The sequence below is a fragment of the Molothrus ater genome, chromosome 17 (genome assembly GCF_012460135.2).
Source record: "Molothrus ater isolate BHLD 08-10-18 breed brown headed cowbird chromosome 17, BPBGC_Mater_1.1, whole genome shotgun sequence".
Lineage (NCBI taxonomy): Eukaryota > Metazoa > Chordata > Aves > Passeriformes > Icteridae > Molothrus > Molothrus ater.
The window spans coordinates 22,126-76,175 of NC_050494.2; the positions used below are offsets into that span (position 1 = coordinate 22,126).

General features: G+C 45.5%; 1 protein-coding gene and 1 pseudogene across 1 annotated transcript; one reads left to right on the top strand and one right to left on the bottom strand.

Annotated features, from left to right (window-relative positions):
* The first annotated feature begins 15,790 nt into the window (after window positions 1-15,790).
* ERGIC3 (ERGIC and golgi 3) lies at window positions 15,791-43,771 on the top strand. Its single transcript, XM_036395453.2, has 13 exons — window positions 15,791-15,912; window positions 16,031-16,101; window positions 16,610-16,697; window positions 16,816-16,935; window positions 18,174-18,267; window positions 19,421-19,586; window positions 21,225-21,282; window positions 34,485-34,516; window positions 35,167-35,263; window positions 36,961-37,025; window positions 37,829-37,965; window positions 38,795-38,850; window positions 41,429-43,771. Exons 1-13 carry the CDS (start codon window positions 15,825-15,827, stop codon window positions 41,506-41,508), a joined length of 1,152 nt encoding a protein of 383 aa, XP_036251346.1. The 5' UTR covers window positions 15,791-15,824; the 3' UTR covers window positions 41,509-43,771.
* Window positions 43,772-44,234: 463 nt separating this feature from the next.
* Window positions 44,235-49,017, bottom strand: LOC118694667 (CMP-N-acetylneuraminate-beta-galactosamide-alpha-2,3-sialyltransferase 2-like; annotated as a pseudogene).
* Between the last annotated feature and the right edge of the window lie 5,033 nt (window positions 49,018-54,050).

The following is a 54,050-nucleotide window of genomic DNA, read 5'->3' on the forward strand; positions in this document are numbered from 1 at the left end:
AGAGCACACACCGAGGCATTGCACTTTGCTTCTCAGCTGAGTGTGCCAGGACAGAAAGATTTCACTGGCCTGTCCCCTTGCTTTTCCTTGCAGCCTTTTATTTTCAGAGCATACACCAAGGCATTGCACTTTGCTTCTCAGCTGAGTGCATTGCCATATTGCTGGAGTCCCACACGTCCATCTCCTTCTCGCACTAACTGCTTCTGTTGAAACATGCTGATGTGATGTGCTTTCCTGCTCAGCTATTCACACAGTCACATTCTATGTCCTGCTTGCAGTCTGAATCTAAAAGGAGACGTTTCTGACTATGTCTCACAGACACAGATGTACCAGGATGAAAAGGTTGCTTGGACCTTGCCACTTACGTTCGAAAACATCCATTCACTCCACAATCAAGAGACACCTTTCTTTGCTTTACATCCTGCAAACTTCACACAGACACACACACACACAGACACACACACACACACACACGAGAGCTACGCACTTTCTTTCTTTCTTTCTTGGCTGCACACACTCACCTATTTCCCACCTTGACCTCTCTACCACTTCTCCTTCGGCCTTGCTGTGCATGGACATTTCCTGTTAAGATACCCATTGTGTTGCCTATCCCTCCCCCACATTGCCTTGCCTTTCCTACCCAATCTTGCATTTCTTGTCATTGCTGACAATTCCTTTCTTTTCCCTTGCCTTCCTGACCCATGCATGTCCTTCCCTTGCCCTTCATACCAAGCCAGTGCCTTGTATTGACTTGCTCACCTATCCTCTTCTCCATTTGTCCAGCTCATCTTCATTTCCTTCTCCTTCTAGGACTCTTATTGCCTTGTCTCCCTCTCTTTTGTGTTGCCTGGCAAAGCCACCACTTGTCTGGCCTTGTCCTTGAACCCCTTCCTTGCCTTGCATTACCTTGCTCACCAGTCCCCCACCTGGAATTCACCACCTCTCTTTTTGTGGAATCTCTTCCACATGCATTGCCCTGCCTGCTTCTCCTAGGATTCTCCAGGCTTCCACTGGCTTTTTTTTCTCAAGGCCCCAGCGTTTCAGGAGCTTGTGAGAGGAAGCCTGGAGGAGGCCACGTGCAAGCACACCTATCTGTCCTGACAGCTTTCTTCTGACATCTATGCTTAAGACATATTGGAAAAGCTTTTTAGCTAAGTGTTAGGCGACATGAGAGGCAGAAGACCAAGATACGGAGCTCTCCGAAGCAGAGCGCCAGTCCCGGGCGTCTTTGCCTACAAGTCGCTATCTGGCGCTCACCGCGACCAGCACAATGCTCTGTGCACAAAGAAGCCGCTTCTTGGCCTCCGGAAGAAGGAGAGAGCAGCATCTTGCGAAAAGGCGCAGAACCAACCGGCACAACAACAGCATAGTGTGAGCAGCTTTCAAATTTAGAGAAAACTGTACCTTACTGTCCTAGGGTGACGTTATCATGCTTGTATCCCCATTCAGGTGTTCTGTTAATGTTGGCTATTGTGTTCTGTACCTTTAAGACTGGCTCTGACTAGAGAAAGTTTTTTTGGTTTTCTTATCAGCCTGGCGGGACACAGAGGCTGCAGCTTTTTCCGTTTTCTGCTCTTGCTTTTCGCTTTGCTCTCTCTCGCTCTTGCTTGCTTCGCTTCTGCTTGCTTTTGCTCATTAGCTAGTTTAGCTAAACTGTCCACATTTCTTCCTGGACTGTTCCTCCTTTCCTTTTCCTGACCTATTTCCAACCTGCTCCGGACTGGAACCTGGGAAACACCGAGAGTTTGCACCTTGCGGCCTGCAACAGCTGCCCCAGCACTGGAGGGACTGAGAACAGAGTGACCACCCCACCCCCGCCGCCAAGAGAGACTTTCTGAATTTGTCATCTCTTTTCAGAGCGGTGTCATCCGGTTTTGTTCATTTTGTGTGCTGGGGTGTGCTGTGCCTATTACATAAACAGGTTCTTTCCACTTCTCTCCGAGGAATCCTTCCCGAACCAGTTGAGGGGGAGGGGCCGGGTGGGTTTGCTTACTGGAGGGGCCCTAATTTGGAAATTCTCCTCCAAATTTGCCCTAAACCAGGAGAAAATCTTGCCGCCCAAGGTGGGGCGAGAGTGAGAGAGAGTGGAAAAACCCTGTTTTGAGTGCATTTGTGTTGCCTTTACTCTCTGTTTGTTTAAAGCTGTTCATTGCCATGCTTTTTGAATTCATAATGAGTGTTGGAGTGAAGGCTTGCATGTGTTTCTGGTCCCTAGGCTTTTTTGAGATCTTACTACCTCTGTGGTCCCTAGGTTGATTTTCTTATCCTGAAATAGTTCTAGTATTGTCCCTAAGACGGAGTTTTTACAGCAGAGGGGCAGTGACCAGAACAGCTATCCTGCCGGGCTTGATGGCAATGATTTTTAAGAGGTTTATGAACATGCTGGGGTCCACTCCAGGTATGAATGGTTCCTGGCTATGGCTATGCACCCAGTTTGTTAGAGGAGGAGCAGCAGGGAATGAGGCTTTTCAGCCTTTGCTTTCCTTCTTGTCCTATGAATCGGTTGCATCAGTAGTGAATGATGTTCAGTTTCCCCTGAATGTTAAAGAAAGCACCATCTTTCTGGTATTCAGTCTGGTAACCTTCCTCTATACAGTCTGCTGCTTCTCCAGAATGAATTGGGCTGAGATTTCTAGATGGGCTGATGAGACCCCTGACTCAGGAGTAGAGCCAGGCGTGGAAGATCCTGAGGGGTGTGGGAAATGGGAGGAAATGGGCCAAATCTTGAAGGAATTCTCTGACCCTATAGTCTGGCATTTTCCCCATGAACAAATTCAGAAGCCAGCTGGGGTGGGGAAATATCTGAAAGAGAAGTACCAGGATGAGCCTAAGGAGAGAAAGGTCATTGCAGTGAGCTGGGCCCTGGCATATGCTTATTGCACTCTGTTGGAGACTGTAGGACAGCAGACAGAGGCAGGGGGGCAGGGAGATAAATCAGCAGCTATCCCAGTCACTCAGGCTGCAGCCAACAGCCCAGGCTCGAAGCCAGCAGCCAAACCAGATAGCAAGCCTACGCCAGCAGCTAAACCAATGGCTGTTGCTACCAGTACTAGAAGTGGGAAATGCACGGACAAAACTAATCGACCAGTGGATGATGATGATGATGATGCAGGAGAAGGAACCTCAATGCCTCCTGACATAAAATCAGGAGTCAAAGCAGCAGGTGCAAGATCAGATGCAAATACTTCCATAAGCCTGAAGGACCTTCATGGCTTACGGAAGGATTACACCCGATGACCTGATGAATCCATAATTCATTGGTTAGTCCGTCTCTGGGATGCTGCAGGCGAGGCTACAATTCTGGATGGCACTGAAGCGAGGCATTTGGGATCCCTGTCACATGATCCTGTCATCGACCAAGGAATGATGAGGGGGCAAACCCTCACAGCCTCTGGGCACGGGTCTTGGAAAGTGTTGCACACAAAGATACCTGTGTGCAGATGACCTTTCTATGCAACAAACACAGTGGAAGACCACAGAGCAAGGGATCCAACGCCTGAGAGAAATGGCAGTGGCAGAGATGATCTTCTCAGATGATGTGACAACTAGGAACCCAGACTTGGTGCCATGCACGTCTGTGATGTGGCGAAAACTTGTGCGACTTGGGCCACAGGAATATGCTTCTGCCCTAGCCATAATGAAGAGGGATGAGAGGGATGGGACTGTGCCGGACATGGCAAGGAAGCTCCGAGCATATGCAGATGCTGTGCATGGCCCAACACATGCCAGAATTGCAACAGTAGAAACACGTCTGCAGAACTTAGAGGATAAGCTAGAGGAGAATCATAAGAAGCTCAGAGAGGAGATTAAAGAAGACCTTCTCCAAATCTCTGCAGTACAGAGCAGAGGTTCTGGTATCCAAGGCAGACGTTTCCCAGATGGCCAGAGAAGGTACACCCCACGAACAGAGCTGTGGTTCTACCTGCGTGACTGTGGAGAAAACATGAGGAGGTGGGATGGAAAACCTACTGCTGTTCTGGCACGACGAGTGCGTGAATTGAAGGAAGCCACCAGAAAGAAAGCAGCTCCAGTTGCCCCTAGCCGAACTGCCAGGTATGATGCTGATGATGCCACGTCTGATCCCCTTGAAGGAACATCCAAGACATATGCCCAGGGAAAGAAGGATAAGCAGGCTTAGAGGGGCCCTGCCTCTAGCCAGGTAGAGGCTAGGAAAAATGCTGTTTTCTGGTCTGTGTGGATTTGTTGGCCTGGCACATGGGAGCCACAAGAGTATAAAGCTTTGGTTGATACTGGTGCTCGATGTACATTAATTCCGTCGAGACATGTGGGGACAGAGTCTGTTTCTGTTGCTGGTGTGCCAGGGGGATCCCAGGATTTCACTTTGGTGGAGGCTGATGTGAGCCTGACTGGCAATGAGTGGAAGAAACATCCTATTGTGACTGGCCCAGAGGCCCCATGTATTTTGGGCATAGACTACCTTCGAAGTGGGTATTTCAAAGACCCAAAAGGACTCAAGTGGGCATTTGGGATAGCTGCTGTAGAGACAGAGGGCATGCAGCAATTGAACACCTTGCCTGGGCTGTCTGAGAATCCATCTGCAGTAGGACGCCTGACGGGAGAAGAGCAACGGGTGCCAATTGCCACTTCCACAGTGCATCGACGACAGTATCGAACCACTCGAGATGCTGTGATCCCCATCCATAAGATGATCCAAGAGCTGGAGAGCCAAGGGGTGGTCAGCAAGACCCACTCACCCTTCAACAGCCCCATTTGGCCTGTGCGAAAATCTGAAGGAGAATGGAGATTGACTGTGGACTACCGCGCATTGAATGAGGTGACTCCACTGCTGAGTGCTGCTGTGCCAGACATATTAGAGCTCCAGTACGAGCTTGAGTCCAAGGCAGCGAGGTGGTACGCCACTATAGACATTGCCAATGCATTTTTCTCCATTCCTCCAGCAGCAGAATGCAGGCCTCAGTTTGCTTTCCCATGGAGGGGAGTGCAGTATACCTGGAACCGACTGCCCCAGGGACAGAAGCACAGTCCTACCATCTGCCATGGACTGATCCAGACTGCACTAGAAAGGGGTGAGGCTCCAGAACATCTGCAATATATTGATGACATCATTGTGTGGGGGAACACAGCTGCGGAAGTGTTGGAGAAAGGAAAGGGAATCATCCAAATTCTCCTGGGAGCTGGTTTGGCCATTAAAAAGAGCAAAGCAAAGGGACCAGCTGGTGAGATTCAGTTCCTGGCAGTGAAGTGGCAAGATGGACGGCGTCAGATTCCTACAGACGTCATCAACAAGATCACAGCAATGTCTCCACCCACCAATGAGAAAGAGACACAAGCTTTCCTAGGTGCCATAGGCTTTTGGAGGATGCACATTCCTGAGTACAGTCAGATCGTGAGCCCTCTTTACCTGGTCACCCGCAAGAAGAACACTTTCCACTGGGGCCCTGAGCAGCAACAAGCCTTCGTCCAGTCAAGCAGGAGATCGCTCATGCAGTAGCTCTTGGCCCGGTCAGGACGGGACCAGATGTGAAGAACATGCTCTACTCTGTAGGCGGGAACCATGGCTCATCCTGGAGCCTTTGGCAGAAGGTGCCTGGGGAGACTCGGGGTCGACCACTGGGATTTTGGAGTCGAAGCTACAGAGGCTCTGAAGCCAACTCCACTCCCACAGAGAAGGAAATCTTGACTGCCTATGAAGGAGTCCAAGCCGCCTCAGAGGTGATCGGTAGAGAAGCACAACTCCTCCTGGCACCCTGACTGCCGGTGCTGGGGTGGATGTTCAAAGGCAAGGTTCCTTCCACTCACCATGCCACCGGTGCCGCACGGAGCAAGTGGATTGCTCTTATGACTCAGCGCGCCCGTATAGGTAAACTGAACCGCCCTGGGATTTTGGAGGTAATTACAAATGGGCCCGAAGGTGAGAATTTTGGTGTCACAGATGAAGAACAAGAACCAGTGACATGGGCTGAAGAGGCTCCTCCATAGAACCAACTGCCCCCAGAGGAAACACGCTATGCTCTTTTCACTGACGGTTCCTATCGCATCTTAGGGAGGAACCGGAAGCGGAAAGCAGCCGTATGGAGCCCCACACGACAAGTTGCACAAGCTACCAAAGGAGAAGGTGGATCCAGTCAACTTGCAGAACTCAAAGCCGTTCAACTGGCCCTGGACATTGCAGAAAGAGAGAAATGGCCAAAGCTCTACCTCTACACTGATTCATGGATGGTAGCCAATGCTGGAGAGGTGGAAAAAGGCTAACTGGCAGCGTAGAGGAAAACCAAGTGGGGCTGCTGATCAGTGGAAAGACATTGCTACCAGGGTAGGGAGGCTACCTGTGAAAGTCCGCCATGTAGATGCCCATGTCGCCAAGAGTAGAGCCAATGAGGAGCACCAAAACAATGAGCAGGTAGACCAGGAAGCAAAGATAGGGATGTCCAAGATAGACCTAGATTGGGAACACAAGGGAGAGTTATTCCTAGCTCGATGGGCCCATGATGCCTCAGGCCATCAGGGCAGAGAGGCCACCTGTAAGTGGGCAAGAGACCGAGGGGTGGATTGAAGCATGGACGGTATTTCACAGCTTATCCATGACTGTGAGACGTGTGCTGCCATCAAGCAGGCCAAGTGAGTGAAGCCCCTATGGTATGGTGGGCGGTGGTCCAAGTACAAGTATGGGGAGGCCTGGCAGATTGGCTACATCACACTGCCCCAGACACGCCAGGGCAAGCGCTACCTGCTGACCATGGTGGAAGCCACCACTGGACGGTTGGAAACCTACCCTGTGTCTCATGCTACTGCCCGGAACACCATCCTGGGCCTTGAAAAGCAGGTCCTTTGGAGGCATGGTAGCCCTGAGAGGATTGAGCCAGACAATGGGACTCATTTCAAGAACAGCCTTATCAACACCCGGGCTAGCGAAGATGGCATTGAGTGGGTGTACCGTATCCCCTACGATGCACCAGCCGCAGGGAAAGTAGAGAGGTACAGTGGACTACTAAAAACACAGCTGAAAGCTTTGGGTGGGGGATCTTTCCAAAACTGGGAGCAGCATTTAGCAAAGGCCACCTGGGTAGTTAACACCCGAGGTTCCACCAACCCAGCTGGTCCTGCCCAGTCTGAGTCCCTGAATGTAATAGATGGAGATGAAGTCCCAGCAGTACGTGTCAGAGGTTTGTTAGGGAAGACTGTGTGGGTCAATTCTGCCTCGAGTACAGACAAACCCATTCGTGGGGTTGTCTTTGCTCAGGGACCAGGTTGCACATGGTGGATAATGCAAAGAGATGGAACAACACCATGTGTACCTCAGGGAGATCTGATTGTGGGGCGAGAATGATATGCAATATCACTGTTCATTGGATGTTACTGCCATTGCCTGTACATTATGATGATACAGGGATAAGGGGTGGAATGTCCTAGGGTGACGTTATGATGCTTGTATCCCCATTCAGGTGTTCTGTTAATGTTGGCTATTGTGTTCTGTACCTTTAAGACTGGCTCTGACTAGAGAAAGTTTTGTTTTGGTTTTCTTATCAGCCTGGTGGGACACAGAGAAAAAAAAGCTTTTGCTTTTTCTGCTCTTGCTTTTCGCTTTGCTCTCTCTCGCTCTTGCTTGCTTCGCTTCTGCTTGCTTTTGCTCATTAGCTAGTTTAGCTAAACTGTCCACATTTCTTCCTGGACTGTTCCTCCTTTCCTTTTCCTGACCATTTCCAACCTGCTCCGGACTGGAACCTGGGAAACACCGAGAGTTTGCACCTTGCGGCCTGCAACAGCTGCCCCAGCACTGGAGGGACTGAGAACAGAGTGACCACCCCACCCCCGCCGCCAAGAGAGACTTTCTGAATTTGTCATCTCTTTTCAGAGCGGTGTCATCCGGTTTTGTTCATTTTGTGTGCTGGGGTGTGCTGTGCCTATTACATAAACAGTATTCCACTTCTCTCCGAGGAATCCTTCCCGAACCAGTTGAGGGGGAGGGGCCATGTGGGTTTGCTTACTGGAGGGGCCCTAATTTGGAAATTCCCCTCTAAATTTGCCCTAAACCAGGAGAAAATCTTGGTGCCCGAGGTGGGGCTTTCATTTGATTAGCAGACCCTGGGCATATGACTTCTTTTTCCCATGGAAAATGGCGTCTGTTTGAGGCAGAAAGTGGGGAGCCAAGCTAGAATTATGCAATCTTTGCTGGAGTTTTCCAAAACTAAAGCTGGCAGCAACTAGGACCCTGGAAGTACTTAAAGCCTCAAACGCCTCCTTGAATATATTACTGAGACCCTGGGTAAAGGACATTCTTCCCATGGAAAATGGCCTTCATTTGTGGCTACTTGGCCTTGCAGGGAGGGCAGTGCTAAGCAAGAAATTTGCAAACTCTTGGATTCTTCCAAAACTAAAGGTGCCAGCAACTAGGACTCTGCAAGTCCTTAGAGCCACAGATGCCACCTTTCATCTGATACGCAGACCCTGGTCCAATGACTTCATTTTCCCCATGGAAAATGGCCTCCATTTCTGGCCTCTCGCGCTGGCCAATACGGTGGTGCCCAGGAAGAAATTCGCAATCTTGCTGAATTTCTCTAAATCTAAAGCTGCCAGTAAGTAGTACCCTGCAAGTCCTTAGAACCCCAAAGGCCACCTTTCATCTGACACCCAGACCCTGGGGAAAGGACTTCTTTTTCCCGTGGGATTTGGCCTCTGTTTGCAGCCACTCACCCTGGCACAAAGTGGGGAGCCAAGCTAGAATTACCACATCTTTGCTGGAGTTTTCCAAAAGTAAAGCTGGCAGCAACTAGGACCCTGTAAGTACTTAGAGCCTCAAAGGACACCTTGAACGTATTACTCAGACCCTGGGTAAAGGCCATTTTCCCCATGGAAAATGGCCTTCATTTGTGGCCACTTGGCCTGGCAGGCAGGGCAGTGCCAAGCGAGAAATTTGAAAACTGTGCTGGATTCTTCCAAAATGAAAGCTGCCAGCAACTAGGAGCCTGCAAGTCCTTAGAGCCCCAGATGCCACCTTTCATCTGATACCCAGACCCTGGGCCAATGACTTCATTTTCCCATGGAAAATGCCCTACATTTGTGGCCTCTCGCGCTGGCCAATAGGGTGGTGCCCAGCAAGACATTTGCAAGATTTGCTGGATTTCTCCAAATCTAAAGCTACCAGTAAGTAGTACCCTGCAAGTCCTTAGAGCCCCAAAGGCCACCTTTCATCTGACACCCAGACTCTGGGGAAAGGACTTCTTTTTCCCATGGGAAATGGCCTCTCTTTGCAGCCATTTGCCCTGGCCAACAGGGCAGTGTCCCGGGAGAAATTTTTAAACTTTGCTGGATTCCTCCACAACTAAAGCTGCCGGCAACTAGGAGCTTGCAAGTCCTTAGAGCCCCAAAGGCCACCTTTCATTGATAGCCAGATCCTGGCGACATGACTTCTTTTCCCCATGGAAAATGGGGTCAGTTTGAGGCCACTCGCCCTTGCCATCTGCATCGTTCCCTGTGTGAAATTTGCCAACTTTGCTGATTTTCTCCAAAACAAAACTGATGGCCACGAGGAGCCTGCAAGTCCTTAGGGCCCCATATGCCACCTTTCATCTGATACCCAGACTCTGGGCCAATGACTTCATTTCCCATGGAAAATGGCCTCCATTTGTGGCCTCTCACCCTGAGCAATAGGGTGGTCCCCAGCAAGAAATTTGCAATCTCTGATGGATTTCTCCAAATCTAAAGCTGCCAGGAAGTAGTACCCTGCAAGTCCTTAGAGCCCCAAAGGCCACCTTTCATCTGACACCCAGACCCTGGGGAAAGGACTTCTTTTTCCCCAGGGAAATAGTCTCCCTTTGTCCCCACTCACCCTGACAGAAAGTGGGGAGCCAAGCTAGAATTTCCACATCTTTTCTGGATTCTTCCAAAAGCAAATCTGCCAGCAAATAGGACCCTGTAAATCCTTAGAGCCCCAGATGCCACCTTTCATCTGATACGCAGACCCTGGTCCAATGACTTCATTTTCCCCATGGAAAATGGCCTCCATTTCTGGCCTCTCGCGCTGGCCAATATGGTGGTGCCCAGGAAGAAATTCGCAATCTTGCTGGATTTCTCCAAATCTAAAGCTGCCAGTAAGAAGTACCCTGCAAGTCCTTAGAGCCCCAAAGGCCACCTTTCATCTGACACCCAGACCCTGGGGAAAGGACTTCTTTTTCCCATGGGAAATGGCCTCTCTTTGCAGCCATTTGCCCTGGCCAACAGGGCAGTGCCCAGTGAGAAATTTTTAAACTTTGCTGGATTCCTCCACAACTAAAGCTGTCGGCAACTAGGAGCTTGCAAGTCCTTAGAGCCCCAAAGGCCACCTTTCATTGATAGCCAGATCCTGGCGACATGACTTCTTTTCCCCATGGAAAATGGGGTCAGTTTGAGGCCACTCGCCCTTGCCATCTGCATCGTTCCCTGTGTGAAATTTGCCAACTTTGCTGATTTTCTCCAAAACAAAACTGATGGCCACGAGGAGCCTGCAAGTCCTTAGGGCCCCATATGCCACCTTTCATCTGATACCCAGACCCTGGGCCAATGACTTCATTTCCCATGGAAAATGCCCTCCATTTGTGGCCTCTCATCCTGAGGAATAGGGTGGTGCCCTGCAAGAAATTTGCAATCTCTGATGGATTTCTCCAAATCTAAAGCTGCCAGTAAGAAGTACCCTGCAAGTCCTTAGAGCCCCAAAGGCCACCTTTCATCTGACACCCAGACCCTGGGGAAAGGACTTCTTTTTCCCATGGAAAATGGCCTCTCTTTGCAGCCATTTTCCCTGGTCAACAAGGCAGTGCCCAGTGAGAAATTTTTAAACTTTGCTGGATTCCTCCACAACTAAAGCTGCCGGCAACTAGGAGCTTGCAAGTCCTTAGAGCCCCAAAGGCCACCTTTCATTGATAGCCAGATCCTGGCGACATGACTTCTTTTCCCCATGGAAAATGGGGTCAGTTTGAGGCCACTCGCCCTGGCCATCTGCATCGTTCCCTGTGTGAAATTTGCAAGCTTTGCTGATTTTCTCCAAAACTAAAGCTGCCAGCAAATAGGACCATGGAAGGCCTTAGAGCACCAAATGCCACCTTTCATCTGATATCCAGACCTCGCAAAAAGGATTTCTTTTCTATGCGGAAAAGAGTTTCCATTTGAGGCCACTTGTTCTGCTCAACAGGGCAGAGCCAGGTTGGAAATGGACAAACCTTGTTGGATTTCTCCAAAACTAAATCTGCCAGCAAATAGGACCCTGCAAGCATTTAGAGCCCTAAAAGTCACCTTTAAACTGATACCCAGATCTTGAGGAAAGTATTTCTTTGTCCCATGGAAAAATGCCTCTCTTTGCAGCCACTCGCCGAGTGCAACAGGGCAGCGCAAAGTGCAAAATTGGCAAACTTTGCTGGATTTCTCTATAACTAAAGCTGTCAGCAACTAGGATCCTGCAAGTCTTTAGAGCCCTAAGGCCACCATTCATCTGATACCCAAACCCTAGGGGAGAGGACTTCTATTTCCTTTGGAAAATGGCCACCATTTGAGGCCTCTTGCTATGACCGACAAAGGCGCCAGGATAGAAATGGGCAAACTTTGCTGGATTTCTCCAAAACTAAAACTGCCAGCAACTAGGACCCTGCAAAGTTTAGAGCCCCAAAAGTCAGCCCTCAATTGATACCCAGACCCTGGGGAAAGGACTTCTTTTTCCCACAGAAAAATGCCTGTGTTTTATGGCCGATCTCCTGGGCAAAAAGGGTAGTGCCAAGCTCGAAATTGGCAAACTTTGTTGGATTTCTCTATAACTAAAGCTGTCAGCAACTAGGACCCTGCAAGGCTATAGAGGCCCTAAGGCCACCATTCATCTGATACCCAGACATTGGGAGAGGACTTCTATTTCCTATGGGAAATGGCCTCCTTCTGAGGCCTTTTGCTATGACCAACAAAAGGGCGCCAGGTTAGAAATGGGAAAACTTTGCTGGATTTCTCCAAAAATAAAACAGCCAGCAACTAGGACCCTGCAAGGTTTTAGAGCACCAAACATCAGCTTTCAACTGATTCCCAGGCCCTGGGGAAAGGACTTCTTTTCCACATGGAAAATGGCCTCTGTTTGCAGCAACTCACCTTTGCCGACAGGGCGGTACCAAGGTGGAAATGGACAAACCTTGTTGGATTTCTCCAAAAGTAAAGCTGACAGCAATTAGGACTCTGCAAGTCCTTAGAGCCCCAAAAGTCACCTTTCAACTCATTCCCAGATCCTGGGGAAAGGACTTCTTTTTCTCATGGAAAAATGCCTCCATTTTGCGTCCTTTCGCCTGGGCCGACAGGGCAGTGCCAAGCTCAAAATTGGCAAACTTTTTTGGATTTCTCTATAACTAAAGCTGTCAGCAACTAGAACCCTGCAAGTCCTTGTAGTCGCAAAGGCCACCTTTCAACTGATACCCAGACCATGGGTAAAGGACTTCTTTTTTCCATGGAAAATGACCTTTGTTTGCAGCCACTCACCCTGTGAGACAGGGCGATGCAAAGCACAAAATGGGCAAATTTTGCTGGATTTCTTCAAAACTAAAGCTGTCAGCAACTAGGACGCTGCAAAGCTACAGGGCCCCAAAAGTCACCCCTCTACTGATACCCAGACCCTGAAAAACAGACTTCTTTTCCACACAGAAATGGCTTCCGTTTGCGGCCAGTCGTGCTGGCCGACAGGGCAGTGCCAGGTTAGAAATATGTAAACTTTGCTGGATTTCTCCAAAACTAAAGCTGACAGCAACAAGGACACTGCACATCCTTAGAGCCCAAATCATCACCTTTCAACTGATTCGCAGACCCTGGGGAAAGGACTTCATTTTCCCACGGAAAAATGCCTCTGTTTTGCATCAGCTCACCTGGGCCGACAGGGCAGTGCTAAGCTAAAAATTGGCAAACTTTGTTGAATTTCTCTATAACTAAAGCTGTCCACAACTAGGACCCTGCAAGTCCGTAAAGACCCATAGGCCACCTTTCATCTTATACTCAGACCCAGAGGAAAGGACTTCTTTTTTCCATGGAAAATGGCCTCCGTTTGAGGCCACTCGCCCTGCCCGAAATGGCAGTGCCAGGTTAGAAATGGGCAAACTTTGCTGGATTTCTCCAAAACTAAAGCTGCCAGCATCGAGGACCATGCAAGGCTATAGAGTCCTAAAAGTCACATCTTAACGGATACCCAGACTCTGGGGGAAAGATTTCTTTTCTACACGGAAAATGGCCACCGTTTGCAGCAACTCACCCTTGCCGACAGGGCGGTGCCATGGTGGAAATGGACAAAGATCGTTGGATTTCTCCAAAACTAAAGCTGCCAGCAAATAGGACCCTGCAAAGTTTTAGAGCACCAAATGCTACCTTTCAACTGATACCCAGACACTGAGGAAAGGACTTCTTTGTCCCACGGAAAAATGCCTCTGTTTGCAACCATTCGCCCGGTCCAACAGGGCAGTGCCAAGTGCGAAACTGGCAAACTTTGCTGGGTTTCTCAAAAACTAAAGCTGCCGACAAATAGGACCCTGCAAGGCCCTAGATCCCCAAAGGCCACCTTTCATCTGATACCTTGACCCTGGGGAGAGGACTTTTTTTTCCCATGGAAAATGGCCTCTGTTTGCGGCCACTTGCTCTAACCGACAGAGCAGAACATGGTTAGAAATTGGTAAACTTTGCTGGATTTCTCCAAAACTAAAGCTTCCAGCAACTAGGACCCTGCAAGGTTTAGAGCACTAAATGCCAGCTTTCAAATGATACCCAGACCCTGAGGAAAGGACTTCTTTTCCACACAGAAAATGGCCTCTGTTTGAGGCCACTCGCTCTGACCAACAGCGCAGTGCCAGGTTAGAAATATGTAAACTTTGCTGGATTTCTCCAAAATGGAATCTGCCCGCAACTAGGACCCAGCAAGTCTATAGAGCTCCAAAAGTCACCCCTCTACTGATCCCCAGACCCTGAGGGAAAGATTTCTTTTACATATGGAAAATGGCCTCCGTTTGCAGCAACTCACCCTTGCAGACAGGGTGGTGCCAAGCGTGAAATTGGCAAACTTTCCTGGATTTCTCCAAAACTAAAGCTGACAGCAATTAGGACCCTGCAAGTCCTTAGAGCCCCAGATGCCACCTTTCATTTGATACCTAGACCCTAGGGAAAGGATTTCTTTTTCCCATGGAAAAATGTCTCCGTTCTGCGGCTGCTCACCTGGGCCAACAAGGCAGTTCCAAGCTCAAAATTGGGAATCTTTGTTCGATTTCTCTATAACTAAAGCTGTCAGCAAGGAGGACCCTGCAAGTCCGTAGAGCCCCAAAGGCCACCTTTCCTCTGATACCCAGACCCTGAGGAAAGGACTTCTTTTTTCCATGGAAAATGGGCTCCGTTTGAGGCCACTCATCCTGGTGCAACAGGGCAGCGACAGATTAGAAATTGGCAAACTTTGCTGGATTTCTTCAAAACTAAAGCTGCCAGCAGCAACTCGGACCCTGAAAATCCTTAGAGCCTCAAAGGCCACCTTTCAACTGATACCCAGACCCTGGGGAAATTACTTCTCTTTGCCATGGAAAATGGCTTTACTTTGTTGCCCGTCACACTGGGCGATAGTGGGGTTCTAAGTGTAGGAATCCATAAAATCTGAGGGTTTTGGGAAAGCCGCAAAAGGCAGGCCTCAGTGACAGCAGAACTGTGATTCGAGCTAAGCAGTAGCCATAAGATTGGTCAGCAGAAAAATTATCTAAGATATAGAAAAGTGAGGACAAATAGAACATTTGTCTCTTATTAACGTTTTTCTAGAATAACTCCCTAAGCTGCACAAAAGTATATCTAGCCAGATATTAGGAAGTTCCAAGCTTAACAATGGAGCTCTGTGTACTGTGTTTTAAGGCTTACTAGCAGGTATTGTATTTGAAATAAGTAAACATTGTTTTAACCAATGTTTCATCTGCTTATAGTGGTTGGATGGAACCACTGTCAGTATGCTTTTACTTTGTGTGATTGGTCAAAAAACTTAGAAAGTAAGTTGTAACATTAAATTCTTGGTCTGCTGCCTGGGATGGGAGCTGATGGCATCTTCCCATTGTCATAATCATGTAATGAGACAGATGCTGGAAAATAATACAGCTCAAGACGTGTTCCTAGCAGTTCCATCCTGTTTGTGATTTGTACATAGCCCCTGGCCAGTGATACAAGGTACTTTGCCTTCTATTTATTTCCCAAAATAATACATATGCATAACCCCAGCACTTCCCATCTGTTTTGTATTAAAATGAGGTTATTAGTCTTTCATGCGTGCACAATTCTTCTCTTGAATTGGGTCAGTGGTCCCAGGGATGAAGTCAGGAAGGTCTTTGTCAGGTCTCTGTAACCCTCTGGCATGATCCAGGGCCCTCTGCTTCGTGATGGATTGACATAGAGTCCTGGTGCTGGATCGTTCTACTGGTTTCAATATGTTCCTATAATGGTTCACTTGCTCCACTTCTTTCTACAAATGAGCTCATAATACAACAATCAGCTTTAGCTTAAGCATCTAATAATCATTAACCTACTGTTGGTGTATCTAACTTCAATATGAATTGGTTCTAACCCTCAGCTAAAATTTTAACCCTTTAAAATCATGATTCAGTACTCTGCCGAGACGCTTTTCCTTCCGCACTGTTGCCGCCACAGCGGTCCCAGGGGACAGCTCGACTGCTCTCGAAAAGCTGTCAGTGCCCTACTCCCGCCCTCCAGCACCTTGAGGCCACAGACAGGACTGCGAAGCTCAGCCGGCTACAGAAAACTGCTCCCCGCCGGGGGCGGGCCCGGGAGCGGGGGCGAGGCCGGCGCCGGAAGAAGGGTTCGGTTCCGGGCCGCGCGGCGTCATGGAGTCGCTGTGGCGGCTGAAGCGGTTCGACGCTTTTCCGAAGACCCTCGAAGATTTTCGGGTTAAGACGTGCGGGGGAGCGCTGGGTGAGCGGGGGCGCTGCGGGTGGCCGGGGGACCTTGGCTAGCCGGCGCTCGTTAGAGACTCGGGGCGGCGGCGGTCGGGTTGCGGCGGGGCTGAAAGTGGTTCTCGTCTCCCCGGCAGTGACGGCAGTTAGCGGGCTCATCATGGTGCTGCTTTTCTTCTCGGAGCTGCAGTACTACCTCACCAAGGAGGTAAGTACCGCCGACGGAGCGGACACGGCCCCAGTCCCCCGGTGCTGCCTCCGACTCGCGAGGGGCAACCCTTCAGGGTGGCTGGAGGGCCCTCGCCCCTGCCCTCGCCGGGCCTCCGCCCTGGGCTGCCCAGCAGCAGCTTCGCCCCGCACAGACCTGCTGTTCGCGGTGTTTTTCTGTGCCCTGTCCGGTCGCCGCGGCTGCGGGCTGCCCTCCCCCGCCTGTGGCGTCCTGCCAGGACGGCGGTACGTCACGCCGCCTGCGAGCAGCCATGCCATGACAAGAAGGGAAAGCAAGCGCTGAAGCCCTGTTCCTTCCCCACGTTCAGAGATCCCCCAGTATTTAACAGCATTGCAAATGGCATGCGCTGGGCTGTGCAGGACAGTGGCTTAGCTGTCTGGCAAACCTCTTCTGTCTTAAAAATCAGCTCCTGGGCCACAGCACCCAGGGAAAGGAGCCTTTTGACTTGCTTACAAGTAAAATGGGACTGTTTTTCCTTTGTTCCCAGGTTCATCCAGAATTATACGTTGATAAATCAAGGGGAGATAAACTGAAGATCAATCTAGATGTTATTTTTCCGCATATGCCTTGTGCTTGTGAGTAAGACTTCTGAATGATGATGATAATTTTTGTCCTTGGCAGGGACTCAAGAGGCTTAGTGTGCCCATAACAAATGTATGCTTATAGATCACTTTCCTTCTGTACTGGTTTCAGATTTGAGCATTGATGCAATGGATGTAGCAGGAGAGCAGCAGCTGGATGTAGAGCACAATCTGTTTAAACAACGGTTGGATAAAGCTGGGAATCGTGTAACTCCAGAGGCTGAGAGACATGGTAAGATGCTCTTCTACCTGTCCTGGTTGGATGCTCTATTAGTCTTTCCACTGTATGCCTTTTCTGAGATTTGTGGGGACAAGGTGACAGCTGTAGAGTATTTAAATGCCACAAAGTCTTGAATACCTTATAGCATGCAGATCTATTAAACTACTCTTACACTCAGTACTTTTGCAGGAAAATCTTTGCCCAGTCCCTCTGAAACTATGATAAAGACCCATGGATGCATTTGAGGAATAAAGTTGCACAGTTGGTGGTCTTTTGGGATTAGAAATCAAGCAGCTATTCTTGCAAAATTTGGCTTTAAATCACAGTGGGTGAGCAAATGAGACTGTGTGATTCAAGGAAAGAGCCTTTCTCTAGGGAAGGCTCCAGTGACTTAACCTTTAAGCCTAAACTTGCATTTTACTCCATTAACTCTGTGTGTGTTAATGCACACCTGCATAAATACATATGAGTTGATCTGTTTGCAAGCTGTAATAAGTGATCCTTGGCTACATAAACCTCTCCTCTACATTTTTTACATGTTATGACTCATCCTTGTTCTTTGATACCAACCAGAAAGGATTCTGACAAAGCATTTTTCAGTTGCACAGTAGTACTATTTTGACTTTTCCTTTCCGGAGCATGAGTTACTTATTCTGTTTTCTGGGAGTCAGTGTAGTTCTGAGTATCAACATGACCAAATTTTTAGCTTTGTACCACTTTAGATTTAACATTTCTGTTGTTGACACTGAAAGGCTAAACTAAGCCAAGAGCTGAACAATTGGCAGGCACAAGGGTTTCTCTGGTTGTCATGGGAATGTGGTGATAGTGTTCTTACTGCTGTGTCACTTAGCAGCCACCACAGGTTGTGACTTTAAAAATTATTATTTGGGGACAAAAACTATTCTACATGTTTTTAAGCAAGTCCTGTATTGCTCATAATGTACTGGTTGGGTCTACTTAAGACAACATTTTAGCAAAGCCTTTATGCAAGTAATGTCTGATGCTTCAGCAAGGCTTACAGATAGCCAGTTCTTTCCATGGAGGCTGTTCTTGAGAGGACAAATACTATTCTCCTTCTTGGTTTTACTCCACACATCAGCAGGGTACATACATACCATTTTAGGTGGGCGTTGGGTGCAGGATGTGCAGTAGCACATTGTGTGTGCAGAGTGTTATGCATAGAGCAGAACAAGAGTACAAGACAGAGTTTCTAGATGTGTCTCATCACTTTGAATCTCGTTTTGTCTTAGAGCTGGGAAAAGAAGAAGAAAAAGTGTTTGATCCAAATTCTTTGGATGCTGATCGCTGCGAGAGCTGTTATGGGGCAGAGTCAGAGGACATTAGGTAACCTTTACACCTTTTTCCTATCTTCTTAGCATTTGAATCCTGGTATATTATATGCATATTTTTTCCCAAATGTCTGTGAAGGTCTGTGCAATGAAATCCTACTCTCAGGCACATATTCAGTGATATTGTGGTTTGGCTATGCCTTTGGAAGCTGCACTCAAGATTGTTGAGAAGGTGCATCTCTAGGTTGTTTGGATTGTCTACATGCCTGTTTAAGCAGTACAAAAATTGTATCTCAGCAGGTGAGAGATTTTCTGGGCTTGTTTGGTGTCCAGAGCAGAGGTGTTTAAATTATTTCACTGTTACACGAGTTATCTTGACATAAAACCTGGTTATGCCCTGGCCTTGCCTTCTCACTGCTGCTGGTGGCATTGTTTCCTTACAGGAGCAAAGACCAGACATCTATGGTTCACACAAACAACAGGCGTCTTTTCGTATTTCTCATTCCTCCGAACAGGAAATTACTGTATAAATGGATCCATGATAATCCATATAGGTTCTGGACTAATTTTGGCTATTTTTGGCTCAGTGATAACTTGGTTTGTCCCATCTGTCAAGTTGTGTCCTTTCCCAGAGATGTTTTCATCTTGAGGTATTCATAACTGCTGCCTTCAACAGCAGGAATTTGTTCAACATGTCCACCAAAACATGAAACCAAGGAAGAAACCTGGGTTTTTTTCTGGTAACCAAGGTATTGTCCACAGGTAGAAAAGTACAAAGAAAGTTTGTAGTTAAGCCCCCCTTTAGCCCAATGTCTTGGCCTAAAAACAGAGGAAAGGAGCAATAGAAACAGGCAGATGCTTTGTTCACATGAGGAAGTTCCAAACTGCCTATAACTGGGGGACGCTGATGTTGTTTTTGTGACAAATTTCTTTGCCAAGGGATCCCTTGGCTGTGTAAACGGCCAGGCAGAGCCTTCTTTGGACTCCAGTCCTGTATTCAAACAGCGTGCATCCTCACCTCCAAACCTCAAAAGGCACATCAAGAAGATCATGCTCATTCAGGAGCATTAGGCCACTTTCCAAGGTCCAGTCCCCAATGTTTGTGTTGCTGCTTTGTTGAAGAAGAATCTGTCAAGGATTCTAGTCCTGAGTTGGAGCATCTCTTCTTAATGATAAAGATGGTAAGATGGTGCTTGTGCTTTTTGCAGGTGTTGTAATACTTGTGACGATGTCAGAGAAGCATACAGGCGGCGAGGCTGGGCCTTCAAGAACCCAGATAGCATAGAGCAGTGCAAGAGGGAAGGGTTTAGCCAGAAAATGCAAGAGCAGAAGAATGAGGGCTGCCAAGTGTATGGTTTCCTAGAGGTCAACAAGGTGAGAGAGAGCTTTTGCTGTGAACCTGCTGCATGATGGTGAGGACTGTGAAAAGGCAGAGTTGGGGCATTCCTCTCCTTTTCCAGTTTTAGGTGCTTACAAGACTATTATAGTATAACCTTTGGGGTCAGCAACATCTTTGTGCTTGTCATGGGGTTCAGGAGGACAGTCAGGAAGAGCAGTGGAAAAGAGGCTAATTCTGGTTTGTGTTCTGTGGGCTGGTAGGAAGTCATGGCAGCTGCAGAAGTTAGTCTTTTCCTCCCACCTGGGTGCCAAGTCTTTTTGCTGAGATTTCTGGAGGAGGAGAGGCAGCTTCTTTGAGGTTGAATTGTTCCACCTGCCCTTCCGGTTTTAAATCAGAGGCCACAAGTGGGTGCTGGAGATAGCAGTAACCAACTTGCCTGCAGAGGTGTTGGAGAGAGTGAAATGTTATCTTCTTTAGAAAAACAGGAAGCAAGGCTATTGGAGTTGGTTGTCAAGGCTGAAAATGCTCAGAGAGGTGGTTTATGCAAATGATGTATGAAAATACACAAGATGCACCAGGTAACTATGTAATCTGTCATTTTGTGGGTTACCCTCACAAACACACAGGTTGCATGCCCAAGTACCCTGTAGAAGAAGTCAGACCCAGGCTATTTATTTTTTTGTTTCTTTTTAACTTCAAACACTGTTGTTTTTTTCTTTTTTTTTTTTTGTTTTTTTTTCTTTTATCCTTGTGTATTCTTCCTGGAAACCACAGTCTTTATTTCTAGAAAGTAGACCTTGTACTCTCATATCCAGAGATTGTGATTTGAGCATTATCATAGGTATTGAACTGTTATGGGACCCTCTCTCACAATATATGATGATCAGGAAGATTCCAGGGGAATTCTGGATGTAGGAATGGTCCAAGTGTGAGTGTCACTGGGGAAGTTGTTGGGGCCTTTTTTTAGGCACTTGGAACTTTGTGCATCTTCATTCTCAACAGGTCTGCAGTTAACATAAAGCATAGGTTTGTCCAGGCATCAAAGATGTAATACAGTGAATGAACTTGAACTTGGTACATTCAAATCTTCCAAGGCAGAATGCATGTGATTGCTAGTAAGTGTTAGGGAGGACTGGCATCTAATATCCATATCCCTTTCAGAGTCCAGGATGAAATTTTACCAGTTTGTCTTTTGCAGATTTTTGGGGGGTTGGGTTGCTTTGGGAGGGGGGTTTAGTAGGTTAAGTGCTTTATTTTTGCATGCTCTTCTTTTCATGGGTTTATACAATGGATCACTGCTGATTATTGTTATAAGTGTTTATCCTCACTTTCTCCTCTCTTTTTCTTTGATACTGTTTTGTATTTTCTGAAGGACCAGTCAGTTCCCTACTTGGAGTTAATTCCTCCTTTTCTTTTTTTTATGTCCACAAAATAATCTGGATAGAACAGCTGTTATCCACATCAGTAATTAATTATGGATTTCAGCATCACAGGCTGTAATGAACATGGGAAATTCATACCTCTCTTAGGATAATGTCTGCTGCTACTGTCCCCTGTGAAAATGAGTCAGTTGGTGTCTGGCTTGTGTAAACAAAATCCTAAAAATCCAAACACCAGTACAACTGCTTTGCTTACACAGATTCAGATTAATGAATGTTTATTGTCTCCTGCAGGTAGCTGGAAATTTTCACTTTGCACCAGGAAAAAGTTTTCAACAGTCTCATGTACATGGTAAAATATTTTCTTTTCCTGTTTGTTGGACCTTTTGGTTTCAAGTGTCTGACCATTTTCTTTTAATATCTTTGCATTACTGTCTGTAGTAACAACATCACTGCTTCAGTGAGGAGGACATTGTTGAAGTTTTGTTACAGTGGTTTAGAACTATCATGGACAAACAGAAAAGTGGTTTCTAGGGGTGCTGCCACATGAGCGTGGAAGAACTTGGTAGAGGATGTTTCTGGGTAGTCTCTCAGTTCTGCAAAACTTTGCTGCTTTGCAGTCAAACAACCTCAAGTAAAATTTTCAGTCCTGAACCTAACTACAAGTACCTCTAGAAGGGATATTTTCCTCTATTCATGAAGTTCAGAGTAAAATCATGTTGTGAAGGACTTCCTTGAGTATATATATAAATATAGCGTGGTGAGAACAATAGCGGTAGTTTACAAAATCATGGAATGGTTTGAATTAGAAGGGACCTTTAAAGGCCATGTAGTCCAACTGCCCTGCAATAAGCAAGGACACCTTCCACTAGAGCAGGCTGCTAAGAGCCCAGTCCAGCCTGGTCTTGAATGTTCCCAGGGACTGTCTGCCAGATCTCTGGGCGACCTGTGCAAATGCCTCATCACTTTCAACATATACAATTTCTTATATTCAGTCTGAATCTGCACTCTTTAATTTAAAAGTATTGCCCCTTGTCCTATCGCAACAGGCCTTATTAAAATGTCTGTTCCCATCTTTCTAACAGTTCCCTTTTGCTGTTAGAAGGGGCTCTTGGGTCTGCCCAGAGCCTTCTCTTCTCCAGGCTCTCCAAGCCTCTCTCTGTAGTAGAAGTGTTCCAGCCCTTGGAGCATCTTTGTGTACTCATGTAGACCCAGCAGGTCCACATCTTCCCTGTGCTGGGCATTGCAGAGTTGGAGGCATCTCTGCATGTGGGGTCTCACCTGAGTGGAATAGAGAGGGAGTGTCCTCCCTCTCACCTGCTGCCCATACTGCTGGGAGTGAACCCAATATGCAAGTGGTGTCTTGATTGCCAGTGCGTAGCCAGGTCATGTTAAGCTTCTCGTCCACTAACACCCCCAATTCCATCTCCCCTGGGCAGTTCTTGACTTGTATTGGTACCGGGGGTTGCCCTGACCCAGGTGCAGCACCTTCCACTTGATCATGATGTTCACTGGCCCCACTTCTCAAGCTTGTACAGGTTCCTCTGGATGGCATCCTGCCCCTCAAGCACATCAACCTCACTACTCAACTTGCTATTATCTGCAGATAGGCTGAGGTGCCCTCAGTCTCACTGTCCATGTCACTGATGGCAGTGGACAATACATTAAACAGTACTTCTCCTAACATGGATCCTACTTGTTCCTGTCTTCATCTGTATATTGAGCCATTGGCCACTACCCTTTGCATGTGATCATCCAAGCAATTCCTTATTCAGTGAAGAGTCCACACATCAAATCTGTATTTTTTCCTTTTATCACTCACTCCAATTTAATCTGTACTGCTGAGGTTAAGGTCAGGGGAGAATGTGAATGTGCTTGGTGGGAGTAACTGGTGTATTTGGAGAACAACAGACAAACTTTTGAGCACAGAAGCACTCTTGTACAAACAACAATAATGAGAAAAGCCTGGCTTCCCCCATAATACTGATCATTTGTAACAAAAAAAATGTTTAACTTATTGTGGCAAAACCTCCTTTGTGTGCTTAAACTATCATGACAACAGCAAACTTACTACAGCCAGAATCAACAAAGTCATGGCATATATGTTAAGGAGAAGCATGTCTGTATTACACCTCTCTGTAACAGACAGGAATTCAGGCTGCCTCAGAGTAAGTACTTTGTGTACAGAGAGGTCAGGATAGCTCTCTAATTCCATGTCCTCCAGAAATGCTGCAGAGCTGAATTAAAATTCACTCAGAAAATACAGATAAAACCTGTCGCTATAGGACATGAAAGAACAGAAGCTCACTACTGTTCTCAAGGTAAAGAAAAAAGGGAAGTTTATTTTCTGATTCTAACATTTATAGTTTTCTAAAAGTGACAGCGGATTGGAGGGTGACAGTGACACTTCTCTAATGACACTGGTTAAACTAACAGTTTGTCTCTCTTCCTCCATAAAGGAATCCAAAACAATGAGTTATTTACAGAAAGTGTGTGAGAAAGTTCACTACAAGAATGTCAACATCAGAAGGCTTAGAAAATCTTAAAAAACTAGGGTGACAAAAACCCAAAAGGGCTGTGTAGTTACTGCCAACCTCATCCACTCATTTGCTTGTTCCTGCTGGCTGTATCTGATGGCCTCCTCTTTGTCTATGGAAAAAGAACATAGTTGCTTCCCACTCTCTCCTTGCCCCTCAGCATTTCATAGGCCTTTCCTGTGCAGGGCTCAGGGTATATCTTTCCCTGCTGAAGAATCACAGCTTGTGAAGCTGGTCATTTGTGGACGCCAGTCAACCTCTGAGCTTCCTTGCAGGATTTCTCTGAACCTCTTTCAGTTCAGCTCTATCTGAAGGTACCAGGCTGCATCCAGAATTGTGGTCCAGGCTAAGCATGAGAAGCAGTGGCCTAATGATTTTCTTCCTTTTGTTCTCTCTTGCTTTCCTAGTTATTCATAATGTGGGATTTTCCTTTTTACCCAGCCTTTTCCTTGGCAGTGTTTTCATTGCACTAGCCAACAAACAAGGAAGTTTTCAAGACCCATAAGAAAAATGGACTGCTTAGAGTATGGTTGTTTTTTTGTACATGACTGACTGTAACCTTTCTTTCTAATCTTTTGGGGTTTTTTCTTCCCTTTAATTACAGGTAAAGAATTTGACTAGTATTAGAGGACAGAGTTCTGTGAGATATTTCCAGAACTTGTATCTCATTTGGATCATAGTTCCAGACAAGAACTTAAGTGCTTGTGGTGTTTGATTCTTTCAGTAAGGTCTGCATTAACATGCAGTCCTGTTAATACATTTAGCAGAATGTCACACAGGATGAAGTTGAATGTCTAAAAGAAGTTTGAATATTCCAAACTGTTGTTGTAAGTCACATTAACAATTCACTAAATAATTTTACTAGACCTACTTGATGCAGAACTAATGACTGACAGTATTTTTGCTTTTCTTTCTATTCCCTACTGATATGAATCAGTAGAAAATATGAGGATCAATATGAGTAGTGTGGAAAGTTCAGTCCACTGCATCATTCTTCTTGCCTCCTATTGGAGTCTGTACCACGTTTGTACAGCTGATTGTTGGATTTTTATTTTGAGGTGGCATTGAAATACTGAAGCTTGCATATCAGCTTTTCATTCTCTTGCATTGTTCCTCTCTTCTTATGCTGAGGTTCCTGATCATAGATCTCCAGCCAGGAAATGGACATGGGCATCACTGTGACTGTCCCAAGGGTCCTATTAAGCAGCACTTTGTAGATCTGATTGCAGATGTAATCCTTATCTAAGCTTCTGAACTCTTGTTGTGTGCTTGGTGTTAAGATCTTGAAACTGTAACTTCTTTCCTAGGGAGAAGCAAGTTGAAATGGCTTTATCTCAGAAAGTAGAATAAGAGGGGCTGATGCATGTGGCAGCATCTGTTTAGTTATTTAACTTCAGTTATATATAACTTTATTTAACTTCAGTTATATATAACTTTATTTGCATAAGCTCTGTGTTCTCAGCTCTCCATTAGAGACTGAGCACTTTACTACTAGGTAGTATTTTATCTTAGTTTTCACCATTAGTATGTTTTAGTGTGTATTGCTACTCATTCCTAATCTCAGGTCATCAGAATTGTCCTGTCTAGGATGACTCACATGGCTGATCTTATGGCTTTGTGCCCTCTAAAATGGTTAATTACCTATTAGCTAGTGCATAAATATAATGCTTGAACTTCTTGGACAGGTACTCCGTCTCTGTTCTTCACATCCTGTGTTCCCTGAGAATCTGAGCTGAACCTTTGGAAATGTGTTGCTTTTGAAGCAAGCAGTGATGCTGCTTTTCATTCCAAGTTATTGGAAGCATTTAAAATTGGTCACTTTAGGCTTGCACCATGATGTGACAGCATCAGTGTCAGAGAAGACCCCCAGCTCTGGAATGTCTTACTGGCTGCAAATGGTCATTTGTTGTTCGGTTGCACTAAGAAATCCCAGATCATTAGGAGGAGGATTGAAAGAGATTGTGAGGAGGACTGAAGCACTTCCAATCAGAATTCTTAACACTGAAACAAGTAGTTTTGGTTCTCCTGCATTGAGGGAGGCCAGAATCAAACATTACCAATACCTAGAGTCTTCTGTTTTAAGCAGCACAGCCTCAAGCCCTGCTTATTCATTTGGTTCTTGCTGAGGTTGGGGTTGCTTCAGTGTTGTCTGTTTAGACTTTGAATCCTAAACTGAGATTTTATGTTTGTTCATGCAATGTGCTGCAGATTTTGGTGAAGTTCTCTCTTTCACTTTTGCATCTGTAAGGACAGCCTCCACCATCAGCTGGGCCAATTTATGACTGAATATTGTATCTGTTTTCTTTTGCAGCAATTCACACCTGCAGTCTTTCCTTCCTGTCTCAGAGGAAAGAGGAATGATTGGGTGATTTAGCTGTTTAACCTCTGAGATTTGTGCTTCAGGGGCTGCTGCCATGTCTGTCCATGCCTGTACAGCAGCAGCCATCTCCTGCTTCATCTGCAGTAGTTGAGAGTGACTTTCCTGCCTGTGGAAACTTCACCTACCTAATGGTAGGCTCCTGAGGAGAGTGATGTTATCTATATCACTTCCCATCTTTCTTGCTCTGTTTCTTATAGTCAAGGGAAAAGGCTGAGGGTTCTCATTCCTCCTTTAGATTGTCTTTGGATCACTCTGTTGCTGAGGTGCCATCATGTTGTCATATTGTGCCTTGCTTTTCTCTCTGATATGGCTACACCATATTGTATGTATTTTTTAGAAAAGACATTGGCCTTCATGCTTTTTTGACAGCCAGAGAGCTTTTCAGGATTATTTAAAATGTCTCATTAGACTCCTTCAATTCCTTAAAAAGAAGATGGTGGCATCTGGACAGGACATTCTGTCCTGAGGACACACTCTGAATGACTGTCACAATTTCTGTGGATGAAGAAATCTGTATGTGGTCCAAATTTTGTGGTTTCCTTGCACCCTACATGTCTGGAGGAACAAAGTTATCTTTGAAGATGCTGTTTTTGAGAGATTACCGTTTGTTTTCATCCTCTTTTGTGGTGATGTCTGTGGAAGGAAAAACCACAGGTTTGCTGCTCTTTGTTATGATGACAGTCTTGGAAAAAGAGTCTTCTCCTTGGTGCCACCAAGCTTTGCCTAGAAAGGTGTGAAGCTTTGTTAGCTCTCTAGGAGTCAGATCCACTGGTCAGTTGTACATCCTCATTAGTGTTCTGTTTATGTATTTAACAAAGGTCTTCTTTATTTCTCTGCTAGAGCTTGTTTGACAGCCAGAACCTATTTAAACTCATCCTTGGACGCTGTGGATGACCCCAAATAGCCTCTCTTTTTTTACATACTTTTTAGTGTTTTGATTTATTAATTGTGAAAAGATACCAAGTCTTTGACTGCAGACTGGTTGTCATTTTTCAAGTCCCTTGGCACCTTCTCAGTGTCAGCCAAGAGCAAGTCACACTAGCTCCTTTTTCTGCAGAGACTGCAGTCTCCTTCTCTGTTCCCTTCCTATAGCCCAAGTAGTTGTGGGCTTGTTACTATTGCACAGGCATCTACTGGTAGCAGTTACTTATCTGAGTTCTTCTCCTGCCCAACAATATACTTTAAAAAATGATGTGGGACTCAGTCTCCATCAGGACACCAGTTCAGTGTGGGAAGATCCAAATCCTCTGATCACCTGTACACTATTCCTTCCATAGAGGAGGTGTGGATGAACTCATTCTAACCTCTGTCCCAAAGTAGTGTCTGTTAGGGAACTGTTTTTATCCCCATACTGAATACTGAACACTGAGAGTCTTACTTCATCCTCAGCACTGCTGAGGACTTTTCTTTTTACCCTAGTGACCTCTTACCAGAGTTTGGTTGTCTTGGTGCTGAAAGATGCAAGGTCTCACCCATTTATGGTGGACAAACTGTTTTCAAGTTATAAAAAGTCTATTTTGGAGACAACAAAAATGACATTTTCATTTGTCACTTCACTATCATCCATCAGAGCTCAAGTTGTACCAGTTGTTGGGAATGCTTAACATTTGTCAAGTAGCCCTCTGGAGCAGCCTTTCCTTCTCTATACCAAAAATCATACTATTGTAGAAGCCCCAGCAGAGATGTAGCTGAGGGGATCAAATTGCTGTGGGAAGAATTCAGAGGCCCATACAACTATAAGGCCCTGTAAGTCTATGACAGTTACTGGTTAGTGTTAAATGTATATACAGCACAGTGTTCAATACAAATGAACAAGCTTTTGAAACAAACAAAAAAGGAGTTTACCTCCCTTGAGATGTGCTGTTCAAACATGCATTTCCCTGTGCCCAATCTTTCCTGGTATTCACCTTTGTCAGGATCTTGCAACAGAATGAACAAAATCAGCCTCATGATTTGTTATTTCCTCTGTATATCAGGTGGGATGAAAATAGCACAGGACTGATTAAGAATAAAGAACCTATTACTCAGCTTTGAATGTTAATATGTTGTAAATATAAACCTTGAGTGCATTTCTGAATAGCTTTGCTCCTAAAATTATCTCTCTTATCTTATGACTGAAAAATAATCTAAATATAACCAATACTGTTGTTTGGCATGCTGCTTTGGAGTTCACTTAACATATATGCACATCCCACTGTGTTTTTCCTTTTCGTGATTAATTACTGCATTTTGAGTTCTCTGTTGCACTTTAAAAGATTGCTTGACCATATATCAGTTCCTTTAGCTGTCTAGGGGGTGATTTATATGGCCTAAAAAGCACATAAGCACAGATGTTTCTCTCCCCCTTTATGGTATGAACGTTAAATACTACTCTACCTGAATCTCTTTGTAAGGATATGAGCATTTCTCTTTTCTCTTCTACTTTACTTGTTTTCCCAGTGTATGCTGTTGAGATTAGGTGTTGGTGTATCCTTTTTTTTTTCCTCTGGACTACAGAACTAACATGATTTTTGCTATCTGCTGAGCCCATAAATCTCCTTTGGAAAGAGCTGTTGATCTAGGCTGGGATTTGAGAAGTTTTCCAGGAAGCTAATAGGAGAGCTGTGCCAGGTCATTCTTCTGTGGTAAACGAGGTGGAAAAGGTGGAGAATCCTTGTCTTAAATGATTTTAGTATCCCCATGTTGGAGATAATGTTTTGGCAAATGTTTAGCTGCACTGTGCCGCTAATGTGCTTGAGGGGAATGTGCTGATATGTTAGAGCAACTTCTGCCTTTTCAAGTCGGATGAGAGAATTATCTCACTTAATTTCATTTGTGCAGCATGTTAGAGAATATTGTCGGGTCGGCGGAAGAATTGCGGCACACGATATGCGTGATCTACAAATCTCAAAGTTTATTGATAGCTCACACATATTTATATTGGTGTTAATGAAGCTTATACATATTGCAAAGCTGAGCTCATTATTGATTAATTACTCATCAGGCAACCACACCTATTTCTATTTTTTTATAGTTATTTTGTTATTACTTTTACATTCTTGTGGTTATTCTGCTGAAGCTATCTCCATATTTCTGGCAAAAGATCCTCTCCCCCATCCTCATGTTGCAGCAAGGTCGCATCAGTGATTGGACACTGACTGCTAACTTCTAGACTTGCTTTCTTCTATCTTAATCAGCGGTATCATGTCCACATGCCCTTTCTCAGCTAGCCAGCTGTCCACAAAGCTCTCCACAGAATATGTCCTGAAATTTCATGTACCAAGCCAGCTGATCTGTGAGCAGTTTGTAGGAACTTTTACAAGCGTTAGTAAACCATTGGATTTTTCTATGGGTAATCATGGCAGTTGCAGGTTGAGATGTGGTGTTTCAAGTCAGTAGCATCTGGCAGAGGGCTCAGACTCTCAGTTTTGCTTAGCCGCAACATTTTCTGTGTTGCTCCCTGCCTCATTCCCCTCTTCACAACACATCTTTATGCCACTTCCATCTTCCTGCCGCTGTGCTCCTGTAAGATACTTTCCTCCATAAAATTCATCCCTACTTTGAAAAGTGGTGTCCTATCTCACTTTGGAGCAATGTATTTGTGTGGCAGTCTTTGGTTTTTTTTGAACCTTCACATGTTTATTGACAGAGTCCTGAATGGCTGTAAGTGCTGTTAATCTTCTTTTAGGGGTCAAGAACTGAGTTTTGTGAAGTCCAAGGAGGCTTTGTCATTGTCCAGGTCAGAAATGCGGGATGGGGAGAATTCTTCAGATAGACAGCATTAGTTAAAACTGTGTTACTAAAAGCATGAACAAATCTTGATTCTATAAAGCAGACAGAGTTCTTGTGAAACTTAAGATGTTTAGCAGGTATCTTTATTTTGCCTTTTAGGTGTGGTTAAGGAAATGAAAAAATGTGTTTGTTTCTTCAGAAATAAGAGTCTTTGGTCCTAGCAGACAGTCTTTTAAAGATCTTCTGTTCTCTTTCCTCGTCCTGTTCCTTATCTTAGCAGGCTAAATAACCTGCTGGTTTATGTTAAGCTAACCATGTATCTGCAACATAGAGTATGTACATATGTGCTTAGCATAATCATCAGTGATCAAGGAGAAATAAACCTGCAGGATGGTGGAAGACTCTTTTAGAAACTGAACAGCTCTACTGCAGAGTTGTAAATCACTTATTGGAGGGGAATTTTATAAAAACTACTTAGTTGTGGAAAGCATAGCAGAGCACTCCGGGGACATTTTTTCTTCAGTAGCCATAACTAATAATAGGGGTCACACACAATGTAAATCTAGTGTAACATGTTGGTTAATGTCTGGTCCTTCTCAGGTAATGCCCTGGGATTTCTCTGGTACTATGCTGTTCCTGTAAGTTTTGTCATGCTCAGTAGTCCTCAGTACAACTTCACATGTACCAACACATGTGACTACCCAGGTGATAAATCTGATAAACACCATAATATCCTGCAAAGGGTTCTAGGAGCACAGCTACCACAAGGATCATCCCTCTCCCTCTCTGTGCATCACTGTGCCAGTGCAGCTGTGGGATTAACCCCCTGTGCCAGTGCAGCTGTGGGATTTACCTTACTTTGGAGTTGTTCTGACAGGAAGAATAGCCTCAGATAAAGCAAGACTTGCATTTCAGCCTTTTACAGAGTCTGAGATGGCTCATGACTGAAAGGTGGGTGGGATAGGAATGAGCTGAGGGACTGAAAGATGGTGGGACAAAGAAAGTTTTATTCCTTTGGTGGTATGAAATCATAGAATATTCTGAGATAGAAGGGACCCACAAGGATCTTCATGTAGGTCCAGTTTAAATGCAGACCCATCCGAGCCAGGATCTCTGTGGAACTTTGTAATAATTGAAGGTTAGCCAGCTAGTGTCTGTACAAAAGGCAGCAAGACTTGACACTTCACTGGCAGCTAAGCCACTGACCTCTTAACTTAAGTGCAAATAATAAGTGCAACATGAAATAGCCTAGTGTTGCTGGTAACTGTTAAGAATAACATAGCATAATGCCAAGGCCACTTATTTCTTTATTTCCCCTGCCCACCATCACATATACTTCCAAACTTTTACTAGGAATTTCTTTTTTAAAGTTCATTGATACAGTTGTCAGCACAGGAACAACAAACCTGTGTGCTGTCACTGTGCTAGTTGCAGTGACAGGTCTGCACTCCAGTCAGAGATAGCAAAAGGAATATCTGAAGCCAGTGCATCTCTGAGCTCTTTGAAATGCAGACCCATTGCCTTAATTCCAAGTCCGACAGCCTAGTCTCTGGGCATTTAGGTGCAAGAGGACCTCTCCCTTCATCAGAGCCTCAGGAGGAGTGTACTTTAGCATTTCCTTTTCTAACTGTATGTTCTCTATTTTTCATGCCTATCTCTTTAGGTTTAGTAAGGGTTTTATATAAATACAAGTACAGCTTCTGATGGTTTACTGAAAAATGTTAATTGAAAAAAAGAGTTCACAGCACACTTAAGTAGAAAGGAGAGGCTAGTTTTAAAGGAGAGGCTAGTTCAAATCAGATCTTTAGCTTTGCAGCTGTTGTGGTTTGCTACTGGCCAAATACCAGGCACCCATGAAAGTTATTTGCTCTCCCTCTCTTGCTCTCAACTGGGCAGAGAGGGGAAAAAAACTAAGGGCTCCTGAGTTGAGATGAGGACTGAGAGAGAAAACACTTAAGGGCAAAACAAGTTCAAATTTAAAGATATAAAGTAAGTTTCTTATTAACAGAGTCAGAGGAAGATAATGAGATGTAAAATAAGACTTTAAACCATCTTTTTCTGCCCCCAGCTGTTCCCACTTTCCCACTGACAGTGCAGGGAGACAGGAAATGTTGGTTTTGATAGTTCGTCACCCGAGATCTTTTTCTTTTTGCTCAGGGAGCGGAGTCTTTTTTCTGCTATGGCATGAATCCCTCCCACGGAGAAACAGTCTTCCCAAAACTATTGTGGCATGTCACTTGTCCATGGGGTGAGTCCCCTAAGGATAGTCTGAGTTTGTAAGCAAGGGCCCTCTATCTCTGGAAGCAGGGGCCCTCTCTCTATTTCGGTCTCCCACTGGATCACATCTTTCTCTGGCATCCACCCGCTCTGGCAGGAGCACTTTTCCCATGGGCTGCAAGTGGATCTCTGCATCCCCCATGAACTTCATGCCTCATGGGGGACAGTTTGTTTCACCATAGTCCTCATCATGGCTTGCAGAGGAATCTCAGTTTTAACACTTGGAGCACCTCTTCCCCCTCTTTTTTCACTGACCTTGGTGTTGCCCTGTTGTTCTCCCTCACATGTGCTCGCCTCCTCGTCTTCTCTGACTGGAAGTAAAACTGCTGCTCATAGGTGCTTTTGGTAACGAGTTCTGCTAATTCAAAGATTCCTACAGGATCCCGCAGCTCCGAGAGATCAATCTCATCTAGGTTCTGTGCCAGAGAGTCTCTTACCATGTTTCTGCTACTGGCCACGCGGCCCCACCACCACCAAGCAGGCAGTGACGGCCACCACAGCCCCGCGCTATTTAACCCCTCTCTTCCTGCGGGGCCTGGGAAGGAGAGGCTGCTGCCACTGCCCCTGCCCTTCTTCCCACGACACGGCTGGCTGGGGTTGGCCAGGCGGCAGAGGCTTGCCATGCGCTGCGCCAGGACGGCAGCAGCCGTGGCACCTCACCACCCCTGGAGAAAACTGCGCACATGCGTGTATCAATTTTTCTGCTTAACTGTGTCATCACAGAGGCATTACCAGCCTCTCTAACTGGGCCAACAGCATGTCCATCTTCAGAGCCATCAGAGATTGGCTCTGTTGGACATGGTGGAAGCTTCTAGCAGCTTCTCACAGAAACTACTCCTGTGGCCCTCCCTCACTATCAAAAACCAGGCTGTGCCAAATCAACACAGCAACTTGTCTCTTGTGCTAGGCTCTCAAGGGAGCAGCATTTCTAATCTTTGTTAATAATGTAGCAACACTTGGTGATCTGACTCCATTAGCTCCTAAAGTAATAGCCCACGATTATTGAACTGTGTTTTACTTTGCTAAATTGAAAGGTGAAGTCTGCCTTCCTGAGCACATGAGCACCTGTTAAAATGGCCACAGATTCTGGCTTCTTTGAGTTGATTGTATGACTTTGGATAAACCTGGTAGGATACTGAAATGAAGTTGCAATTTAGATTTTCATCCTGAGACTGATGCTCCTGGTATTGCATAAAGTCATTTAAGTAGCAAACTAGAAGATAACCATTGCCTCCCACAGATTTTAAAGATAAGCATGTATATATTGATTGTCATCATAGTTACACTTATAGCAGTACCTTACCTACTCCAATGCATGAAAGATAATTGACTAAGCCATCAAAAGAATATTCTTAATACAAAAAGAATGGGAAGATGTTTGAATCCAAAATGAAGGGAACTCTCAGAACTTTGGGCCTGTAAGCCAAAGCTTAGAATTAAACACAGGATTTGATCTGAGACCCTGGAAAAGGTTTCCAAACTTAGGTGCTGGAAGGGAGAATATGGATTTATAGTTTAAAGCAGAGACACGTTAAGCTAAATAGAAGAAAGTTTAGAGTTTTGGAGTTTAAGATACAGAAAAAATAAAAGTAGTTACAAAGGTAAACAAGAGGTTTAGAATGCAGTACTATAGGTTTATGTGTCATAACATGATTGGCTAATAAAGTTTACACTGTAGCATGAGTCCATAAGACAAAATATTTAAGGATTGGGTCAAAAACATAAATATCCTTGCTGGTAGTGTTTTATTGGTCAATAAATTCTTAAAAAGTCTTGTAACTAGAGGTCTTGTGACCTTCTGAGCCATGCAGTGAAGATGTGAGCCAAACTCACCCTTCCTGCCTATGTAGAAGATAAGAAAAATAAATCACATAATCTAAAAAACTCAGAGGTACCGTCTCTAACTCATTCAAAACTCCTTCAAAAATCCCCATACCATATCTCTGCCAGATCTCTTCTACCTGATCCTGATAGGGGTGTGTGGTGTTGCCAGCATTGTCACATTGCTGCATGTGGGAAAGGCAGAGATGCAGGCCAAATTCCCCAAATCCCAACACTGGTGACAGCCACTGTGGCCCTACTAGTGGTTTGTAAATACCCTGCTTGGACCATTCCTGCGAAGACTTTTCCTTTCCTAGTATGTTCTCTGGGCAGCAGTAGCAAGGCTGATAGGCAGAGTGCTGAGAGTTACTAAGATGATGATGATGATTTTTAAGGGCACTTGCATGTTATATTAAAGCATGTGCTCTGCTCATTTGTTAGTTTAGATCTGTTGTGCCTCTGTGTTTTACAGTAGTGAGAGAAGTTATGTGTAGCAAACAGCAAAGCTTTCTTTTCTGACCTCTGGGGTCTTTTTTTGCCCTAGATGAAGAATACATGCAGGTGAGGATTGAATACCTAAGCAGAAGTAACCCCAAATTAAATTTATTTTCTTTCATTCTAGCGGTGGCTCTGTGTAAGGAGGGGTATTACAGCAGTTTTATCTGTCACACACCCTACTATGCAAGCAAGAGAGAAACCCAGACAATTTTCTTGCCATTTTAGATTGTGATGGGAATGAAAGGAGCTGCCTTATTGCTAGAATATGGGAGAGAGATATTATTGCTATGACAATGTGAGCTATATTGTGTAACTAATTTTCTATTACAGTTCACGATCTGCAGAGCTTCGGACTTGATAATGTAAGTGTTCCTACGGCAGTGTTCTAGTTCTTTTAGTCTATTTTCCTTCTGGATTTCCCTCCCATTGCCACATTGAGATCCTAGATTGCTGCAGATTTGGCTTTATGGGTCTAAGCAAAACCTGGGTCCTGCTTTCACAGAGGACTCTGAAATACATTCTATGACATTTGCATGCTGCTTGGCAAGCCTGTGCCTCTCTTCCTGAGCCTGCCTTTTTCCTTAATCTATGCTTCACAGTTTCTTATGGTTAATATTGTCACAATTGCTTCTGGATCTGTTGGAGTTTACCTTGTGCTGGGAGGAAAACAGACGATGCTCATACTTATTCCTCCAAGGCAGCTGATAGTATGTGCTCCTATTGTAGGGAGAGGAGTGGGTGGGAGAGCCTGCTCCATAGATGGGAGGAAAGGGCACTGAGATCTGTAGATTTCCAGCAGGAGAAGGAGAAATTCCTTGTCTTGAAATCTCCTATGAATAAAAAAGAAGAGCAAATATTTTGGAGTTTACTGTTGGGATACACAGAGAAAAGGAGCACCTGTCTCTGTTCCAGAGCCAAGCTCAGAAAAATATACCAATAATGACCTTCAGGTCCTTTACCTTACCCCTCATGTGCTGGGCAGCTATTTGAGTTATTAGCATTTCCATTTCAGATCAATATGACGCACTATATCAAACATCTCTCATTTGGAAGGGATTATCCAGGCATTGTGAACCCTCTGGATGGGACAGCCATCACTGCACAGCAAGGTAAATAAAAGACAGCTGAAAGACGTCTCTTTTTAAGTGTCTGTATTAATAAATATTAGAAGAGAACAGGAGCAAAGTTCTCAGTTTCAACAAAACCCCTGACAGTGTTATGTGAAATGTGACTCCTCCACCTTTTGCTCGTTCTGGAGCAGCTGTCTCCATTCACCTGGAAGAAATCTGCCAACATGTTTGGATTCTGTGACGTTTCTGAAGGATATCTCTGTTCAGCATTCGTGAATGCACAACAGCAGCTACAGCGAATCATTATTAAAGGCCTACCTCCGATATAGTTCAAGGAGAGCCCTGTCTAACTACTGCTTACCGTGAGAGAGAACCAGAAGATGCAAGGTAGACAAAAAAGGCCTAATTATTAGTTGCTGGAGAGCTGTGGTGTCTACCTGACCTTGACATACCCAACAGTAAGAGCTTGAAAAGCTGCAGTGAAGTTGAAATATTGCTGATCTTTTATTGATAGCTCCAGATTTGCTGGCTTGTGAGACAATTTTTTCTTCCTGCTGCTGCTGTGCTTAAGTTTATTTCCACAAGCCTGCTTTTCTATAAAAGGTCCTTTACATGCCATTGCAGAGGTTTTTTTTTTTTAGATCCACTGAAGTCTGAATAGTTTTTCTTTGAAGGTAGTTGGAACTGTATGTAATAAAGTTTGGAGAAAGAAGTAATTTGCTTTGAAGTGGTGATAGGATTGTTAGTCCTACCTGAATCTGTTCTTTAAAGTTTTCTGCCATTGATTTTGATTCTTGTACCCAAATCAGAGGATGGCGTTTGAAAAAAAAGTACAAAAATTTAAAAGGTGTCATAATGTTCAGTGCGATTATGATGCTGTAGTTATTCTGTGAAGTAACAAACTATCTGAGAGGGAGGACCTGTAGCTGACTGGTAAATTTCTGCATAAGCTCAAGCTTTTTATCCTGAGCCTCAGGGAAATTTACCTCAGTTGGTAAATTCTTGAAGAATTTGTTCTGAAGACATGCTCCAGTAAAGAAGTAGGAGCAGTAGATTGCAGGTCAAGTTTATGTTTATTGCAGCTAAAGATACCATATGCAAGAATTACTTCTGCTGTAGAAATGGATGGATAGTCTTCTCTAGGGAATTTCATAGAAAATAGCTTTTTTCTTGCATTGTGTTATCCTTAAGAGAACTGAAGGAACAGGCTGGTCTGGGGCAACAGAAGGGATTCTTCTTATTTTTCTTCACTGGTCCAGATCTTCCTTTTCATCTTCTGATACAATAAATGCCATGCTTCTATAAGAATAAAGTGCAATGTTTATTGAAGTTGATATGAGATACTCATTTAGAAGTTGATATGAGATACTCATTTAGATCTGAGTAAGTTTTCTTAGGGCTATTTTGTTAAGACATTTTCCTGGACTAGAATTGAATTTGCAAGAAGTTTTACTGGTAAAGCTGTAGCAAGTTTGTAGAAGTTTTCTATTTATTCAAGGCCAAAATGCCATGAGTTTTGGTTTTGGTTGGAGCAGAAATGAAATTCACTTTGGCAAAAGGAAGACACATTTCAGACATTAACTTTACTGTCCTTGAAAACCTCCAGCAGCTGTTGTGCAGAAAGATGTTCCCTGACAAGCTGAACAAAACTAGTTTGTGTCTACCTGACCTGTCAGTGAAAAGCTTCCAGTTTATGGCATAATATTAATTATTTCTTTCCCTTTCTTTGCTTATAGCTTCTATGATGTTTCAGTATTTTGTCAAAGTGGTCCCCACTGTGTATAGGAAAGTAGATGGTGAAGTAAGTACTTTTTTTCCTGCTACTTTGACAAGTGGAAGCCTTCACTTTCTTCTCATATTCTTGATGCTGTCAGTAACTGTGGATCCAGATGTATACCAGGGGCTGTATTGTACATTCAGTACTTGGAAACCCCAAGTGTGGAATTCAGTAAAGAAACCTGGATAGTATCTTTCTCCACTTGGATTGTAATTTGTGTCAGATAACTTAGTAGGGATGATAGAACATAGAACATAATTTCATTTTACAGAAACACAGTTTAATTGTTCTAAGAATAGGGCTAGTATGAACAATGCGTAGAAAAATGGCAGGGCACAGAAGAATGCTGAAGGGTGATCTTAATTTATGTGAAGACAGGCTATCTCTGTCTTTCTCTGCTCTCCTGCCTCTATGTATTATTTTCCTTTTTCTCACTCTTGATTATTTATGGCCTTTTGCTATCAGTTCTGTGTCCTGAAGCATGCTTGACGGGACTGCATTTTGGTCCTGCAGAGGATGACGTAGACTCAGGGTTGAGAGGGACAGCTTATGCTGTTGTGTGCCAGCAGAGACCAAATAGTCCAACCTGGGTGTTATGCTTCCTTCATACCATGGGCTAGCTGCAGCTTTAACTGGTAGCCTATAGTAAAAATAGACCTGATAGCAAATACCTGATCCTGATAGAGCTCTTCATGACTCTTTCTAACCACTGTCAGGTTGCCCACATGGGCAGGGCCACACTGATGTGGTTCACTGAACGCATGTTTTAGTAGCCTTTCCTCTTCCCTGTTAGCAAAACAATGTTTGCTGTGTTTGTTTCCTGGTAGGTGGTAAGAACTAACCAGTTCTCAGTTACACGACATGAGAAAATAGCAAATGGGCTACTGGGAGACCAGGGTCTGCCTGGTGTCTTTGTGCTGTATGAACTTTCACCCATGATGGTGAAGCTGACAGAGAAACACAGGTAAGAGACATTTCATTCTATTTTGTTCATCCTTCATTGATTTTGTAATTTTGCATAGCTCGAAACTTCATCGTCATTTAGACATGATAATGCAAATGCCCGAAATTCATCCAAGCCCCTTCCCAGCCAGTGAAAAGGAAGAGGTGCTCACCAATGCCCTTCCTCTCCATGTGAACTGTGGTCTGTTTTTTTTTCTGTTGCTATGTATCAAGATGGAAAAGAAAAGTGGTGCAAGGAGCAGAAGTGTGATATAATGGTTCTTGGTTCAGACTTCTAATGGGAAGATTAGATTTACATAGCATACCCATTTTACCAGCAGCACCCACACAGTCCAACTGGTTCCTTAGTCTGAATTTGCTATCACTTTTCTACATCTTCCAACCAGTGTGGAACCTCCTCTTCTGTCTGGGTTAATGGCTGGCAATGCAACTACGGGGAAGGGAAGGGCTTGTAGCTGTCCAGTCTTTGAGGTTCATAATGGGGGGCAGAAAATGTCTATATCTTAAAATGTATTAATGTGTGCTTAGGATTTAATTACTGTGTTGCGTGACCCTCCTGTGCATTCTCACTGGGTAGGAATGTCTTTAATTTAAAGCCCATCTTTCAAGTTTATAAATTCAGTGCTTCCTTTTAGTGCTGATGACTAAAAGTAGCAGTGACAAACTCTATTCTGTAGCCAGTAGGGGTTAATTAATTCCTTAATATGAGAATTGTTAGCTATGACTATTTAGGTAATGCATATTTATATAGTATGATGAATATTATTAGAATTATTAGTTGTTATAACTGACATTGGTATCTGAGCTCATGTTGGTTGTTCAAATTCTAGGTCCTTTACTCACTTTCTCACTGGAGTTTGTGCCATTGTTGGAGGCATATTTACAGGTATTGCACCTTTCAATCATTTTGCTTTCTAAAGTGTAAATATTTACTATCTTACGCTTTCTAAAGTCTGCATGTCTAGTAATAAATCTCTGTTCGATTAAGACAGATTATTTCAGCCCTTGGGAAGTGATACATGTTCTGCAGAGCTGCAGGAGTGGCATCAGACTGTAGCTAGCACTGGAGGCTTACAAGATGTTGTAGATAATGTAGACCTATTACAGCATTTCATTTAATTAGACCTGTAGACCTGTCATAATATTTCATTTTGATGCTCTACAAGACATTTTGTTTTCTAACAAAGCTGTTCTTCACAGACCATATGAAAGTGTCTGTACTTGCATTCTTGGCCAGGTTGGGTCTGTAAGTAGATACTTGTTTTTATGTGGAATCAATGCCAGTTAAGTCTGTGAACCCAGGTTGCCATGGGCATAATATATATCTGAGAGACATCAAACTGCTCCCAGACATAGGACCTCCAGCTAGTATTCTTCAAGGACTAGATGGGGTCTTGTGAGGAGAGGCTCAGAGGTTCCTGCAGATACTTCTGAGTATCTGCACTTCACTCTCAGTGCTGGCATCTGGAATAGCTAATCAGTATCTGCTCAGCTCTGTGCATGGGAGCAGCCTTGGTGCAGCCGTGCAGGTAGTAATCCAGGTAGTAATCCAGGGTGCTCATAGTCAGACATGTGGGTGTTAAGGGCCAGCCTGAAGATGTGGTCAGGGAACCTGAGAAACCAGTTTCTGTGTCACATAACATCTGTATCAATTACGTATAACATCATACCTTTATCTGCAAGATTCCCATCATCTGAGGTGTCACGGTGTTTAATTAACCTGATACTGTTAAACAGAATTTCTGTCTGCAATAAATTTTATCCTATTCATCTCTGAATTGGAAAGTCATTCAGAAATTTCTTTCATGACAAATTCAAGTGCCCCTTAGCATTGACTGGTTTGACAGCCAATTCATGTTTCTGCCATACACCATGCTCAGACTCTCTGTATTCTAGAGATCAAATCAGCTAGTGGCCAATAAGGTCAATTACTTGTACCAGCAATAGCGTGGCCAACAGGACCAGGGCGGTGACTGTCCCCCACTGCACACTGGTGATGTACCTTGAATCCTGGGTTCAGTTCTGGACCCTTCATGACAAGCAAGACATTGAGGTGCTGCAGCGAGTCCAGAGAAGAGAATGGAGCTGTGGAAGGAGCAGGAATGTAGGTCTGATAAGGAGCAGGTGGGGGTGCTCAGCCTGCAGAAAAAGAAGCTCAAGAGGGACCTTCTTGCTCTCTACAACTATGTGAAAGGAGATTGGAGCCAGATGAGGGTCAGTCTCTTCTTCTAACAGGGACAGGATGAAAGCAAATGGCCTCAAGTTGCACAAGGGGAAGTTTAGATTGGATATTAGAAAAAAAAAATTTGTCATGGAAAAGGTTGTCTGTGGCACAAGCTGCCCAGGGCAGTGGTAGAGTCACCCTTCCTGGAGGAATCTAAAAGATGTGTAGATGTGACACTTAAGGACGTGGTATAGTGGGGGATTTGGCAGAGCTGGGGGCAATTGGACACTATGACCTTAGAGATCTTTTCCAACCTAGATGATTCTGTGCTATTCTAAAGTCACCTCAGTGTTCGTGTAACCGTATCAAATTGATTCCAGAAGTAGAGATAATTTCAGGGCAAAACAACCACACAAGAGTTATCTGAAGCATGATAGACCAAATATTAAGTCCAAGAATATCGTAATATATAGTAATGAACAGAGGATTCAATTCCCATTTTAGCTGCAATACTTTGTATCATATTGAAATGTCTTTGTATACTGCCAGGTAATCATTTACTTATTCCTTTGATTGAAGTTTGAATAAAAGAAAGAATATGAAGCTTTATAAAATCCAATCATTGAAAAATAGCTCCCTAGCAACCTTTGTCTTCCTTCCCTGGCAGGAGCTCAAGGTTCGTATCCTGTGAAAACCTTGGTTCTCTGGGGTTTGTGGTACAGTAGGCCACTCTGAGTTTTTCTGTGGTCACAAACAAACACTGAATTAAGAGGCTTCTTCAGGGCTGGAGAGTTTTGAGAAAAATACTGCAGAAAGAATTAAAGGTAGTGGTTTGTATTGCTTTGTGTCTGATAGGTGTACATTGCCATCTCCAATAAAGGGCATCCTTCAAGGGCAGCATATGGTACTTTTAGAGTTGCTGTGAAATGAGCAAGAAATAGGAAACAAGTCCTTTGCAAGCTGAGTCAAGGCAACAAGTGGCGTAAAGCACATCAGCTTCCTCTCCAAACTCTTCTCAGTCATCAGTAAACATGCATGATGCAGCCTGTCTCTTTTATTTCTGGAAAAGGGATCTTTTCTAGAGAAGCATGATCACGTCTGTCCTGTAGGGTGGGTCTTATCTGTCCTGAGGAGATGAGGACTTTACTGCTCTGAGCAGCAACAGCAGCAGCAGAACCTTTTTCTGTCTAGTGGACCTGGGATTCCTTTCCTCTGTCAGTAGGGTTTGTGTTTTCTATCTTTGGGAGTTGTTCTGTCTTTGAGGCATGTCTGACTTCGTCCCTTTGGTTTTTTCCTTTAGTTGCTGGTTTCATTGACTCCTTGATCTATCACTCAGCACGTGCCATCCAGAAGAAAATTGAACTTGGGAAGACAACATAAATAAGCAATGGCATCAACCCATTTAAAAACAAACAAACCAAAACCAACCAAACAGACAAACAAGACTAAGTAACCCCCTCAAGCCTCCAAGGAGAACTGAACAGGCTCTTTGAAGCACAAGTGATCTTCTGAGAGTGCACAGGAGAAGAGGTTTGGAACTTCCAGATGGCCCTAACCACTCATATCCCCTGATTCTTTGGCCTTAGTTTGTGGATGGAACAACTTGAACCTTGCTGCTATAAAGATTAGCTATCATATCTGGCTCTGCAGGCCCTACTGTCACACTCTTTTTGTGTCAGTCTGTGTTCCTCCAGTTCTATTCCCCTTCCCAACAGAGATGCTGGAGATACTGCATTCTGTTTCCCTCTAGGAATAATGTACTTTATTGTCAAGAGACCTGTAATGGATTGAAGTTACCATCAAATAAGCTTTCTAGCAACACCATTAGGGATTTTTAATTTTTCCATTAAATGTTTCTGGGTGCACTGATGCTGTATGTCAGACCTTCATAAAAATGTGCTGAATCCCATCTATTGCCTTCCAGCTATCCTGGAATTTATGGGGAGCCTAAGCATCTGGGATGTACTTTCTGTGCTGGGGGAGCTCCCAATTGTTCTTCTTCTGAAAGATGCAAGTTGATGTTTCAGAAAAAAAAAGGTGTCCAGAATTTTAATTGAGTTTTTAATTGGATTTTTTTTTCATTTCCCCTTGGCATATATTTTCAAATAAAGTCCATCCTCTCTTGTTCTAGTAAGGCATATGGAAGAATAATTAAATTATTTTAACTAGTCCTGATACTGAATTGGAAATAAGAATTAAAAGACACATTGCATTATGGCAAAGTATGTAGAGATTGTAATGATGATGGGGCTTTTTTATGTTAAATGATTGCACAAGTGAGGAAAGTGCTTGGTATCTGAAACTATATTGGGAGAAATTTGAAAATAATGAGGAAAAAAATTTGTGAATTCTTGCCTATTGGATGTAAAACAGATTGATTACTCTTAAATCTCAGATCTGGATTTGCTTTTGTATGACTCTAATATTGGTCCAAGCAGTTGGACAGGCACAGGATCAGATACTGCAGAGAGAAAGCTGTTTTACAATTTATTTTGAAGCAGGTTTTGCTAGGTGGTTGGGGTTTTTAATTAATTGAACTTACCTATAAACCAGGGAGTCTAAAAACTGTTTTTTCAGCTGGGGAGGGAAGCAATTTGTGGTGTGGGTAAGGAGAATGATTATCTTCAAGCAAGAATGTTGAAAAGCAGGTTTGTTTTAAATGTATTTTTTACAAAACTATTTAATGAATCCAGTGGGTCAGGATCACATAGTACTACTACAGCATGAGGAATGGAACACAGTATCTGTATGTTTCTCAGGATCAAAAAGTGACCTGAACAGCTTCAATTGCTCATCAATGCATGTCAGCTTTGTAGCTAAATTTATAGGAATAGTAGGAGAGAGAAGATGAAAGGAAGTAATGCAGCAAGAGTTTAACCCACGGTGAAACAGTTATCATCACTGTTTCCTATCTAGGACTGGCTTATCCTTGATAGGAAAGCCAATTGCTTGTAAACTGGACAAGCACTGGAGATTATTGCCTAGAGCAGACCTGAGGACCTAAAGAAAGGTGAAGGGAAGGTGAAGGTGCAATACTTGTATTCATCATGGGAAACTGGAAATAGTGGAGAGAAGAAATCGAAGACACTGAAATGGAGATTCTATCTGGAGAGACAGAAAATTAATGAAGCCAATAGTTAAGTAATACAGGCTTCTGCTATCAGTAGGGAGGATATGAGTCCAAGAGTTCTGGTGATTTTAATAGACTGAAAGCCCAAGTGACTAAGAACCATAATAAAGCTGAGTCTGAATCAAGGATGTTAGGGATTGAAAGTGATAAAAGAAATCCTAATTTCTAATAATTAGAAATCTAATCTAATTTCTAATAATTAGAAAGTTAATCCTGCTCTTGAGGACAAAAACCTTCTTTGGGGAGCTCAGTCCCCAGGGTCTGCAGTCTTGATCTGCAGGGGGGTCATGTTCTGCAGGGATGCCTTTTCAAAGTTGTAAGGGGTCAAAAAGCAAAGGAAGTGGTGGTTCATGTGTTTTCAAAGTTTATTCAACATAAGATCATTTCAAATGTATTTGATTCTGTTGTCTTCTGTCACCATGTTTGATTTTTCCCTTTTTATTCTTCCTTGATGCAATTTTAAAAATATTCCCTTAGTTAAGGACTGTAAAAATAAAAGTCTTAGTAAAAGACTGGGCAGGGTGAGGAGGGCATCTTCCTTTCCTAAGACCAACTACAGACCTCCCCCAAAAGCCATCTGTGGGTGGAAATACCAGCTCTGTCATGTGGACAGCCATATTTGAGCAGCTGCTGTCCACCACTGGCTTCACAGCCCTGCAGGGCTACACACAGCAGCTTACAGGCTCCATGCCCACTTCCAGCCCCAACATCTCCCCTTTGTCCCTCCCAACCAGCTTGGGCAGAACTGTGCCCACCCTATGTCCAGCTAAACACAACATTGCTACTGCCATAGGAGAATGGCACCCACAGTACCCAGCTGGTAGGACCAGCACAAGCAGTACTGAAACCCTATGAACTGCAGGGTCTATGAGCCCAGGTGGTGGGGTGGAACAGCAAACTAAAGAGCCAGGACAGCTGCTGGCAGTATCCTTTGGCCCATTCGTGGCCAAACAGCTGGCTCCAGTTTCTTGGAAATGCATCAGTTGTAAAATACAATCTTGCCTTCATGTTCCTGTCTCTCAATGAGGCTGAATTCAACATCAGTGTCATGGGCTCTTGTCCTGCAAAAGGCTCCAGACCAGTGGGTTTTTTCCAGTAGTGATGCCAGTTCCCTTCACTGTCTGCTCCAAAGCCAAACATGGAGACCTGTGCGCATGCCAGCCAGAGCCAATGCCATGTGGACACTGTGGCATCCTACAAGCATATGGACAAGCAGTGCAAGGAGAGGTACAGTGGCAGCATCTGGTACCACTGGCTGTGCTCACCTAATGGCAGGTGTGCAAGGCAAAGAGCAGGGCTGTGAAGCCAGTGGAGGGCTATCACCCATGATGCTCTGTCCAGTTGTCATGGATGTACTTGAGGAAAGCTGGGCTCAGGATCAAAATCTGGATGGGGAGTGGAGTGATATGGTGCTCTCCATGCTGGAACAGGACAGTCAGCCCAACACAGTGCAGCCATTGGCTCACTGCCCAACAGAGTTCTGCCTGCCCCTGAGGAGCTGGAGTGTACGGAGCCATTACCTTGTTCCTTTGAACTGTTTAACTCTCAGTGCTGCAAAAGCAGAGGCAAGCAGTGATCATGTAGTAAGTACACCCACTGCTGAGGGAGCCCATTTCTTTGAAGAGGGTTGTTTATTGTCTCCCAGCACCCAGCCCAGTGGCATCTCCCACCCCTTGAGTTGGCCAAGCAGCATCGCCTGGCCTGGCTGTAGGAAGGGACGCATCAAGCTCATGGCCCCAATGTGGGCACAGCTGCCATCCCACTCATAGGAGTATGGTACTGCAGGTTGCCTAAGCCCTGTGGGGACAGGTCAATGCGCAACTACCTCAAAGTGCAGGGCAGAAGGATGCTCAGTACCTTTTGTGCCATCAGGACTCATGCCAGGTCTCCAGTGAGCACTAGAATCCCCAGATCACACTGTGCCATCCACAGGGTTTCCAGCACAAAAGACAACATCCCCCAGTGCTGACACTCCGTGTGAGTTCTCCAGTGGAGAAGACACTGTTCAACCACTACAGGCCCAGAGGTTTGAAGGGGACAAGGATCAGGTCTTAGGTTCACTGCACTCTTCTGGGTACATGAATGTCACTGTAGAGATGGACAAGACACTTCTTTTCTTCATGCACAATAGCCCAATCATTATTGTTCACAGTTCGTATTTATCATATTTATCGCAGTTCAAAGGGCATCATGTTTCATTCTAATTGGTAACTTACTGCAAATCAGTTCATTGCTTAGTAGTTGCTAGTGTATGTGTCCATCAAAAACTTTCCTCTCTAATGATGTTTACTTTCTTGTTTCATGGGTACAGAATTATTCTCACGGTTAGAGCCTCTATTTTCACAGGTACAATTCCTTTCTCACAGTAACTTACTAGGCTAGCTATTAGGTGCACCCAGCTGATGCAGCAGGCCTAATCTATGATTTTACAAGGGTAACAAGGCTCTTATTCTGTAAGGCTTTACCTGTATGCAACACATGAAGAGATGGGTTGTTCTCATGCCAACATCCAGCGCAAAGCCAGTGATCTTTGCTCCATTCATCCTAAAGGATAGCAGGATGGTGTGTCCCAAAACAAAGGTGCATCTTCCCAGGCTCTTGGTCCCACCAGACAGGGACAGCAGGCCACCCTAGCCAGCAAAGAGTGGATATGGGTGACACAAGGCCTGTGTGTCCCAGGATGTAGGGCTCCGGAAATCAGAGTCAGCCAGCCACCTCCTTCACAGGGTTTGTATTGGCAGATTTCAACAGCATGGACAGGGACTGGGGCATGCTAGGGTTCTCAGAAGACAGGGAGAGACCAAGTCCCTTTAGGTCGCCCACCTCAGCACCCAGTCATGAGTGTCAATTAGCAGCCCATGACTGGACTCTTTCAGCTGCCTGGAGTTTCCCACCACTGCACAAGTCCTGAAGTGAGATGGGTCCCACCCATCAACTGTCAGGGCCCAGAAGACATTGAAGAGTTGCTGAATTATGGCCTGGAGCTGGATATCACTTGGGACCCTGCAGGGTCTAGGGGAACAAGCACAGTGACATGCAGCATTAGCACCCCCACCAGTAGCCCAAAGGGAGACAGAGCCCCATTTTTCCTAGGAGAGACCTGGGAAAGGACATCAAAAACAGATGGGATGTTACGAAAAGGGTGCAAAACAGCCCAGGGGGCAGGGTATGAAGGGGAGGAAGGATTGAGCTGGGATCTCTGCATCCCTTCTATCCCCATCATATCTGTTCTTGGCCCTGCCCCACTGTGAACAGATTCAGGGAGCCTGGGAAGACCAACAAGCTCCTGCCCATTGCCTCACCAGCCACCACTGAACTACATCTGAGAGCTCGTGGTGTGCACCTGTCAACAGAGGCCCTATGGCTGCCTTTTAGTGGGTGTTGAACCATGCAGAGCTGCTGGTAGGGGCAGTGCAGTGGGCAGTAGGGGTGTGGAGGAGGGAGGGAACCCAACAGGACCAATGCTATCTGTGAGGGCTCAGAAACAATGCCACAGGACAAGCAGCACAGGGCACAGGGCCAGCACCACCTTTGTGTACCTCTGTAACAGCAGCCCATGAGCCACCTGCAGTGATGTGTCACAAACACCAGTGGCAGTGGCACCACAGGATGCCTTCTTACCCACCCTCTCTGCCCAGCTTCCTAGGACACCCCTTGGATGCTCACCCACCCTGAGGGAACTGAAAAAGCCCAATATTAATTTCCTTTTCTAAGTGGTCAATGATGTTATTGCTGTATTCTGCTGTTGCCACTGCCACCATTTACTTCAGGCCAGACAGGGTTGGCTGGAAGCATGTGCTGCACAAGAAACTTCTCTCTGCCTGCAACATATTTAGGGTCTGTAAACTGACCTGTGAACTAGCAGCAAAGCATCATCACCCTGGCCACGAGTCAAACACCAGCTTCCCCATCCTAAGTGGTGTACATTCACCTACCAAGTGCACAATGCTAGCAGTGAGCCCTCTTCCCCATGCCTGAAGAGAAGCTGGGGCAGAGGAGCCCCACACCCTCTCTGCCCTGCCAAGGCCATGCAGGCACCATGCAGCTCCCACCCTAGCAGTCCTGGGGTTATGCAGTTTCAAGGGCATTAAATCATTGCCAGAAATAACATCTGTTCTCTATCAAAAAGCTCTCATGTAGCCTAAGGTCAGAGGGAAAAGGGCTTTCCATTCTTCAGGGAATTCATTAAGTGCTCAGTGACACAGGACTTGGCTTCTGTGGCCCAAGGCAAGAGCGAAGAGCAGAGCTTCATGGCAGCCTTCATCCCAGGGTCAGAAGAGAACACAGCTGGCTTGTGGAGGTGTCCCCTCTCTACTAGAAAATCCCTCATGTTCTCACAGTAGCACCCTGTGCCTCCCTCAGTTGCTATGTGTCAGCACTAGCTCCATTTCTCCATAGAAACCATTTTCTGCATCTCCTGGAGAACAGACATGGACATCCCTGCTCACCATGGTGGCTGCCTCAGATCTGTGCTCAGATCTGACCCCCAATACACGTCCCAGACAGCAAAACTGCTGTCCCAGGGGTCCAGTCAACCAACAGAGATGGGAGACAGAACAGAATGGAAGAATCTGTGGATGTGACAGCCTGGTCAGAGAGTGAGAAAACTAGATAAGTGTGATGGTGTTCACAGGGGTTCTTGGCTGAGGGAAGAGACGAGGATCTGACTCCATGTTTCAGAAGGCTTGATTTATTATTTTATAATATATATTACATTAAAACTATACTAAAATAATAGAAGAGAATGTTTCATCAGAAGGCTAGCTAAGAATAGAATAGCAAAGAATGATAATAAAAGCTTGTGTCTCGGACAGAGAGTCCAAGCCAGCTGACTGTGATTGGCCATTAACTAGAAACAACTCTATGAGACCAATCACAGATCCACCTGTTGCATTCCACAGCAGCAGATAACAATTGTATACATTTTGTTCCTGAGGCCTCTCAGGAGGAAAAATCCTAAGGAAAGGATTTTTCATAAAAGTTGTCTGCGACAGATAAGTTTTCCCAGAATTGGCTTGTGAGACTTTAGGGAGTTGAAGATAAACAATGATAACTTCCTATTGTAAACAACTGGCAGGTGTTGTTCTCCTACTCTCGTTTTCCTGTTTTTCTCAGAGATTGTTTATAAGAAAGGCATTTTGTGAATTAGCCAATCAGGTGAAATGTATTGATAATTGACAAATCTGGTCTATCTGTATTGGAACAGTGTATAAAAAGAGAGAATTTGAAGTAAAGCGAGATGCTGTGCCAACCAGCCTTCTGATGAGTCTGTGTCGTTTCTTACATAACAGCAACAAGAATCTGCATGATCCTACGTGGCTGAAGCCTGCTGTTCCTTCTAATAGCCTGTCCCTTCTAAAAGCCCAGGAACCATCACCCCATGTTAAAGGGGGAAGTACAAACAAGCCATCGCCAGTGCAACTGGAAACCCAGATGTGGGTTCTCCCAGACAGGAAGATGCCATGAAATGCCAGCTCCTCTCCCCACAGGGTGGCTACCAGAGACCCCACACTTTCCCTGATGGCAGTCACAAGTTCCTATGACCTAATCTTTTGTACTCTTGCAAGCAGCCACTCCACTAAGCACAAACAGGCGAAGGTGATGCTACTGGTCTCAGTAGCCTCTCCAGTGCTTTTTGCAAGTGCAGCAACTGTGAAGGGAAGAGGCAGTGTTGTACCATGCTGTGGGGGAGAACTGTGGGTGGTACAGTAAGGTCAGAGCTGCTGTCCCTTCTTCGTCAGTACCTGCCACTCTGGCATTCTGGCACAGCCTCTCCATGCAGCCCAGAAGCTGAATGCCCCAGTCAGGTTCCCAAGGCCAAATCAGGAATTTAATGATTAAGAAATTCCTCTGGGTGGGAAAATCTGCCTGGAGTGGAGCTGCCCTCCAGCCTCTGTGTGTCCTGCTGGGATGGCTCACTGACACCAGCAACACAGAGCTCTCAACAGCCTTGTACATCCAGCACCTCGCCAGGACTCTTGCACACCTGGATGTAATTTTCGCTCAGAGGGGACAGAACACTGTGAAATGTGCTCAGCAATTAGAAAAGTATAGCCAGTGAAAAAGCAGTGCAAGCTGAACAGTGATTATTTTATCCAAGGAGAGGTCAACACTTAGCTTTGCTAGGAAGTTTGGCACAAAGATGAAGGATCTAGAAACTCAAACTAGAACAGCACTGGAAAATGCAAAGGGTCTGTATTTACTGGTTCCAGGCTCAAAGGGCCTCTGCACCACTACTGGGGAGCCAGGCAGGGACTGTGCCCTGAGCTGTCATGAAGCACATTTTCTGGATCACACAGAGAATGAAACATGGGTGGGAGGAATTAGGGACAGCACAGCCTCTGTGGTGCTGGCTCCAGTTGTTTGCTTTCCCAAGCTCCAGTGTGCTCAATCCTTACCACATTTATAAAGACCGTGAACCCTGCAGAGCAGCAGTTGATTCTGGAGGAATCAAAGAAGGAGAAAACTTCTTCATCAGACACAAACCAAAACTAGTTCCACTGACCTGATCCCAAAGCCCCTGGCAATGGTGTGAAGAACTAAAATGAGAGACTGGGAGGTTTTGTGTCCAGAGGAGGTGCTGAAGTAGCAGGTCATCTCTGGGGAGTTTGAGAGAGGGATCCAGAAGATGCCTCCTTCTGCTTGAGCATCCTTACAGAGGCAGCTGATTCTCTGCACCCAGGCATGTGCAGGTGCATCATATGGGATCTCAGTTTCCCAGGGCAGGTCTGTGCACAGAGCCAGCAGTGCTGCTCACCATGATCTCAAGATCAAGCAAGGTGTCCCTAAGGAAAGGGCTCTGCCTTTGCAGTGTCCTCAGGAAGAAAGATGTCTCCTGCAGCCCAGAGAAGGAGGGCCACTGTAGACACTGCAATCTTCTCCATGTCCAAAATTTCACTCTGTAACCAGCTAAAAACCTGGAATTATAAACAATACAGGGATAGCATTCCCAGCAATTAGCAGAAAGATGTCAATGCCAAGGAATCACAGCACTCCTGAAAAGAGAAACTGCTAGGGCCAACACCAATTCAGGTCAAAACTAAAGGGGATAAATACTGGCAGATGTGGGAACTGAGCTGATCCTGGCCTCTGGTCACCTCCTAAACTACTCTTCCGAGGAAGAAGGGGTGACACATCCCAAGCATGGCCAGAACATGGATCTGGCTCCTGGAGGAACCAGTGTGGGCCAGACTGTTCCACTGTGCTCGATCAGATGTGCAGATGGGGTCCTTGACTTTCAGGCACAACAACAATCAGGCTGGTCATCTAATACCTTTCATCACATGTGGACAACAGCAACATCCACTGTTAGGCAACACAGTGCAATCTGGTCCTCCACCATGATATGATGCAAGCAACAAACACACCATCAGTCTGGGAACTGGAAAGGGCAGGGACTGTGGACAGGGTGGAGAGCAGCAGCAGGGGAAGAGGACATGGCTGCAGTAATCCGTAGTTCTCTGGGCTTTGTATGAGTCTGGTTCCAGCTAGCTAGAACCCAAGCCCACACGGACCTGCATGTGCTGAAGATAAAAGATGAGAAGCGCTCTTCCCCATGTGGGAGCGAGTATCCTGTTAATTGGCTTGGGCCAGGACACTTCTGGAGAGGGCAACCACCCAGGCAGGAAAAAAGAGTGTGGCCCCCTTGCAGTGGAGTTTTATGCCCCACGGAAAGGGGGCGGGGAAAGATGATCATGGCCAATGGGATGCCATTGGGGAGGGGCGAGGGGAGGGGCCATCCATGAATACAGAAAGGGGGGGGAAGTGTGTGAGGGAGCAACCATGTGAAAGGGAGAGGAATACACCATCCACGTGACCAGTAACATTTTTTCCCATCACCCAATACAAAGACAGCCACTAAATAAAACTATTTAGTGCAATACAACACATGGCCAGGAAGCAGAAGGACATAGCATGGAGGTTTGAATGAGAAGTATGTTACCAGAAGGTGGGAGATATGCAGCTCCAAGGTGCTCCAAGAGCTGCCAGCATTAGGGTGCAGCTGCTGTGCATCACGTGCTTGGCACCCTTTGTTGCCGCCATTCTTCCCAAACTGCTGAGATCAGCTGGGATGAGGCTGGTTCCTCAATGCACCCAGAGGCTCCAGCTTTCCAGATATCCATCCTGGACACCCTGGGGCTGCTCCTGGCAGCATTCACACATTTGTCAAAGATCTGTGCTGTGGAAGACCCTGCCTCAGCCCTCAGTCTGCCACCCTGCCTGGGCATATGAGAGCTGTCCTCTCTTCAACCCATGGTGTGGGACCAGTACTAGGCACAGGTTTCCCATACAAACATCTCCCCCCTTGCTCTTGTCCTCAGCCAACAGGTGCCTGTCACCTGGTGTTATGGGTTTGGGAAGATGCCCATGCACAAAAAACTCGAGACACAGTAACAGGAAAGCAAGTCAACTTTATTTGTCGCGTTAGCAATAAATACATGCTGACCCCTGGATGTTGGAGAAGCTGCCAAGCAGTAGAAGGTGATAGAACATGGCTCTAGAGCGGGAGAGGCAGGAGGACAGCACACCTTCAGGATGTCCCCTGCATCAACATGGTGTGCATCATGTCGTCCTCTCTCTCCAACCCAGGACCACACCCTATATCTCCTCCTCAGGAGTGGCCATCAACATCATCTCACATGGGGTCAATGCATGAGATGAGATCACGATGGCCCATGACCACACTTCCATGCCAACAACAGTTTTATTGTATTGTTTCCCTTTCACAAGATAAATCCCACCAGGTGACTAATACAGGCTGCATTTCTAAAGGTTAGTCCTACAAACTAACAATAAGTTCTTCTTCTAAATTATTTTGTCGACATGCTACAGACCAAACTATAGACCAAATATGTCAGGCCTTAGACCCATCTGCAGTCTCTGACACCCCTGGCCACCATAACCTGTCACATGCCTTTAGGCTGCATCCCTGTAGCACTCCACCCCTGCTCTTCTTCTCCATGTTGTTGTCAGTAGCCTTGCAGTAGTCCATGTGGCTGATGAAAGCAGAGGTGGTGGGTGACCTGAAGTCCTCCTGTGTAGTAAACCCCATAGATTTAGGAAAAGCACATGGAGAATATGAACAATAGGAATGCTGAAACAGCAAAAGAAAATTCCTGTTTCCCTGTCCTCCGCCCTTAACCTATCTCTGTAACCCTGTAAGGCAATGTCATGTTAACCCCTCACCATTGGTCAAGCTTGGATCCTTTCCAACCCTATAAAAGAAGCATACTGTACCCCATTAGGGGAGAAAGAAGAAGAGCAGAGACCCTTCATAGACCTCCCCAAATAAAGCCATCCTCGTGGAACAGCCTGCGCCTTCTCCTTCTCCTCTCTCTCCGTCTGCTGCAGCCTCCAGCCCAGGGCACCACTACCTAGCAAGCAAATCTGAAATCCTAAGAGCTTGCAATCACTATAGAGCTGATAATCACCATGCTTGCTAGATGGTAGCCCCGCGGCCTTGGCATGAGCGAGCTACCTCGGGCACCCGGTCCCTACCCAGGGACTGAGCTCCTGAGCCCTATTGCTCTGCTTTATGATAAGGCCAAATCAGAGAGGCTATTACTCCTGCACCCGCTGCACACTGAGATCAGGGCAGCCATGGTGCTGACCAGGAAGGGGAACTGCAGGTATGAATCATGGTCATTTGGGCTTGGAGGAGCTTGGAGGGGCCTGGGGCAGAGGCCTGGGGTCACTCTGCTGCCAGCAGCAAAGGCAGGACGGAACCTCGTGTCTCGCACTCACACCCTGAACAGACACCGCCCTACCCTCCTTTCACTTTGTACACACAGACACACACCTCAGATCCCTGGCACATAGCAGCAATTATAAACCGAAGTATTTTGAGGAAGCCTGCGTGTCTTGGCTTTATGCCCAGAAAAGTTTGCTGTAACTTTAAGGTGGGTCAGTGGGCGGGGTGTGGGAGCCTTGAGAGCCGTGGGCTTTGTTCAAAGCCTCGCTCCGGAGCGTGCTGGGCGCCACGCAGACCAGACGTTACTTTGTTGTTTAGCTAGCTTGAGTTTTTTGTTAGCCTAAGCAGCAAGTTCTTTTTTCCCCTTTCCCTGGCCCGGCGAAACTGCGGCAGGAATCCTCCAGCAGCTTTTGGATATTTTATCCTGAAGTGTTCTTCGTTTTGGTCCGAGATCCGACAATCGGCAGGAGATCGTCGGCCAGGAGCTGTGGGAGCCGCGGCAGCCACTGCGCCGGCCCAGACCTCGGGGAAAGCAGAACCAACAAGAGAAAGGACACCAAAATCCACCAGCTTTATCTACTAAGAGAAGGAGACCAATGCCAGCATTTCAGCAGGTGGTGTGGTGGGAAATGTGGTTGAGCATGGCTGAAAGAGCCAAGAGGGCTCTCTGGAGGTGTGCACTGGATGTGCTGGAGTGTACTGAGTTTGTTTGAATGGAGCAATCGCTGCTGGGGCTCACTGGGCACTGCCGGAGAGGACCAGGCACTATTTATGAAGGCAACATCCCACTAAATAGGCCCTGCAGAAAAACAGGGAGCGATGCAGCACTGTCACAGCCCAGGGCTTTGTTGTAGCCCCAAGCAGGTGTTGCATGACCTGAGCCCTTTGCAGCCTATTTCACCCCACCTTGCAGCCCAAAGGTCCCCTAGAGGGAGAGAGGCCTCCCTCTTTGCCATTCTGGGGTCCCCACCCCATGGCTTAACTCAAGCCTCACTGGGGGAACATCATGTCTGCCCCACATTGACTTCTGGGTTCATGTCCAGCCAGAGTCCTCACCTGCTTCACATCTACCTGCCTGGCTCTGCCCAGACAGTTTTGTCC

Bases quoted from the DNA above. Each gene is read 5' to 3' on its own strand.
- ERGIC3 (XM_036395453.2), top strand. From the start codon at position 15,825: ATGGAGTCGCTGTGGCGGCTGAAGCGGTTCGACGCTTTTCCGAAGACC. The intron at 15,913-16,030 runs GTGAGCGGGGGC...TCTCCCCGGCAG, and splicing joins GACGTGCGGGGGAGCGCTGG to TGACGGCAGTTAGCGGGCTC. The intron at 18,268-19,420 runs GTAACCTTTACA...TGCTTTTTGCAG, and splicing joins GCAGAGTCAGAGGACATTAG to GTGTTGTAATACTTGTGACG.